General features: G+C 42.2%; 4 protein-coding genes across 7 annotated transcripts; 2 read left to right on the top strand and 2 right to left on the bottom strand.

The window, feature by feature from the left end:
- Positions 1-5837: 5837 nt before the first annotated feature.
- LOC144712248 (putative protein S-acyltransferase 14) lies at positions 5838-8722 on the bottom strand. 2 transcript variants are annotated; one of them, XM_078586472.1, is made up of 7 exons: positions 8339-8722; positions 7462-7705; positions 7297-7388; positions 6745-6868; positions 6402-6487; positions 6272-6337; positions 5838-6214 (listed from the first exon to the last, which is right to left on the bottom strand). In XM_078586472.1, the coding sequence occupies exons 1-7, from the start codon at positions 8549-8551 to the stop codon at positions 6191-6193; spliced, it is 849 nt and encodes a 282-aa protein (XP_078442598.1). In that variant the 5' UTR covers positions 8552-8722; the 3' UTR covers positions 5838-6190. The 2 variants fall into 2 exon arrangements, with proteins under 2 accessions (XP_078442598.1, XP_078442597.1); XM_078586471.1 differs by having other exon boundaries at positions 5838-6204; positions 8339-8720.
- Positions 8723-18249: 9527 nt separating this feature from the next.
- On the top strand, positions 18250-25586 carry CCS (copper chaperone for SOD1). Of its 2 annotated transcripts, none has more exons than XM_078585548.1 (6): positions 18250-18376; positions 18518-18544; positions 24568-24640; positions 24742-24876; positions 24968-25215; positions 25301-25586. In XM_078585548.1, the coding sequence occupies exons 1-6, from the start codon at positions 18338-18340 to the stop codon at positions 25520-25522; spliced, it is 744 nt and encodes a 247-aa protein (XP_078441674.1). In that variant the 5' UTR covers positions 18250-18337; the 3' UTR covers positions 25523-25586. The 2 variants fall into 2 exon arrangements, with proteins under 2 accessions (XP_078441674.1, XP_078441673.1); XM_078585547.1 differs by having other exon boundaries at positions 25298-25586.
- Positions 25514-28016, bottom strand: SBT1.3 (subtilase 1.3). Its single transcript, XM_078585546.1, has one exon. It carries the CDS (start codon positions 27904-27906, stop codon positions 25618-25620), a length of 2289 nt encoding a protein of 762 aa, XP_078441672.1. The 5' UTR covers positions 27907-28016; the 3' UTR covers positions 25514-25617.
- A 3699-nt stretch (positions 28017-31715) lies between these two features.
- Positions 31716-36474, top strand: LOC144712047 (AAA-type ATPase family protein). Of its 2 annotated transcripts, none has more exons than XM_078586221.1 (13): positions 31716-32140; positions 32806-32894; positions 32981-33000; positions 33266-33491; positions 33943-34038; positions 34134-34249; positions 34341-34421; positions 35046-35169; positions 35345-35394; positions 35490-35580; positions 35886-35921; positions 36019-36133; positions 36266-36474. In XM_078586221.1, the coding sequence occupies exons 1-12, from the start codon at positions 31824-31826 to the stop codon at positions 36129-36131; spliced, it is 1359 nt and encodes a 452-aa protein (XP_078442347.1). In that variant the 5' UTR covers positions 31716-31823; the 3' UTR covers positions 36132-36133; positions 36266-36474. The 2 variants fall into 2 exon arrangements, with proteins under 2 accessions (XP_078442347.1, XP_078442346.1); XM_078586220.1 differs by having other exon boundaries at positions 31718-32140; positions 36019-36116.
- The last annotated feature ends 34995 nt before the right edge of the window (positions 36475-71469 follow it).

Below are 71469 nucleotides of genomic sequence, written 5' to 3'. Positions count from 1 at the left end.
ACTCTCCTTCTTTGACTTACTCTCTCTCTCTTGTATTCTCTCTGTCTTGCACTATCTTAGTGTCACTTGCACTCCCTCACTCTCTCCCTCTCACATTCTCACACTCTAACTCTCTAATTATGTTCCTCTCCCTCTCTCTTTCATTATCCAATACTGCTTCTGCTCCAGAGGCAAAATTAGATTCAGCATCCAAGTTAAATTAAAATCAACCTGCACATTGACTAGTCAACTTGACTGATCAAAGACCAGACTGGACCGAGACCAGAGTGACCAAGACCAGACCAAACTTCAGGTCTAGATTTAGGTTTTTGTTGAAACCGGACCGTGTCCTTCCCTAATATCATACGTAACTTTTGAGGAACTTTTTCCACCCTTTACTTGCTTACTCTAAGATTGCCTTGAAGTCCTTCACTTGCCCAGCCTCTTGAAGTATCCATGCGACCACACTGCTCTTGGATATCCAATTCTTCTTCAACTCTTCTTGAAAATCTTGAAGATATGCTTTCCATGAAGACTCTCTCCTTACTTGAGTGGAGAAAGGATCAAAATTGAAGATTTTGGGGGCTCCCAAATATGGCTGGCCTGGGTGCTTAAACCAGGCCTACAATTTTTGGTGCCATATCCTTTAAGAACAAGTTGTGTACCATCCCCTATTTATGTTTTAGTTTAGTTTTTCTCAAAACCCCATAAAGTAAAAAATATACACCAATGCCCCTATGATCTTATGCCCCTATGCCTCTAGCCCATGGAACATTATAGTAAATAACTTAAGTGGCCCAATGACAATTATTAGCTAACCTTATTAATTCACTATATAAACATATAGATTAATTGAGTAAGGATCTATTTAACCAATCAATAGATTAAGTTTATGGCTCGTGAGATGCCAAACTTCACCTAGTGCTCTGGACGATACCGAGTAGTGTTTCACACTCTCTCATGGAACCTTTACCGTCATGGATTGCTGTATATGTATGATCCTTCATCCACGCGAGACTCTCAAATGACTTAGGGGTATGGTTGATCATCAAAATCTAACCCATCATTCGATTAGTACTGATCTGTAGCAGAATCAATGGATGGACATAATTTTACGGAATCTGGAATTTTTGAATTTATGGCTAGGCTAAGGAGATAATCTGAAAATATTTTGGTAAATATTAGACCTTATTTAAATTGGAAATACTTGTGCATTGTAGTATTTAAAAAAAAAGTTAATGATTTATGGTTATGAATCCTATGTTGACATTTATTTGATTTTATGGGTTATGAGGCTGTGAGTTACTTGATCCATATTCAGTTCAAATAAATCATAATAGACATTCAACTCAACCAACAAAGCCTTCTTTTCTTCGACCCTGAAAGCCTTTCACCTACTTGATTGCTAAACTCTACTAGGATCCTCTAAAAGTGTGTATATATAGTTATCTCAAATATCACAGATGTGCAGATAATTTCAACAAAGAAATTGTTTCAAGGGTAATTTATAATTCAAGAACATACTGAAATGGAAAATAACTTGAATATTCAATCAAGTAAAATAAGATGGTTCAATATTTTATCAATATCTTTATTTTTTTGTTCCCTTATTTTTACCTCTATATCCTATTGTATATGGATGCATATTTAATCATTCTCAATATTTAACATGTTGAAGACTTGTGAAAATCAAGACTCTTTATTTGTGATTCATTGGATTACTTCTTGATGTGTCCTCGTCCTCTTGCCTGTAACTTTCAAAACACTTCACAAAAAATTATGCATGAACCATCCATTTAATCAGGAGGAGACCAAATAATAAATACAATTTTTTTTCATGATGATCTTTTTTATTTCACCTTCCATAAATAGGTCTTGCTATGCCTACATTGAATTAGAAATTGAAAGGAGAAAATCTATGATTTTTAGAAACCCAACTTTTTAATGATTTTTTTATTTCAGATAGAAAGAAAATAAGAAAATAAAACTGCTTCATTTTTTGAATCAGCAGAATCACAACTTTGTCATTCACTTCATAAGCCATAAAAGGAAAATTTTATTATTTAAAATATTATAAATATTTAATTAACATAGAAAACTGATCCAAAATTATTTTATACATCTGAAATTATATTATTCAAAATATTGGCAATATTTAATTTAATTTTCACTGAATTAACTTATAACATAATCCATACTCATACATAAATATCTATGGTAAGTAGAGAAGTCCATGTTGGACAGCATTTTTCTCTTTTTAAGTGGTGTCTGATTCATATAAATATTTGACAAGAGGCATGGACCCTGTTATCAACACTTCATAAAAAGTTTGAGGCCTCACTCAATGATTTCTCTTGTCCAGTGGTGTCTGATTCATATAAATATTTGACAAGAGACATAGGACCTGGTTATCAACACTTGATAAAAATTTTAAGGCATCACTCAACAATTTCTTCAATTGACCAGATGGTCAAACATTACAGATCTTCTTATGCATGAAGGTACTCATCCAATGCATGTAGGAGTCTCATAGTTTGAATCTTATGAATTTCGTTGTCTTCATATGCATAATTATTGATATAAATAAACATGTCTAACCTAATGTAAACTCATCTACAGAAGGTTCACTTTCCATATTCCACTTTGAATATTCTTCAATATATTCATAGCACTTCATATACAATCCTAATGATACATTGAATATATTCTGATATAAGTTTCAGAGAAAACTTCAAGAAATAGTTTGATGATACTCTTTAGACATTTAATTATTTATGGATGTACTTCAAATCAAACTAAAATCTAAAACAAACCACCTGGATGGTGGACTGTATATTTCTTAGTTGGAATGACATATATATTGAGTTTGTGCGGGATAAGCACCCAATACACCATTAGGGACTACCCTAATCTCTTCTAACTCCATGAAATCACATATATATAACTCAATTGTATTTATCAAATAATAATAATCATGGAAACAAACACCTAAAAAATTTAGATGTTCAAATGAACTGATTTCATCAGCCCTAGGTCAAAGCCCTTACCATGCAACGATAAGAATAGAACTAGATTGTTATAGGTGTTGTATTATATTGTTATACGCTTTTTATATAGAAACTTGCCCTTGTAAAAATAAGGGTTTTGCTTAACCACGAGTAAACGAGGTGTTCTCAATTGGTGAAGCCTCTAAAGCCTGATGTGATCTCAATCGGCGATGCCTATAGGTGTTCTCAATCTGCGAAGCCTCTAAGGTGTTCTCAATCGGCGAAGCCTCCTTGGACTAAGCTGAGGAGTTATCAATCGGCGAAGCCTCCTTGGAAATAGCTGAGGAGTTCTCAATCGGCACAGCTTCCAAGTACTGAGCTTAGGATTTCTCAATCGGCGAAGCCTCAAAGCCAATCCTTGCTCTCTCATTTTTAATTTAAACTTTTCTAATATGATATATTTAAACTTATTACCAATAACTCTAACTCCTATACACCATTTTTAGAAAAATGGCTAATTTATTACTAATTTCTTAGTAAAAAGGCTTATTTTAGACTGTCGTTATCACTATGTCTAAAATCCTGGTTCTATGGACTGTTTTGTTCTTACAGAACTGTTCTTGCCTTCCTATGATACGAGGGGGTACCTGGGTCTGGAACACACTTATTTTCTGTTCTCATAAAATTGTTCACTATCCAATGAAAACAAATTACTCAGTAGACTTAAAGAAAATGGATAAGCTTTTCATTAACATTGTAAATTCTGATATTAAATAAAAAATTCACTCTATATGAATATTATTATCAAGTTGGTTCAAATTTTGATGTTATTTAATAAAGAGCCTTAAACATATTTTTCATGGCATTACCAATATGGTATCACATGAAGACATCTTTTGTAATTTTAACCCACTTGTTTTTACTTATTAATGGTTTCACACAATTTGAAAGTATTTCCAAGGGAACCCTTCGAAGATTCAACACTAAGGTTGCTGTATGAAATACCCAATGTGGATATACAAGAACAAAATTGAATTTCAGATTCTAAAGGATGGAGATTAAGGGGAATGGCAGGGAAATAATATATTAAGAACCCAAATCAGAGCAAAGAATGATACGTACAAAGTTTAAGGAGGATAGCTGTTTATGCATCTTCATCTTGGAGAACGATTAGCACTGACTTTCAACTACTTATCATTCCAATCAATTTTCTACACAATGAAAATGCCTAATTAGAAGTAACATTTAGTAGCAAGGATATTTCCTGATTGTAGTCAAATAGAATACATTACATTTGTAAACATTACCCAAATGTTTTCAGAATTAAAAAAGAGTTGGACTCCTGGCTGTATCCCACTTCCTATCATATACGAAAGGTTTGTCTTTCTCTCCTCTAAATTGATTTAAATAGACTGAATATTCTTTGTGTATAGCAATAACACTTTTCCTGATAAGATTTGACTCTATAATTGAACTGTAAAGTTTATAGCATTTGATTTCTAGTATTTCATATAGTATTCTCTCTCAGGCACTAAGCTTTCTCTATCATTATATATAAAAGTTGAGCCCTTCTGGGTAATTTTCTCAGGCACTAAGGTTTCTCTATCAATTTCACTTTTTTTCTATTCCAAGATCAGTATTCTGGGGTCTCTTCTCATATTTTCAACAAAACACAGGTGACCATCCTCGGATGATGAATTGAGAAGCATAGGCAAGAAGTAGAATCAAAGAATCATTAACCAGATGACTGACTTGAGAAGATTAACATGTAAAAGCTCAACATTCTCCCTATTCCAGCCAAGCGAGGGCCTTTGGAACTGAAAGATTTTCCTTCATATAAATTGACATCGACATGAACTTGAACAAATTTTCAAAACATCATGTAAAGCGATCCATATATTGAAGCTCAGCTTGAAGTGTTCTAAACACAACAATAACGCCATCCTGAAATCATGACAGTATTTCTGTATATTTAGCTTTTCTATTAAAAAAAGTTTCAGGTCCCACTGTGACAGCACTTTGATATGATACTAGAGGTAACATCTGTCATAGTTCCATATACAGGAGACAGATGCCAGAGAGGTATATTATTTTATGCTTATCCATAAATATCCTATCAAAACTGAACAGTCTTCAAGTGGTAATAACGACATAAACAGGAATATGCAACAACATTATATCTTTTTAAGTTTTGGTTGCCTACATGGCCCACCTGGTATCTTGATTAGTAAGCTAGATACCATATCTTGTACACAAGATGATACGTTATTTTCTAAAACGTATCGCCATCACGCCAATAAGAGAGTCCAATAGGGGAACCACGTGCAGGATCTCACATGTGGGAACTCAACAACAGAGGCCCTATAAATAATCAGCAGCAGGAGAAAGAAAAGAGTATTCCTTTTTTCAAGAATCAGTTTGTTGACGGCTGCTGCGGCTGAAGGCTTGGAGTGGGAGAGACCTGTGACCAGAGAAGGGAAAAGGATCATCGGATCCTTTTTTTCGGTGAATAGGAGAGGCCCTATGGTATCACTAGCTATTCACTGGAAAGGTTCAGACTGGGAAAATTCAAGAGTGGGAACAACCAAGGTATTAAAAGCTATGCGCAGAGAAATAAAAACAGTGATTAGATGCCAATAGGCTGACCAGTAAAAGAAAATCATGTGTTACCAAGACCCACCACAAAGCAGCGTGGAAAATCTTCTCAAATGGAAGATTAAATATTCCTAGATATTTTTTTCAAAAAAAAAATATATTCCTAGATACAGTCTGAATAAGATAATTGAGCAGAAGGCGGCCCAATATTTTCATTCCTCGGCCCTAGTCTGACAAAAAACAACTCGACATTCTAGTCTACATAATAGAACCTGATCAACTGAAAATTCCCCAAAGGGTAGATAAATAAAAATGGTTATCTATAGAATTATATACACCACGCACATTAAAAATGAACTCTGGAGAGAGCCTCAGAAACAAGAAGACAATTTCCTCATCACAGTGTCTTGATCACCAGTATAAGGATAAAGAATATCTGCTTCTACTCGGAGGACTTCTTGATGCTGATTGAGGGCATATAGCAAACTTAAGATTAGCATAATACCTAAAATACCCTTCATAGCTCTTGGGCGCTGGAATTAGGTCTCGAAGGAAAATCCAGGCCATTTAGGGCAGGTATTGTTCTGAGATCCTCCTCCGAGTAGGATGGGATGAACCAATACTTCTTATCAGCTCCAAACACCTGCATTAATCTGCACAGTTCAGAAGCAGAAGTAAACAAAACAAAATTTTCTCATCTGGAAACCAACCTGCTCAAAGTTTTTTTTCCTTCCAAGATCATAACGCCACTTTGAGGTCGTTTTCTTCTCATATGCCTGCATATAAATATATATGTCAAAAAATGATCTCCAGTCATAGAACTGAAAGAGGGGTACAAGCCTCGATGGTTGTAGTATTGCTCGAGACCAGCGAAAAGTGCATCATGAGGAACCCCAGAAGACTTAACGAAAAAGCGAGGTTCAACACTGCAAGCAAGGTAGTGGTGTCAGATTAAAACACGATATATAGTCATTGGTACGGTAGTTTTAAACTCATTTCACTATGACCATTGATTCTCGTTTTCACCTTTTTAAAAGTAAATATTTGGGCTCACTAATGTTTTGATGACCTGAGGGGAATATACTTAAAAGATCCTACCAGAGAATAATGCCTCATTATATGGTCTCATTTTTTTAACAAAAACTAAGATTCTTAATGCCATTACTAAACACAGTAGCTTTACCAAACGCAAGAAAAGTTGTGGCAAGAGCTCCAGGTGATCCCGGAACGACTCCTTCACTAAAGAACACAATGAAGTGAGGCAGTAGCGCAAGGGTGACCAGCGTGGTCTCCAGAAACGAATAAAACTGCAGTAAAGGAAAGGATATGTCAATTATATAAATTATAAAAAATAAATAAGGTGCTACAGAGGTAAACAAATTAAAAATTAAATGAGGCGCTGCTGAATAATTAATTACAGCGCACTATTTAATACCAAAAATGATTTTAAACTGTAGATTCATGACTTATGTAAAACTCGAAGTAAAAGACTCAGTTTGCAAAAATAATCGTTCATGAAGGATGCCATTAAGTTTCTTGGTTATGGGAAAATATTTTATTTCCTCTGAAGATCGTTGAACCTAGAGATTGAATTCAGAGAAGAAAAACTTGGAGTTTCACGGGAAATTATTTTCCCAGTTATTATTTTGTGAGATTAAAACATTTATGAGCTATTGATAAAGCTTCGATGGCAGGAAAAAAGATCACAATCCAAGAAAAGTTCACTAGACCTTACCAAGAACAAAAGAAAAAACTTGTAGTTCAATGCTCCGACACAATTCACCACCCAGACACAATGATGGTCCATTTTAAGCACACATCTCCCACCTGCAAAAGTTAATTAATTTTTCAAACAGGATGAAAGTCAGTGAAAATCTGAATTTTTGAAATGCCCACTCACAGACAGAACAATGATGGCATCGTGGGGGTTTAAAGTTGGTGCACTTTTTGCAGAATCTAACTCTTGGATCGGATGCATCAGAAAGCGATACAGGGAGAGAAGTGAGCATCGGACTGGCCGGGTCGGAGGTTGATATTGGAACAGACTCAGCTTGCTCCTCATCCATGGAAGGCGTCCAATGGGATGGTACACTGCCCGGTTCCGTAAAAACCACAGAAAAGTAGCTCCAAAGAAGCATAAAAAGCTGAAAATTAAGGAGGAATGTTACATTAAAGCAGATCATGTTACCCAGAAGGAGAGCACACACCAGAATTTATCTTTCTGAATCTCCCAGAAACATGGGAAAATATGAGTAATTTAGGTGAACATAATTTCTTTCAAAGATAAGCTAAACATAAATTTTCCAACGAGATTATTTTTGCTCACCATCATGGATCACTGTCGGAAATAAGAAAATAATTTTTCATGATTATCTCTGAATTACCATTTTTGCTCGTTCTTTGGCAAAAAATTAATTGAAGAAAATACCCACCCAATTTACAGTAAAATGACATTAAACACAAGGCAAATCGACTTATTATAGGATAATAAAGAAACGCACCAGGCATCTGAAATTATCCTTGTTAATCTTCCACAAACAAATGAATAATTAAGGTAAGAATTAACCCGATGAGACGTGATTGCTTTTGCTGAACATCATGCATCACTAACAGAAACTACAAAATATTTTTTCAACATTAGCCCCGGATAACCATTTTTCCTTGTTCTACGGCAAAAGAATTAACCGCAGAAAATCGCAAACCAATTTTTAGTAAACTGACTGAAATGAAAACATGAGGTAGAATCGACTGAAATAAGGATCATAAAGAAAACGCACCAAGCAATGGAAGAGGGCCAAGACGCCAAGGGCAACGGCAGCCTCTCCCAACGGTCCCCTGTACAGAGTTGGGCCGTAATTAGTCAGCACGATGGCGTAATAGGTGACGCCGACGATGCCTAGAACGAAAAAGATCATGATTGAACCCAGCCCGCGAAGAACAGAGCACAATTTGAACACATTCCACGCCATCACAATCCCCAATCTCCGCATTCCAGGCCTATTTCTTCAGAGGAAACTCTTCAAATTGATAATACGCGAAATTCTAAGATCGATCGGACAGTGTGAAGCACAGAACGAAAATTCCAAGTTCTACCGAGAGAAATTCCTGCAACAAACGATTGCAGGAACAAGCAAACGCAGAGCTGAAGCTTCCTCTTTAAGCCGAGTTTCCACCTTAGATAGAACTGCTGTTTGCCACGTAATCCATAGGCGGATCCGGTGACGTGGAAGGATTTCATTGGATAAGCTAGGTCAACGCTTGACTACTAGACCATCTTGGGACGGCTTTTTCGTCCTATGAAAAAACCGTCCCGTCCAAAAACCATGCACCAAGGGGTTTTCTTTAAAAAAACATGAAAGTCAATACATGAAACTCTATTTTTCTTCCTCTCTTGCCTTCTTGGATGATCTGGAAAGAGAGAAAATAATCTGGTCAAGGGTCATCGCCATGTCAAAGTTGGTCCAATTGAGAACTGCCAAGCGTCAAACAATAAAAAAGCGGCAAATTGTAGAGTTTTAAGTTGTAGTGGGGTCCATTTCTTCCCCAAGACAAACTGATCGTGATAGTCCATCTCGCTCAATCTACTTTGGCAGATCAAGATAGCCAATTGATCACATGTGCCCAATCCTCAACTGAAGGTAGTAAATAACAAAATTTTGCTTAAGACGAAAATAGTGTCTTCAATATTAGCCATATCTTTCAGCATAGTAGGTAGCCACTTGAGTCTGAATATGGTATCCGAGCTAGGTCACAGGTTCAAATCCCATACATAACTCATTGCATGCTTGGACCATAAAATAACCTGAGAGTAGGTGTTATGGGGGAGTGTTGTAGATAAAATCATGCTTTAGATAAAAATTGCTCCTTGATATTAGTTATAGCTTTTAGTACAACTGGTAAATGCATGAATTTTAATATGATATCAGAGCTAGGTGATAGGTTCAAATCCCAGCAGCAATTGTTTTAAGGGAACCCTGAAGAACAACATTCTGCTTCGGATGAAAATAGTGCCCTAACTACTAGCTGTAGCTTTTAGCAATGTAGGATAGTGCTTAAATCGTAACATGGTAACAAAGCCAGGTCGTATGCTCAAAACCTAGACACAAAACACTGCCCGCTTGGACCATAAAATAGACCCGCGACAATACACTGCACGCTGGAGGGATAGAGAAGGTTGTGTGGTGCGGAGCAAAAATTTGCACAGTTTGTGCGAATTTTTTATTGCACGGAAGGCACAGTGAGATGTGCGGTGAGGACTCGTGTGGTAACTCGCACCACACATCGCACAGATTCGCACAAAATCGGTATTTTTTTATTCTACCATTAGAAAATTTTATTGCATATTTACGCCTGCAACGCCCGACCGAGAACTGTTTTTTAGGGTATGTTTGCTACAAAAATTTAAGAAAAGTCCCTCAAACTTTAGAAATTGCTTGGAAATCCTATTTTCCTTATAATTGTATCCATTTTCTATTTAAAAAATCATTTCTTCCTCAAATAAATTCCCAAAAAAATTGATAAAATTTTAGAAATTCATAACTTCATCTCGGCATTAGTTATTATTAAACTTAGTGTTTAAATCTGCCAATTTCAATTAAATAAAGTTATTCCAGGCTTAAATAAATTTCATTAAATTCATGAATTAACAGGGAAATAGGGAAAAATCTGGATTCACTTGGAATAATAGTTAAGATGTCAACATATTATAGAAACCCTATGTTAAACTATGAAATAGAAAAAAAACGTGCTAATTACATAAATTAAACAGAAAATGATAATATTTATCAATTCAAGGTTTATTAAAAATTTTCTCATGTTTATGATCCATGACTAAAATATTTGTTATTACACAGTAAATATTTAATGGTTTAATTGCCCTTGCTGTTTTTTTATTATTATACAATAAATATTTCATGTTCCATGGAAATTCATCTATAACAATGAAATTGTCACAATAAAAATAGTTTATTGTCATTAGGTATCTACTTGATAATTATTTGGAATAAATTATTCATTATTATATACAGTAAATATTTTAGTGGTTTAATTTCCATCACAAATATTTTAGTAATATACAGTAAATATTTCATGTTCCATGGAAATTTATTTATAACAATGAAATCGTCACAATAAAAATAGTTTATCGTCATTAGGTATCTAATCATTAATTATTCTGAATAAATTATTCATTATTATATACAGTAAATATTTCATGTTTTAATTTCTATCACAAATATTTTTGAGTAATATACAGTAAATATTTCATGTTCTACGAGTAATATTTTTATAACTAAGAAGCTGCCAAAATGAAAATAGTTTATTGTCATTAGTTATCTACTCGATAGTTATTGTGAATAAAATATTTATTATTCTATACAGTAAATATTTCATGTTTTAATTTCCATCACAAATAACTCTAGTAATATACGGTAAATATTTCATGTTCTACGAGTAATTTTTTTATAACTAAGAAGTTGCCAAAATAAAAATAGTTCATCGTCATTAGATATCTACTCGATAGTTATTCTGAATACAATATTTATTATTATATACAGTAAATATTTGATTTTTTAATGTCCATCACAAATAATTCTAGTAATATACAGTAAATATTTCATGTTCCACGAGTAAATTATTTATAAATAAGAAGTGTCAAAATAAAAAAAGTTTATCATCACTTGGTATCTACTCGATAATGACTGGGAATAAATTATTTATTACTATGAAACTAACATTTACTAATTAGCTGACAATAGTAACAGTTTATGGGCATCAGATTTGTGGACAGTAATAATAGATTTTTTAGAAGTATTTAATCTTTAGAATAAACATTTATTTTAGTCAGTCCTCTTAATTTAACTAATTGGCATTAATAAATATGTTAGGATTTACTTGAAGTATAAATGCCACAACTAGTTTCAATACATAAACAAATATATAATGGTTCAATAAGCTGAAGGAAAAAAAATGAGCTTAATGAATATTTGGGTCTTCGTCACTATCTTCGTCTGTTTGCTTGATATCATTGCCGTCATCAGCATACACTCGCCACCAACACTTGAGTGTCATTAGTAATTCGATGCTCTCTGCTGTCAACCTGGAACGCTTGTAGTTGATGACAGCACAACCGGCAGAGAAGAATATTTTAGAGGGTGCACTCATCGCGGAGGCCGATAGGAATTCCTTCGTGCAACCATTTCCAACCTTGGATATGAGTGTTCTCATGTTCCTTTCCACCAATGTAATGGTTCTGTCCACTTGAGAGGAGGTGATGTAACACAAAGGTTGGGATCGAGCGGCTCATGTTACACCACAGGGGATGAATGAGAATGTGTGATGCAATGAGATTAAATGATGCAAATGCGTAATAAAACCAACAAGAAGTACGTCAAAATCCGGGCGATCTGGGGCATAACAGATGTCGACACAAGGGGTCAAGGTATGGATGGGCTCCTAATGACCCGGAGTGTTCGACTCAAAGGCCGACAGTGCGAGAACATTCACTGTTCATGAGCATCCATGACCATCGACGCGAACGACACCGGTCTGACGCTGAGAAAGAAATTTTCTAACACAAATTTGATGGCTAACCCTATAATCATGTTAAACTTTCTCGTGGCAGTAGAGCAGTCAAAAAGAATCAGCACTAAAAGACGTAATTAAGATGCAATGTAAAAGGGGGAGGGGAGGGATAGGAATAGATTGTGGGCTTGGCCCTAGTCACTTGCGCGAGCTACGACTGTCAGTTAAGACCTTATAGGCCAAGGAGCTCGGGCAAAGGTGACTTTCGACAATAATGATACGAGGACTGCGACTAACGTGAAGATCGTGACGGCAAGGCCACGGTGGTTTGATGCAGCGGGTTGAGCCAAATTATAGAGCAGAATACTGTCAAAATGGATGACCAGGACTTCCCTTCGACTAGTTGGACAAGAGGAGTCGGGTTAGGGCCAATCAGCTGGCGGAAACACCCAAGTCCTAGCAATCCTGATGTTGTAGTTCGATGGCCTAGGAGTTTTTCGAAGCAATGATGCTAGGGTGGGAACTGGTTGACCATGATCAGCCGGGAAGGAAGGTGCACAATTCAGGGATCTTATGTCGTAGAAGTGTGCATGTGCGGCCAGAGTGTTGACTGGTCGGCCATCATTCAGGACTTGTAAATTGGAGGGCGGACTCAGGCAGCTTCCACCTCCTCATAATAGTGTCAACTTCCCAACTATGTGCACGTTGGTCGCCGTCAAATGGGGGCTGGATGAACCACCACCATGAGAGTAACCACAATGCAACGGCTTTGGCATTGTGCCGTGGGTGGACGTGGAGGGCGACTGCTCAGGGATTGTTCTGCCCGTCGACAATCCATGGACGATGCTTCCATGCTGGAATGCGAACGGTGGCAGATAAGAAGATTTTCCCATCGGAGTCACTCACAAGCATCAAAATCTGTGGAAGTACAAATGATCACCACGTCGGTAACTCGAAGATGACAGCGGACGGCAGGGTTTCCAGCGGCAGTTCTGGGTAGCAGATCGTACAAATTGCAATCTTCCTCTTCTTCCAATAGACATATTCTCCAAAGGCAAATCACTTTTTCCAAGAAAAACAACAGCAACTTCTATCAACTGCAATGTTGACTGGTCAAAGAGAAGAATACCTCCCACGTTCGCCCCCCCCCCCTCTCTTCTTATAGTAGAGAGGGGCAGTTATGAGCGCCCTAGTGGGCTCCTTTTAAGGGGGAAGCTTATTGGGCTTCCCCTTAAAATGATCCTTTTAGGAGGGGAAGAAGTCAAACATGGACTTCCCCCCTAAAGGTATAGACTGAATCACTTAGACAAACCAAACATGCACAGGGGAGGCCCGCGCACACACATGAGTGGGCCTTCCTACTTAAAGAGACGATGAAATAGAACTAAAATGACACGAGGACAGGGCCCGTACACGAGGAATAGGCCATCATACAACCACAAATGGACACGACACGTAACAAGACGATGCCAATGCAGCTCCTCAAACCTAGTAGTGGAAATGTGATTCTTCACATCGGCTCGGGCTCTTCGAAGTGGCTGGTGGCGAGTTTGGACATGCTCGATTGGATGGTGTTCCATCAAGCGGTGATCTCATGTGCACATCTAGCTCGTGCCCTGTATTAATGGTTGTTTTCTTCTCATTGTCTGGTAACAAATTTTCTAGTGCTTCATTGAAGAAAGCTATAGACGTCCACTCCATTTGAAAACATCCAAAAGAATCTGAACGAATTATGCTTCCATCATCGGTGACCTCAAGGGTATGCAATAAGCTTTGCACATACACAATTATTTTGTCCTGGTGGTCGCAGTCAAGAAATCATAGCTTCATCAAGGGATCAACGAGGGCAGCAAGGTTAAAGGCCTAGTTGCGAGTGAGGACTGATGCATATCTGCTCATCTTGGTCTTCATCGTCTCACAAGCCTTATACATTGATGTCAGCTGTCCGGTGTATATGACACTGTTGACTCATAACATCCTTCTCTTATGCCACTTATGACGCCATTCAAGTGTCTTATCACTGCTTTGATGATAACAATGACCTCATTTGCTGTGGGTGCTTTTGATCGGCATGTGATTGTCGTGGCCAACTGAATGGGTTGTAATATATCCACAAACTCCTCAATCATTTCCCATTCCTCATCACATAACATCTATTTCTTTAAAATATTCAACGTAATGATATCTATAACATCCCTTTTCCTTACTACATCTACTAACATGGCGTACATAGAATTCCATCTTGTTGGGAAGTCCAACGGAACCTTTCAATGGTCAGGCAGGCCAAACTATTCGCATAATGCTGCATAGCATTCTTCACGTTGTGTTGAACCCCGTGTTCTTGTGACTATCTCTCGGAGTCGGAGTATGACATCACCTAGTGTAGACGTACTGAATGCAACAAGTGGGTTGCATTGTTATGTGTCGTTCATACCGACCATATCATCCTCGTCAATAATTAGTGACTCTGATGGCACCTTTGTCACACGTAGGGAGTTCATCCCGGCTTGGACCACAAGGTTTATCACTTGTGCAACGCAAAGCACATGTCTACTTGCACTGAATTGAGGGTTCACCAACTTCAGATGTTTGTTCAGAATACTCATCATCTTTGTGTTATTTGATGTGTTGTCTGTGGTTGCTGCACACACCCGTGTATAATTGCATCATCAATATAATGGAATGGAGAAAAAATCAGTGATACCCTATTTAATGAAGTAACCCCTATCTTCCTCTTCAAGTCAAACTCCTCCAGGATTTCAAGGATGCGTGCACCCATGTTTTCACCAATGTGGGACCCCTTTAATTGGCGTATGCCTAGAACACGCTCGCACAACTTTCACTGAAAGTCCACCCAACGCATAATCACACCTAAGAATGCAACACTGTTTTTTGAAGTCCATACGTCAAGTGTTAATGACACTTGAGCAACGCCAGCCAATCTTCTTTGAATGCTCTTCTTCATATCTTGGTAGAGAGAAAATGCTTTCGCCTTGATAGCCCTTACTGACGGATTACTTGACACAAATACACAGACTTTAAAGTGATATTAACCCAGGCTTATAAGTATTCTAGACAGAAAATATTGTTATAGGTAGATCATCCAATAAAAATATCTCTGAAACGATAACTATATTGAATGCCTACTCATGTGACTTTTTTTCTTGGTCATGTCAACATAATTTCCTAGAGATGGAAACTTAATGTCCTAGATATTATAGGGGTGGTCCATCCCTAATCGTCGATCATGTCACCAGGGAAGTTCAACTTACCCTAGTTCTCTCTACCCTACAGCTTTTCTAGATTCGTCTTCTACTGTCATAGAGGTTATAAAAAGGAAACCAGGAAATTTCCACCATCTAACACTCCATCGCCAGATCAAGTGATCAGAATCTAAACAAGATTCTCAAATGAGGAAAATTTCTCCTCCATAGGAAGTACCCTACTTGTAAGACAGTGTCCATCATCTACTATTTGTTGTGATGCACAATTCTTTCATTTCTTATAAATGAAATGCATGAGATGGAAAATGAAAATTTCAAGATGATATCATGGCTTGAGAGGACTGAAGCCTCTCATAGTTGATTATGAATAGATATTATATATGAATTCATCTGACTAATGATATGAGACATTCAATGATGTGAACAAGGTTCATTTAAATGAGAATAAATCTGAATTTATGGATGATATAACAAAATGAAGCAGTGGAAAAGTATTTTATGACCCATACAATGGTCAATTAATGATACATACTCAAGACAAAGATGACAATTGTAAGAAACCTCTGAAGCCTTATGATAATGATGACTCAAATGAAAAGGAATAACACCTAAATGGGTATGAATGGGATGAACCGGAAACTAACACATCGATGTCACTAACTCTGTGTTAATAAATTTTAGGAAAAGCAAAAACTAAACACGTCGAGGGTGATAAGCTATTGCTTTAGGAATTCAAGAAAGTGGAAATCATAATTCTTATCGTGGATGTCTGAAAGCGTATTCAGCTACCTGAATCATTCTTAAAGAGCCTGTGCACTAGATAGAGATATCACAAAAAATTAATAACAAGACTACGTCCATTCTAGTGACTAAAATTCCTAAGAAATGAAGAGATCCAGGACATCTGATGACCATGTGCAAAATTTGTGGAATGATGTGATTGAGGAGAAATATAATGAAGATGATAGCAGGTAGAAGATAATAGAATAATTGGAAGAAGACTGTAGTTTTCCTCTCGCGACTTGGGGAGATTTGAGAGATGAGATCCCTCTTGGAGGAAGAATCAATAGAATAAATACAGCATAGATTATAGGGACAGATAGAATGAGATAGAAGTACCTTCGGACTTTGGGAGCATCTTTTTCAAAGGAGAATGAGAGACCAAGAAGGCAAGAAGCCAAGAACTACGTTGATAGGGACTTGGGAGTGTCTTCTTCAAAGGAGAGTGAGAGTGAGAGAGAGAGCAAGACGATGTGCGGTGTGTCTTCTTCAAAGGAGAGCAAGAGACTGAGAGAGAGAGAGAGCAAAAGAAAACCACAGAGATCCAGAAAGAGAGAGGAAGCGGCCCACATAGAGGAAGAGAAATCAAAGGAGAGAGAGAGAGGGGAGGGAAATCAAATGTCAAAAATTCGCACATTTGCACCGCACAGAGGTCTGTGTGGTGCGAATGTGCGATTTTATTGTTCGAAGTGTGGTGCAAAAATCGGTCGCACAAAAGGACCGTCTCTAATGAGGGGGAGCCTTGAAGAATACATCCCACTTAAGAAAAAAATAGCTCCCTTGCTATCAGTGTCACACGGTCAAATCTCGAGCTAGGACTCTTTGCTCGGAATTGGCGTGTGCCGGCCTCAGTGCTTGGGCAGAACACTGAGCAGCCTTGATCTCTTGCACCGGAAGCTTGTGCGATTGCTTAAGATCGCTTGAAAGGGGGTTAGAGGAGATGTTGGTGCTAGGCACCATCAGTGAATAGGGTCATTGCATTGATATCTTAAAGAGTACATCAAGATTACATGGGGGAAGACGAGGGGTGTTACAAGGAACGAGACGAGGCGCCTTGCGCCGAGGTAATGTCACCACACCACCTCAGGGTCGCCGCTCCGCGCGCGCGCTCTGCCGCTACACAAGTGCGCCGGGCCGGGCGCCGTGCGCCCGCGGGCCTGGCGATCACACACGCCACCCCTACCTCGGCGATCACACACTCCAGCGGCACCCATGTCAACACTCTAGCGCACAGCGTGCGCGACACCGCCGCATCTGGCGCCCCCGAGCTAAGTGCTGCGCGCCCAGCACTACCTGCCGGAGCGCTGCCCGCCCACTGTGCCGTCTCGACGCTCTCTGTGGGCCACATGTCTTAGTCTCTTGGCGGGATGTCTCCCAGCCGTGTGCCCCACACACGCAATGCGCGCGGCGCCCGCGCGGCCGCTGCCCGGTACCCTCGCAACTCAGCGCGCTGCGCTCGTGACATGCCGCCCGGCCTGCGCGTCCCGCTCCCGCATGCAGCGCTTGGCGCTGGCGAGTAGCGTTGGCGTCCGCGCGTGGCGCTTGGCGTTGGCGCGCGGTGCTTGTGCGTGCGCGCACCGGTGCCGTTCAGCCCGCACGCCCAACACGCGCGGACTGTACCTGATCCGCCCCGCCTTGGGCGCGGACGAGTGCGTGCACAGTCTGCAGTGTATCACCACGTACAGTGGCAATGGCCTGATAGAACAGGTATTCGGATATCGCTATCCGTTATGACTCAGTCCTTAGAAATGTCGTGAGCCAAATACAATGGACACGCCCTCCCAATAAGCACGCAGGCCTCTGGGCAGGGAATGCCGCATAGTTAGGGGCCTAACAATCAGCCATAGCTTTTTGCCCAAAGGATAATCGCTACAGTCTTGAGTACGAAATCATAGCCGAGCTGCAGGTTCAAATCCCAAAATTAACACATTACACTGCATGTTTAGACCATAAAATAGTTGGGCAATAACTGATGTGGGGGTAGAGTTGAAGAACAACATTCTGCATATGATGAAAATTGAGCCCTTATTATTCTCTATAGCTTTGAGCCCAGAGGGTAACTGATTGAATTTTGATTGAACCCAGTGCCCACAATAAAAGAAAAACAGAAATTAAGGGTGATTCACAGATAGTAAAAATAGAGGGGGTTTATTAAGAAAAGAGAGAAATTGAACTGTTATACAAAGAGAGCAAGAGGCCTGCCACTAGCTGGGAGCCTCAGAAGTTGCCTGGGGTTGGTCTGCAGCGACGATGGAGGTCGCGGAGTTTGAGCAGAATCCATCTGTTCAGGTGAGCAATTCTTTACCTTTCGTTAAAATTTTGATTTGCAATGAGAACACAATTTTCCGCGTCGTTGTCGTCTGATAGATTCGCTAGCTCTTGAAAACGCTGATCTTTCGCTTTGTTTTTTCTCTGGTCTTCCAAGTACAGGCTGATGGTGCGCTTCCGGAGATCCTGGTATGTTTATCCATCTCTAGCTTCTGTATCCGGCCGCAGTCACTGTTCCTTTTTACGCTTTTGTAGGAAATTGTTTCCCCATTGGAACCCGTTATCTTCTTCTTTGATTCTTTGCGCGACTGATTTCGTAGGGACAGGCAGAGAAAAAAATTGAGACTGTTTGGACATTAATTTCAGTATAGATAATGATTTCTTGCGTTCGATTGATGATGCTTTATAGTCTTTACTCATGCGGGGATACTTCTCCAGTTAGTTTTTATTTTGAAAATTCGTCCATTTTTTAAACGTGAACGTGGAATTCCTTTATTTACAGTCCATTTATTGTGGGGAGATAAACGCCGTATAAAAAAAAACATTGACCGATCCTAGTATGAGACAAGGACGAAGCCCGCACAAATGAAAATGGTACCACCGTAGACCTTGAGTATTTCAAGAGGATCAATGGAGAATTTATTCCTCTGTGGGCGATAATTTATGAAGATTCTTATTTTATTCCTACCATCACCGTAGGCATTATATTCATGTGACATGTTTATGGAGAAAAGATTAGCATCTTGCAGATGAATTATGTTTTTCTTGATAAATTTATTAAGGAAGGTAACAGGAAAATCCTCTCCGAAGAGGATTTTTTACTTCAAAGGAGAATAAGATTCTTAGGAAAAGAACCATATGATTTTTTCGGCTATTGGCAAATAATAGTTAGACCTGGTAATAAAGGTATCATGCTTGATTACCCAAAATCCAAGCGGGTTAAATTCTTTTGGTTTCCATATTTTTTTGGAAAAATGTCTATGATGTGTTGATGCCTTAGGTAGAATATTGAAATGTTAATCTCGATTTCTAGTTGTTAACGTCAAGTTCAACTCTAGACTTTCGGTTGGAGGTAGAGCCTACCTATCTACCTGAATTCCGTTTGCTCTTCGTGGGTGATTTTTAGGGTCTTAGTTTGGAATCTTGTGGTTCCTTAGTGATCCAGTCTAAGTAAGAATCTTGTAAGGACCCACTTTGACGACCTGTACTTGTGAATTTGGATTGGGGAGTTGTATCTCAATCTATACATGGAAGTGCTTCTCGTTTTAAGTCTGACTATCTGGGAAGTTTGCATCAATCTGTGATGCAATCATGGTTGGGATCCTATTGAAGTGTAACTTGAAGGGAGTGGAAGAGGTGAAATAGAGATGGTTGTTATTGTCATTGTCACTGTCACTCGTCATCATCATCCTGGACCCAAAACCAGTCTGGTTTGATGTGGCCCAAATTTTGTTGAGTGATTTTCAAACAAAATAATCGTCTGTTGATTGTGTGGATTTAAAAGTGTTCGGCCCTGATTTAGTCCCTGCTCATTTTGGGTCCAGTCATTCACAGGGAGCTCATGGCAAAAAAAAGGAACAGGATTGAATAATTGTACAGAGTACTGTCGAACTGATACAACTCCAAGGGGAATGTATCATCATGATGTATTCTTGGTTGGAGATTTCCAAAATAGAACATCAGAACTGAAATAGTACGTCCAATTTATCCAGGGCTAACTTAGGAGTTCAAGTGAAGAGAGGACGAGGGAAATTCCCTAGGTTGAATAGTGAAGACCAACAATGCTAAAGGAGTAGTGAAGGATCCCCGGAAGAAGGATGCTGCACCACAGGTGATGTTGTCGGCTGCGGAACAAGAGGGAGAGAATCACGACCCATGGAGATTAGAGTAGAGGAGATTAGGTTAAGGGAGGTTTACTTGATACAAGGACGTGTAATTGTATCGAGTTCACAAAAACACACAAAGTCAGAGGGAAGATCGAAATGGAGAATTAGAAGAAACGAGAACTGGAGGGGATCGACACTGTTCTCCTCCCCTCTGGTTGCAGAGCTCTTCCGCATCTAGCCAGCCAAGCACAGCTCTTCCTCCCAGAACAGGAACAGAAATGAGGATTCATATCTTGATCCTGGAACTCCCGCTCTTCTCGCTATTTTTAATTCCCTTGGCACATGTCAACTTCCGCGAGCGAGCTTCCTCAAGAGGAATTCCCTTTTTTCCAGTCTTTGGTAAGTTCTGTTAAAGAAATTATCATAACTCACGTCTGGCTTCCTGCTCTTCAGATGCGATGTGCAATCGCATCAATGAGCGTTGTCCCGGTCCAAGCCAAAGGACGAAGGGCCAGCCCCAATACCCAGGCTTACTTAAGCCAGCTATTGGAAAGGAGAAAGCTGCTTTCAACTAGTAAATGCCCTCACACACCTTCCCGTTGCTGGCCCTCTCCTGACCCAATCTCTCTTGCAAACATCTAGCCCTGCGAGAGGAAAGGGAATCTACCACGAGTGTTGGACGTTGTCCATCCTGCCTGCTTGACAGTGTCGTCCAGTCCACTGGCCTTCTCTCACTCTCTCTCTCTTCCTCTCTTCCTCTCTTCCTCTCTTGTACCCTCTTGCGATCGGATTGTGAACATCGTCGTGATTTTGTCAAGAACTATTGAAATTACAATCAGGGGGTCATAACATCCTCCTGGGAATAGGAGGCTTAAGAGGGAAGCTTGATGGTTGGCCTTGGGGTTCCAATAACGTTCTGGGACTCATTGGTGTACTGAGCTTAGCCCTTAGTCTTATGGCTCTTTTAGATCATACTGCGGATCATATCACAAACTCTTCATACTAAATAGAATTCTTCACGGGTGGTTACATCAAAATAGATCATGGATACACCTTGATCTTATCAATGAAAGCTTTCCCGATTCCAAATTCAAGAAACATAATAGATTGCCAATGTTGGTCAATAAACTCGATCAATAGAAAGAATATAAAGAGATAAGAACGACGACTGAGATGTAGAGATGCTCCTTCCTCCTCGAAAGAGCTTCCCTCCTATGGTTCAGCAGGCTGACTCCTGCTGCTCCAGCCCCTCCGACGGACGTAATCCTCTGTCCTTAAGAATTCAAACAAAACAAGATTTCCTCCCACTCTCCTTGTTCTGTTATTAAAGGGTTTTGTCCCCCTTAACATGTGGGGTCAACGGCTCTGACTGGCTCTCTTCTTGTTTCTTCTTTTATATTTCCTAGAGTAGAACATATCAATACCTTCCCCTTGAAGATTTAGCTTTATCCTGAAGCGGGAAATCGGGAAATGTTTTGCAGAAGTGATGTGCTTGTTCCCATGTTGCTTCAGTGGTTGGGAGGTTAGTCCATTTGACTAGTACTTCTGCACCATAGGGTGTTTGGCAAAATTTAAGGATGTCTTCAGGGTACACCTGCCATTCATATTCATGAGTTAGAAAAGAGGGAAGTGGCTGAATGTGATGATGATGGCCCACTGCTTTTTTAAGTAAAGATGCATGAAAGACTGGATGTAGGGTGGACTGAGGAGGTAGATCCAAGCAGTATTTCATAGGATATAGGGTCTGAAAAAATTTTGCCCAAGTTTTTCACTGGTTTTTTTGGCTAATGACTTCATCCTGTATGGCCTCTGCTTCAAGTAGACCATGTTGCCTTCATATCATACTTTCATCCGTGATTGAGCCTAAGTCAAATGCTGTTTTAGGGTAGTAAGAATTTCATCCCTTTCACATAGGAGTTTATCAATTGGAATCAAAAGGTGATGGTGTTGATCCATAACGAATCAGGGATGGAGGATCTCGGCCATATACGGCCTTGAAAGGTGTCGATTTACATTGATGATTGTAGAGTGGAATAAAGCAAGAGCAAAAGAACAATAACCTTTTATTTAACAACGCAAAGAGATACATTACAATGATACATATAACCTATTTATACTAGCCCTCTAACGGCTAGTAGCCTAACGGCTAGTTACCGGCTAGTTTGACTAGCCGTTAGCCGTAATTAATGGGCCTGATGGTGCCCGATAGTGGCTTAAAGGGGCCGGATAATCCTCTGATTCTACTTGGGCGTATTTAATGAATTTTCACATACTTGTTGCAGCCCATATCTCCAATAAAAGGTGTTGTCTTGATAGAAGTATGATATGAAGTGTTGTAATTGAATTCTGACCAATGGGACCAATTTTTCCACTTTTTTGGATTTTCTGAGGTACAATGTCTTTAGTAGCACTCCAAACCCCCGTTTGTGGCTTCTGATTGTCCATCAGTTTCAGGATCATAAAAAGAGCTGAATTTTAAACAAGTGCCTTGAAGTCAATGTAGTTCTTTCCAGGAATGGCTTGTAAATAAACTACCTCTGTCTGAAATAATTGAGCGTGGGATTCCATGAAGCTTGACAATTTCTTTAGCAAATATGTCTGCAATAATTTCAGTTGAGAAAGGGTGCTTGACTGCAATATAATGGCTGTATTTGCTAGAACGGTCAACAAAGACCATGATTGAATCATATCCTTCTGATTTAGGTAACCCTTCAACAAAATCCGTGGTGATATCTTCCCAGATTTGGTTAGGTGTGGGTAAGGGTGAGCTCCCATTCATATGCTGCCTTAAATCGGGTTTGAGGTTGATATGATTTGCTGAAATAAACTACTGGATGGTTCTCTCGTAAGAGTACTTCTCCTGCAGATTCTGGTGCATCTGTCTCAATGCTAAAAGGCAAGGAAAAGTTTGGTTATCATAGGATTGGTGTCTCTGACAATGCTTGCTTCAGGTTGTTAAATGATTGATCAGCTTCATCCTTCCAGATAACACAGTTCTTTTTCAATCGTATGTCTTGCACGTCATTTATTTTTGGGATGATTGCACATCTTTGTCGTTGAAGGGTGGCACCAACTCCAATAGGTGAAATACTCTTTAAAAAGGAAGAAATCTGCTCTGCTTCTAGTGTTTTTCTTAATGAAAGACATGAAATTGTTATTCTCGTTTATTTTATCTTTTTTAATATGAGTAGGCTCGTCTTGTGGGGTGACCATGGTACCATTTTAGCTGTCTTAACCATGCACAACATCGTATCCAGTGTGAATAAGTAGAAAGTATACCAATTCATGGACAATAGAAAATAAAAAGATTATTGAGGATTGGGCCCTGCTTCTTGAATCTGAATCACCTGCTTCCTTCCTTGTTGCCAAAGCGTCTGTCTAACTCTTCTTACCCACCCTCAAAAGGGAAAATTGTCACACAAGTAAATGACATAAATGCCCCTGACAGGAGTTGGAGGTGGTATCAGATTGTTTGAAAGTTTCTTGCCTTCATACTGGAGTTTCTGGGCCAAGTTAATTTCACTGTACACTCCTCGGGGTTTGAAGATTGATTGTGATCATACCACAGTTCTCTGTCCAGATCAAGGATTGTTAATATCCAAGTAAACTGATGTGATCCCTGGCCCTCTTGAGGGGCAGTTTTGTTTTTTGACCATTAAGGGCATCTAGGCCTCTCTCCTCCCATGTTTTCTTTGAATAGCACAGTGATACGAACCTTGACCTAGGCTCGTATCGGGAGGAGGATTGGGGACGAGGTAGGGTAGAAGTTCCCGGGTAGAGAGGTGAAACAGGAATGGTAGAGGACGGGCCGAGCTGAGGAGGTAGGGATCGGCCGAGGATGAGCCGCCTGAAGACGCGGTGAAGTGAAGACGATCGCGAGGACGGGGATCGTGGAGGGAGGAGGTGGGTGGACGTAGGAGAGACGAGCGAGGAACAGAAACCACTGATCCTTAATAACCAAATCCAAGTGTGCCCTCCTACAAGGAGAGCTGTGCTATTTAAAGGGAACATAGGGGAAAGGAAACATAGCGAATGATGATAATGCCCTTCACGCCGCCAGGGGACCTTATCACACAGCCTCCCTTTAGGAGGGCGGGCTAGAAGTTATCTTATTTGGCTACTCGTGCCCCTCCTCTCCTCTCTTCTTATATCCAAGAGCTGTCTCCCTCTACAATCCCCGTCCTCGTGATCACCTCTACCTCACCGCGTCTTCAGGCGGCTTGTCCTCGGCTGATCCCTATCCCTCTGCCCGGTCTCTTCCCAACCATTCCCGTTCTCTTCTTCATCCCGCGAACTCTCTTTATTGTAAAATTTCATTCGGAGACAATACGTCCCCAGTGGTATCTTATCATAAACTTAATTTCTAAATATGGTTTCCGTCCTCAGAGCGAGTTCATGGTAGACATGAAATGCGAAGGTTGTGCAACTGCAGTGAAGAACAGTCTGTTGGGTCTCGAGGGTAAGTTACATTTTATTTGAAAAATGGCATCTGACTGCATCTCTGGGTACATTTGGAATATCACCGTTTTCTCCACCGGGAAATTTTCCTCCCAAACGCAGGGGTTAAAACCGTAAATGTCGACTTGAACAACCAAGTGGTACGAGTTCTCGGCTCTTCAACCGTGAGATCCTTGCTTGACGCCCTGGAGCAGACTGGCAAAAACGCCAAACTGATCGGCCAAGGCACTCCTGAAGGTCTCTCTGTTTCTACTAACACTATTATTTCACTCCAAAAATCAGATTTTGTCAAAGTTTTTTGATGAGCGATGATCGCGTTGTCCCGCAGATTTCCAGATTTCGGCTGCCGTGGCGGAGTTCAAGGGCCCTGAAGTCTTCGGAGTCGTCCGATTCGTTCAAGCGAGCTTACGAGTGGCCAGGATCGAGGCAAACTTCAGCGGCCTCGCACCCGGCAAGAACAGCTGGGCCATCCACGAGTTCGGCGATCTAACTCGCGGCGCCGATAGTACAGGAAACATCTTCGACCCGGGGACGTTGACCTCCCCCGATGACGATATCTGCATGGAAAACGGAATCGTACGTGCGCAATCCCCCTTCCCATGCGAAATATCTATAAAAATCTAGTATTTTATTTTAATTTATCTCTTCTTCCCTGCAGCAGTCACTGGGTGACCTGGGAACACTCCAAGCCGACGCCAACGGCGCAGCGAAATTCTCCGGCCTGAAGACCACGTTGCGAGTCGCCGACCTTATCGGCCGCGCGGTCGTCGTCCGCGGCGCGGCGGCGACGGCGGCGGCGGTCATCGCGCGCAGCGCCAGCGTCGGGCAGAACTACAAGAAACTCTGCTCATGCGACGGCGTGACAATCTGGGGGTCTATCTAACATTTCCTTTTCTTTTCGCCTAAGAATTTTACTACTCCCTATCTAAATAATTAAGCCAAGAGAAGGGAAGGAGACTCTGTTCGAGAGAAGGAAAACTACGCCGGGGAGAGGTAGGTGACGACGACGGCGCTGCGGACGGAGTGCGCGCCGTCCGCCAAGGTGAGCGCCCCGTACTCCGGCGCCGGCCGCTGAGCCTTCCTGACGAAGGTCACGTTGAATTGCAGCTTCTGGCCCCGGCGGCTGAACCGCAGCACGCCGGGTTCGACCACGACGGCGGCGCCGGCGAAGGGGGTGACCGTCACGCGGTATGTGGACGCGGCGGCGCCAACGTTGGTCACGGTCCGGCGGACTGTCTGCCGGGCGGCGGCCGACGACAGTACGACGGAGAAGGACGGGTAATTGAGGTCGCCGGCGGAGCCGGGACGGCGCCCGCAGGCCTGGCCGGCCGGCCCGGCGAAGACGCGCATCTGCGGCGGCGTGAGCCCCTGGGTGCAGAGGAAGCTGAGGTAGTCCTGGCGGGAGAGGTCGTAGACCAGCCCCGGCTCGAGGGCCCGGGCCGGGTCGATGTGGCCCGCGCCGTGCGCGTAGGGCCCGGAGGCCTCCCCCGTGGCCGCGTCTCTCATGGGCCGGCCCGTGTTGTCCTGCACGTAGGCCGTGGTCATGAGCGCGGACTTGACCGCGGCCGGGCTCCAGTCCGGGTGGCGGGCCTTGACCAGCGCCGCGACTCCGGCCACGTGCGGGCACGACATGGAGGTGCCCGACAGGATGTTGAACCCGACCCGGCGGCGGTCCGTAGGCAGGCTCGAGGGGCTGATGGCGGCGCTCCAGGCCGCGAGGATGTTCACCCCCGGCGCGACCAGGTCCGGCTTGAGCACCTCCATGGTCAGGAAGTTGGGCCCGCGCGACGAGAACGCCGCCACCACGGGCGACGGCCGGACCCCCAGGCGGGTGCCGGAGAAGCTCAGGGTGGCGGTGGCCCGCCGCCCGGCCGACTTGACGTAGCGCTTCACGACGGCGCCCTCCGCCGCGCCGACCGCCACCGCCGGCAGCAGGTGGCTGTCCGCCACCAGCTCCTCCCCGTTGGCGGCGGTGTTGGCGAGCACCATGCCGATCCCGCCAGCCTGCTTCACCACCTGCCCCTTCTGCACCCGGGCCGTGATGCCCCGTTCGCAGACCACGATCTTCCCGGCCACCTGCCGCGGGTCCAGCGCGCCGTCCAGGCACAGCGCGCGCGGGTCCGCGGCGGCGCTGGCGTTGCCGCCGAAATACGCCAGGGGGTACTGAACCCCGGCGGCCAGCGAGCGCCGGCCGCGGTAGAGCGACGCGCCGGTGAGGTTCCGGCCGTCGCCGAGCCGGACCGCGGCGGGGAAGTCCCGGTCCATGGAGCTGGCCCCGACGGTGGCGATCCACGGCGCCACGTTGGTGAGGCTGCTCGGGTCCGGCCCGGAGTTCCCCGCCGAGCAGGCCACGAACACCCCCTTGGACATGGCCCCGAAGGCCGCCACCGAGAGCCCGTCTCTGTGGTACGACGACACGCCGCCGCCGAGCGAGATGGAGAGCACGTCCACCCCGTCCGCCACGGCGCGGTCCACGGCGGAGAGAATGTCGGAGCTGAAGCACCCGCCGGACCAGCAGACCTTGTAGACCGCGACGCGCGCGGCGGGGGCCATCCCGCGGGCCGTGCCGGGGGCGTAGCCGATGAAGCTCGCGCCGGGCACCGCCGCGCCGGCGGCGGTCGCGGCGGTGTGGGTGCCGTGCCCGTCCTGGTCCCGCGCGGACCGCTCCCGCGCCTCCAGGGTCCCCGCCGAGGCCTCGTACCCGCGGGAGAACACCCGCGCGCCGATGATCTTGCGGTTGCAGCTCGAGCGCTTGAAGTCGGCGGCCGTCTCGCAGGCGCCCTTCCACCGTGCCGGGACCGGACCCATGCCGTCGTCGCGGAAGCTCGAGCTCTCGGGCCATATCCCCGTGTCGAGCACGCCCACGATCACGTCGTGGCTCGCCACGGCGCTGGACCAGAGGTCCGTGAAGGCGTGCGACTCGAGCCCCAGGAAGCCCGGGCTACGCGTGGTGTGGAGCTGGTAGACGGTCTCGGGGAAGACGGCCGCCACCCCGGGGACCTCCTCCAGCGCCGCCGCCTCCGCAGCGCTCAGCCGCGCCGCGAACCCGTGGAAGGCGTGGCCGTAGCTGTACACGATCCGCTCCGCCGCTTCCTCCGCCGCGTCCTCCGCCGTGGATCGGACGGCGGAGACGTACCAGTCGAGGTGCTGCGCGAAGGCGGCGGGCTTCTCGGATGGCGACACGTGGACGATGTACGTGGCGAGCTCGGCGGCGGCAGCGGCGAAGAGAAGGGGGAGGAGCAGCCATGGCAGGAAGGAGGCGGCCATGGCGAGGGAGGGAGGAGAGAGAGGGGCTGAAGGAAGGGGGGGGTAAAGAAGAGGGAGTGAGGCGGTGGAGAGCGGCTTTAACGGCGGTGTGGCGGTGGAGGTGGCGCAGTAAAGGCGGTGGTTGCTGTCAATGAATGCGGGGAGGGAGAACTGAGCGCAGGACAGCGGCGGGGCCGCTGTGGCCTGCGGTTTATTTACTAGGCTGCATTCATTGATCGTGGTAACTCGGTGAAACGGAGTGCGGATCGGTGATGAACGTTGCGTTTCTGGTTCTTTGGGGCGGTCAGAGCACGAGTCTTGTCGGCGGTTTTGTTCTCGTCTCTCGGGTGTTGGGTGGAGTTCGAGCTCTCTCGGTTTTTAGACGGTTCCCCACGTCAAAAGGCGTGGCCTTTATGGGGGGCGGAAGTTCTTTCGGATATCCCTTTCTTTCTCCTCTGCTATATTTCGAATAGAGATAGACAGATATTGAGAAGCTAAGATAGAGATAGAGATAGAGATAGAGATAGAGATAGAGATAGAGATAGAGATAGAGATAGAGATAGAGATAGAGATAGAGATAGAGATAGAGATAGAGATAGAGATAGAGATAGAGATAGAGATAGAGATAGAGATAGAGATAGAGATAGAGATAGAGATAGAGATAGAGATAGAGATAGAGATAGAGATAGAGATAGAGATAGAGATAGAGATAGAGATAGAGATAGAGATAGAGATAGAGATAGAGAGATAGAGATAGAGATAGAGATAGAGATAGAGATAGAGATAGAGATAGAGATAGAGATAGAGATAGAGATAGAGATAGAGATAGAGATAGAGATAGAGATAGAGATAGAGATAGAGATAGAGATAGAGATAGAGATAGAGATAGAGATAGAGATAGAGATAGAGATAGAGATAGAGATAGAGATAGAGATAGAGATAGAGATAGAGATAGAGATAGAGATAGAGATAGAGATAGAGATAATCTGGAGAGAGAAATACAAAGAGAGAATGAAGAGAGCCGGAGATAGACAATAGAGACGATATAGATATAGATCGACAACAGAGGAAACAGAGATAGAGATAGATATAGACAATAGAGACGGATAGATAGAGGTCGACAATAGAGAGAGATAGAGATAGAGATAGACATAGACATTAGAGACATATAGACAGACGATATAGATATAGATCGACAATGGAGAGAGAGAGATAGAGATAGACAATAGAGACAGACAGAGAGAGACGATAGAGATAGACAATAGAGACAGACAGAGAGAGACGATAGAGATAGACAATAGAGAGAGATAGAGATAGACAATAGAGAGAGATAGAGAAAGGGGTAGAGAGAGATAAGATAGAGAGATAGAGATAGAGAGACAATAGAGACAGAGAGAGACACGATAGAGATAGACAATAGAGATAGATAGAGAGAGGTAGAGAGAGATAATAATGAGAGATAGAGATAGAAACAGGGCGAGAGATAGAGAGAGATAGTGAAGAGATATAGAAATAGAGAGAGAAAGAGTGGGTTTTGAACCGGTGCACTTTGAAAAAAAGTCATGGGAAACAGGAACCGCCTTTTTCTCTCGCTGATGAATTCTGTCAGCTGTCGGACTTTTGGAATTATTTCAAAGGTAGACTCGGTCTTGACGTAAAATGACTCCGAAAAGTATCACCTTCGGGGATTATTTACGACTTCACGAAGGTATAGTTACTTGCTTAAATATTATGACAGTGTGGATGAGTATGGGAATGAAGGTGTGATTTTTTAATTTGTAAAGGTATATGATGAATTCATTGCATCTAACATGTGGGCAATGTTGTGGTTCTGAGGGTTAATATATCTGGAAAACATCCCGGTGTATAGTTGAGGATGTGTCCAAGTGTCTAGTAGAATAAATGATATGTTCTAGAACATTTACTATGGAACAATTTATAGTGGAATATTCTTATGGATGAGAGTGAAGCAGAACCAAATCACAAATTGGAGGAAGATAATATTGAGCAAACGATACGGATCTGTGTATCAAGAATAATTAGAATCTGGGCGGGGAACCATTGTGGCGAGACGAAGAGGACTTCATGATAGAGAAAATTCAACACTGGGTAAAAATGAGTTGGAAGGACAATATTGAATGCACATGTGAATGTTTTGGAATCTTCCGAATTATACGTACGAGTTTTAAAAGGAGAACCATGTATAAAAGCATTATATTCAAGACAGAATAAGAGATAAAGTATGAGGCTAAGAGAGCAATAATGATGATATCGAATCCCCTCGTGAAAAATGAGTGTCAGGGAACACCAAAAACCAATGAAGTCACTTAAGAAATTTTCAGTCTGGGTAATGGAGATGTTAGTTGAGATGCAAGGGATTGAACTCATGGAGGTGGATTAAATAGTGATGCCAAAATAGCCTTAAAAGGTGTATGATTGCAGGAATCAAATTGTATTCGTTAAATATAAAATTAAATCACTAAATTAGACATGCGGGTTACCAATATTTAATCCCTAAAAAATATTCATAATGCAACCCAAGGATTTTTAACAGTCTTTTCTATTTAAAGTTCAATAAAATAATTTTAAATATAAAAGGAAACAGTGAAACTAATAGTTTATAAGTTTTTTGATACTTTAAGCTAATAACGAGGGCAATAAATTACCATTTTTTTATTCCTCATGACCAGTTGCTGACCAACATGAAGTTTTGGGATAAGGAAATTGATAAAAATTCGAGAAATGTAGCGTTAATGCAATTAAATTTACAGGTGGATTAGCCAGCTTTGGTCCCTAGAAAAGTGTACCTTACGCAACACTTGGACCATGTTTCAACTTTTTCTCTCATTAAAATTATTACAAAGAGACACATGAACTGGAGTATTAACAAACGAAGAGTATTATCAAGAAATCAACAAATAATAATCGGCTACAATGGAACGAAATTATGCACCTTGTATAGCTCTAAAATCTTCATTCAACCTTCTCTCCACTGCTTCTATGAAAGAATGAACAGACAGTAGCGTAAGCATGAATGCAACAACGTGATAAGATTTTAAGATACGATGAGACAGGGTAACTTTTTATTTATTTACCGTGGTCAGTGGCCGACCAAGTTGAACTTTCGGAACAATAATGACGATTTTTGGACTTAAGTTATGTAACATCAGAGCAATTGACCCAACGGCTAGACAATCTCTAGACCCTTAAAAAAATACATTATGCAATACTCGAATAATGTTTCAACTTTTTTAATCCCTTAAACAATACCTTATACGCCAAAATAATTAAGAACGATAAACATAAAATAAAAAGCGCAATTGAAAAAATAATAGCACAGGGTTATGGTGAGAAATTATTTATTTAGACACATTACCAATAGATGGTGGGCGAAGAGTTGAATGCTCGTAATTATGCTGATGACTGCCAGAACCTCAGTTTCTTAATGTTAGACCCGCTTTATCCAACTTAGTACACTATTCTGGCCCCTTTATAGATATATTCCTTCGAACATTATTCTCTTTATGAACAATAGAATTTAAAATTGAAGAAGTTTCAAGACGATTATAAAAAATTAATGAACACATATTTTAATATTTATTTTGAACAATAATTTTGGTAGAACCTTCATTTTATTCAGAAAATGAGAAAATATCACATTGAAACATGGTTTTGGCCCTCTAGAAATATCTCTTGCGAATGTCCTGCACAGCATGAGGCATGAAAATTCACCGAAGAGTAAATGAACGAGAAATTATCCAAAACGTGTAAAACGTAATTTCTGGAATAAACAGGTGTGTTCTTACAAAAGTGATCGATTTCCTAAGAATTTTCTTATTAGTTGATGAACTCCGACTACTGAATTGATTTTGCCTCTCCGCTCTCTCCTGAATCGATCACAGACCGACGGCATCGAAATTCCTCTCATTCATGGCGGAATGAACTTCTTGAGATCGTTGTTTGATTCGCTAGGCGATCTCCCGTCCAGTCTCGACGCCGATCGCCGTGCAAAATCACAGATTTCTTCCGAGGATCCGAGGATGAACGTCCCCGACGCTGGGCCGTCATCGGTGGTGAGCGACAGAATTGCCCATAAACTAAAAGGGTATTTTGAATTGGCCAAGGTTGAAATTGACAAGGCTGTCCGTGCCGAGGAGTGGGGATTGGATGAAGATGCCATCGCGTACTACAGGAACGCCAATCGCATTCTTGTTGAAGCTGTAGCCGTTAGAGTTCCTTCTGCGATTTCCGCGAGGTAGAATCCTCGTTGTGTCTGGCATGAGGTTTCCTAACGTTTTTAATGTTTATTTTGGACAAGCTTCTTTCCATTTCATGAAAAATTTTATGCTAATGTTCTCATTTGATAATTTAATTTTGCAAAATAAATTGGGTTTTTCCTCAAACAGCAGGATGCAAGATGCGTTGGAATTTTGACTTCTAATGAAAATTTTAATCTGGGTTTTTTCTCAAAACCTGATACTTTCCCCGAAGGAGCTCCACCTGTCTTTTTTTTGGAGGAATATGACGTTTGGGATTAGAGTTTATCGTGAACCGCTTGAGGAAGAAGTTATTAATCTCGATAATACTCGTTTACTTTCCTTCGTTCATGTGAGGTCTGAGAAAGGGGGGCCTTAAGAATAATCGTAATTTTATGCACTGCTAGTTTCTTTAAATATATTGTTATTAGTTATGAAGCATTTGGGTTTGGGAATTATCGTGAACCGCTTGAAGTAGGCGTCATCGATTTCCAAAAGACTTGGCTACTTTCCTTCATTCATACGAGGGCTGGGAATGGGGGAGTTAAAAGAAGAATCGCAATTTCATCCTTATTAGCTTATTTAGTTTTGTTACCATAGTTTATGTCATCATTTCTGAAACCGATGTATCGAATTTCTATTTGACTTGTCCTTTTTTGGATAGTGAACAAGCAAAAGTGAAATCTTACCATGAGAAGATATCAAAATGGCTTGGACAGGTGTCCGAGCGATTACAAGTACTCAATCAACGAGGTGCGTCGGAATTAACGTGGTGATTTAGTTTCCTCTTACACCATTATTTTATGAAACTGATTTTCTTTTACTTTTCATTTTTTCAGCTGGAACATCATCGATGAGGGTATCCCTTGCTCCAAGCAATTTCTTATCTCATATTTTAGCATTTCTTATCTCTTGTTTCTTTTGTGATTTTTTCTGCCTACAGTATTTCCTATTTCAGCCTTTCCCTTTGTGATATAATCTGTGTCTTATTTATAGGGTTCAGAAAGCCTCAAAGCATAATGACTCTTTTCTCCCCCCCTGGAGGCGTATCATTTTCATACATTTTCTATGTCTAATTACAAATGGGATAATCTAATTGGTGTGCTTATTAATGTTATGTGCAGAATGATTCGATTCCCTCTCGGACGAGAAAATTTTCCTCAACTGTATCCAGTTCTCAAAAAGCTACGTCATCAAGTCCCCCTCCTGGACGAATCAGCCCGGCAATTAAGAATCAGAAGAATTCGAAATTTAGTCAAGAATCTTTGAAGAATTTGGATCCCAAACTGATTGAAATAATAAATACTTCTATTGTAGATCAAAGTCCAGCTGTAAAATGGGATGATGTTGGTGAGCAAGTCCTGTATTTTTCATCATATTAGAGCAAAATATTGCATTTATTTTTTTAGCTTAATGTCAGATATGATTATGACGAGTCTTCATTGTCCCTGTGATTCTCTTTGCCATGATGATTATAACTACATCATACTTGACATAGCCTCTCGTCCAAAGGTAGGATGATGATGATGATGATTTTGTCTCATCATCGTCTTTCATCTGCTGTCAGGGTGAAGATGATGATGGTGATGGCGAGGAATCATCTTTGCCATATCCTTTTGTCTGCAGTTAGGACGACGAAGATGATTATGTCTCATCTTCTTTTATCTGCTGTCAGGATGACAATGATGATGATAAATCATCTTCCCTCAAGCGGCAGTCAATTATGATGTCAGGCTGTCGATGATGGTGGAGATTTAAGTCATTGTCTTCAAACACTTATTTTGGCTTTGGTGTTTCACAGCTGGGCTTGAGAAGGCGAAACAATATCTCCTTGAAATGGTTATCCTACCCACTAAGAGAAGAGATCTTTTCACTGGTCTGAGGCGGCCAGCTAGAGGTGACTGTTTGGATAGCTGTCATGTTTTTGCTTCAATCCCCTGCGTATTAATCTGATATCCATTTCTGCTCCTGAATTATATTCATGAAGTTTAGGGCTTCTTTTATTTGGGCCTCCTGGCAATGGGAAGACAATGCTGGCAAAGGCCGTCGCTTCAGAGTCCCAGGCGACGTTCTTTAATATTTCTGCCTCGTCCTTGACATCAAAATGGGTTAGTCGCGATTCTAGGCCCATCAATTTTATTTTATTCTTAAATATTAACCTGGATAAAAAATATGACATTTTAATTGAATCTGACGCAGGTGGGAGAAGCTGAGAAACTAGTTAGGACTCTTTTCAGTGTTGCTGTTGCTAAACAACCTTCTGTGATTTTTATGGACGAGGTACCTTTTCCCCCTAATGTTTCCGTTTGTGTATTGTGTTCACCTGATGAATTTCTTCCATTTTGACTTAAAGATTCCGAGATCAATCAGTTTATTCGACCTTCAGTTTCCTGTGTATACTGTCTACTTAGCCTTACTTTTTCCAGCCATTTTTTGCTGGAATCACATTTTCCCATTGGTGAAAAGATATATAGCTTTCTATCCAGAGGCTCCAAATGGAATACTGTGTGGGTCTCGTTGTGAATTTTTTGTTTTAACTTGTTTTTTGTAATTGACTTGATACATGTCTTACATTGGATGTGTTTCTCGTGTTTCACGTTTTATAATTTTCATATTTGTACCTCCGGTTCTTTTAACCTATTTTTCAAAAGGCAGCAGCTGAAACTATTTCAATCAGTTCAGTATTTTCCTTTTTTAACTTTATGAAATAAAAGAAATTGAAAACACGCAAATTAATCAATGCAACCAAATTATTAAAAAAAATGGAACGTAATAAAAATATGATGCAAAGTAGTTAATCAATGCAACAAACAAAAACTACACTTTTGGATCGATTTTTTTCCTCACAGATGTATTATAATTCTATTTAATGTACCTTTTGCTCGAATCACATCATTCCAACAGATCGATAGCTTGATGTCCACAAGATTAGCTAGCGAAAATGATTCGAGCAGACGGTTGAAGTCAGAATTCCTAGTACAGTTTGATGGAGTTACGTCAAATCCTGATGATCTAGTCATCGTCATTGGTAATACACTTTGGTGCTATTATAACGGACTTTCAGTTATGACATCATAATGTTTTATTTTGAGTTTTAAAAATCTTGTATAATGAGAGATACTTTGCCGCAATTCCCTTTTATTTATGAAAGCAACTTTTAATTGGGTTTGTTTGAGTGGTGATGCGATGAATAATCTCTACAGGTGCAACTAATAAGCCCCAAGAACTGGATGACGCTCTTCTCCGGAGATTGGTAAGCACATGGAGCAAACTTAGACTAATTCAGTGCATTATAATTGTTAGATTTTGGAGTATATATTTTTCTCTTAATCAGTATAAGTATTTTAGGTGAAGAGAATATATGTACCACTTCCTGATGAAAAAGTAAGGATGATTCTCTTGAAGAACCAGCTGAAAGGCCGGGACTTTGCGTTGCCTGGTGAGACTCTTTATTGGCACATTGCTGAATTTTCCTTGAAGCATTTTCCCTTCTATATATGTTTCTGAGTTTCCCTCATATAAAAGATCCGGACACCTCATTTTTCAATTTTATGAAAACATCCTTCTGGATTATCTTTCATGTTTGTGCTTATGAATTTCCAAAGAAGCTCAGTACTCCTGTCTGGGTCATAGTTCTTTTGCTTTAAATTCTGGGGGCTCCCGTCTATTTTTACTCATATTGGTAAAACTGTAATAATTATTTTAATCATATTCATAACACTGTCCGAGAAACACTTGCTACAGGCAATGACTTGCAAAGGCTAGTTAAGGCTACAGAAGGTGAGTTATTTTCCAGAATTCCTTAAGGACTATCCCTGTTTTCTAATATTCTGACCATCAAACATCTCTCTCTCCTGTTTCACTCAACACATATTAGGATATTCTGGAAGTGATTTACAAGCCTTGTGTGAAGAAGCTGCAATGATGCCTCTGAGAGAGCTTGGTCGGCAGATTCTCACCATTAAGCCTCATCAGGTTACTTTTATGTAGAGGTTACATTTTAATTACCAAAGGATAGTGTTTATGATGAAATTATTACCCGTATTCTTAAATTTTCTTTTTGAGAGAATTTGTGGTGCATGCTTGATTCAGTGCTCATCCTTTTTTGCTTTTCCGGATGGCAGGTGCGAGCATTAAGATATCAAGATTTTGAAGCAGCAATGGGCGCCATCAGGCCAAGCTATCAGAAGAGCAGGTGGAAAGAACAGGAGAAATGGAACGAGGAATTTGGATCCAAATAGAGGAAATACACAAAAGGCATTCTTTCTAAATTCGAGTGTACTGTACAAAAATATCATCTTGCATTTCTTTGTGTAGGAATTCCTGATACAAACCTGGATCTAGGCTCATATCGGAAGGATGGTACAGGATGAGGCGAGGTAAACTTTCCCGGGGTAGAGGTGAAATGGGAAGGATTCAAGAGGAGGCCGAGCAGAGGGGGTACGGACCGGCCGAGGACGAGCCGCCTGAAGACGCGGTGAAGTAGAGACGATCATGAGGGCAGGGAATTGTTGAGGGGAAGAGGGAGACCAGACTTAGACGTGGAGAGGGGAGACAAGAACTCTTCTTTCCTTCTTCTTCTTCCCTGGCCTTCTAAAGGGAGGGCATCCCTATTTAAAGGAAATAGGGAATTCGCAGAATACTCCTGATCTGCGGCGGCTCGCGGCGATTCACCGGGCGCTGAGTGCAGCTGAGGCTGTCCTCTGGGAAACAGGCAGGCCAGGGGTTCGGTTGGGTTTGTCTCGCATAGGAAACCCACGGTCAGCCCATTCACCAAGTCACCTGGTCGATTTGGGTCCAAGGAAGCCCGGGGAGCCCTTTGTGGGGAGATACCCCATAGTGGGCCCGTCTTCTGGGTAGCCCACCCTAGACGGGCCAATTTGGTGGCGGGTCAGGTTGACCGGGGATCGAACGCCCGCGGTCGGCCCGTTTTCCCTTTGAGCAGGCCTGCTAGCTTTACGTCGACGGGGGTGGGACAAGCCGGCCTGGCCCTCCACCACGGCCCACCTCACCCTAGGGCAACCCAGAATACTCATAACCAAATACTCTGGCCCAAGGTGGGTGCGAAATGAAGTCTGGTCAATATCACGAGCATGCATGCGAATATGCTAATAGCCAAATTAGAGGTCCAATTCAGAGAAAAAAGACATACCGTGGAGTTCTTCAAGTAATTCATCCACCACCATAATAGGAAAGTGATTCGATAGTCGACACAGAAATGCCGTCTGTTGTCCTTTTTGCGTACCAACAGCGCCATGCTGGAGTAGGGGCTTCGAGATGGTCGAATGATTCCGGCGTCTAGCTGCTCACAAACAAGTTGTTCGTGCTCGTTCTTCTGGAGGTGTGAGTAGCAATATGATCGGGAGTGGACTGGACCCATACCAGGAAGGAGGGTGATCTGATGGTCTACTGAGGGGGGGGAGACCACTGAGGGGGTTTGAACACCTTTGGGAACTGAAGTTCCAATTTGCTGCAGATGTCCGCGGTGGCCGGAGGAAGAGAGGCCCATTCATAGGGTGAGATGTACACGATATTCAGAATTTCCAGAGCCCGTTCGGAAGACTGTTGCCTGAGAACGGCGCGACTGGTTTCGGGGTTGCCCTAATGTGTACCATACTCCATCAACTTGGAACTTGAGAAGTAAAAGGTCCAGCCCAATGCGCCAATGTCCAGCACAGGGTGCGCAGCCACGAATATCCCAAAATGATATCTGTGCTGAGTGCGCGGACTGGGAGGAAGCTGACCACGGTCGTGTAGTGCTCAAGCCATAATGAGACGTTGGGGACATGTTTGGTGCCTTCGGATATAGTATTGTTGCCATAGCGCATGCCACATGGGGAGGTGCGCTCGAAGGGTAGATGCAAATCTCGGCCAAGCGGTGATAGATGAAACTAGCAGAAGTCCCACCAACAATAAGCATGCAGACGACCTTCCCTTGGATGACACCCTACAGCTGCTGCGCATGGGGAGAGGCTGTGCCCAAAGAGGTCAATGACTCATCCTGGAGCACATGCATGTTAGCACAGTCTGGCGTGGCTGGGTCCCTGACCACGGTGGTGTCATCGTCATCGATCTCGGTGGAAGACTCTTCTAGGTGCTCGGCGACTATATGAACTAGCAGGTCCTTGTGGAAACGATGACCCGCTGTGTATTTGTCATTGCAATGAAAACACAGGCCCTGTGCTCAAGGTTGGAGGAACTCCTCTACGCTCAATTGGACCCATCGAGCTAGGGGAGGGCGCTCCCAACCTAGAGGCACAGTAGTGACAGCGATCTGGGGATGTCGGGTCGGCGTTACGCCCCGGCACGTGGGGTTCGGTAGGACTGTTTGTTGTCGGCTTCCTTGAGTTGGGGCAAGGTGGAGTCTGCGTCAAAGGCACAGTTGATGAGCTCAGAGGTCGACTGGGGTCTGAACCAGTTGACTTCCACACGGAGCTCGGGACAGAGGGCTGCATGGAAAGCGTGCAGAGCATTTTCAGTGCCCAAATTCAACAAATAGCCCACCAGCTCCATGAACTTTACCACTAGCTCATCACGTCTGAGTCAAGTGGAACAACCGACGACTAGCCTCATACGTGTTGATGCCCAAACGCCAGGTCAACTATGCCTTGAAGTCATTCCAATCCACAAACCCCGTATGGTCGTCTATGTAATAATACAAGGCGGAGGCCTTTTCGTCTAGGTACGATGAGGCCACTTGAAGCTTCTCAGCGTCATCTGTTGGGGTGTCCTGGAAGTACTGCTCAATTCGATGGAGCCAGCAATTTGGGTCCCCATCTGAAAAGCTGGGAGGCTCGGACGTGCGAAGACGGTGTCGACCTTGATCGTAATCGTGCCAGAAGTAGGGAGGATGGTCATGAGGCAGTCGCCTGGGTGGTTGGGCCCACAAATCATCTGAAGAATAGTCTTCATTGCCCTCGTCCCTCAAACGGTCCCCTGGGAACTGATCATGGTGAGGAAGGATGGGAGGGAAGGCGTTGAGGTCGGCCGGATGAGGTATCATAGGGAGGGAGAGCTGGAAGAACACCCTCTTTCCGGTGAACTCACCCCAAGTGACGAGGCGGCGGTGCACATACGTGTATTCCCTCCCTCAAGGCTGGCCCACTGCCCGATACGGGGTTATGCCACAGCGCCCCACGACGCCATGACGGACCCCCGATCAGCCCAGCGACTCTGGTATGCCCCTCCCTGTGGCGAGAGGGGGCAGGGACCCACGATCCCCTTGCCCTAGCCTGAGACGACCATTGGGTTGAAAGAGTCCTAGAAGGGTCCTCCTCATTGAGAGAGACAAGTCCCAGGGCGATCGCTGGGGCGACTGACGGGTTGCGTCGGCGCTGGGTAAGTCGAGGCGGAAGCGGCGGCGCGTTGAAAGCAGTCAAGGGTGATGTGGTCTGGATCTGGGAGGGGGTCGCGACAACATCGTGTTGGCTGGTTGATAAGCCGAAAATAGGGGTATATTTTATGCAATTTTAAACCCTTGTCTTTGTCAATTTTAGCTTATACAATAAAATTTATAAAAACTCTACTTAAGATGTGTAGTGATAAGTACGAGTGTCGTCCAAGGGAAGCTAGTAAGGAATCCAATTGATGTTCTTCTTGAATAATTTGAACCTAATTGGGGTTAATTTAATATTCAACAGAGATTAAATCACCCTAATTAGATGAGAAATTTGGAAAGGGGGGTAGAAGAGATGAGAGTAGTAGATGAAATAAGGGGCTCTAAGTTGAATTAATTGATCCAATTGAAAGGATCAAAGAATTCAACTAGAGAGATTAAGAAGAAAATTTAGAAGTATTTTTGTTGGTTCTTTAGGTTTGACAATTCAGTAATAACTACTCTATTGGATAATGAAATGGAAAATTTAATATCCTAGAATGTTAACCCTTTTTATAAGTTTTTTTTATAGTTTTCTTTTATATGCACCTGGAATAGCTAGGAAATCTCTCAATTTCTCCTCTAAATCCTAGTCAGGGCTTGTACCCGCTCAAGCCATGCAATCTAGAAGTTCAGACAGGGATCAAGAAGAAAGATTAAGAAATTCAACCAACAACATCCAAAATACATCAAAAGTTCAAATATAAAGAAGAAAAAAGTACCAAATAGGTTGATCCAAGCTGGAGCTCCTCTCTGTCTTGCAGGTGTGATAGAGCACCATCAAGAATGAGCTCCCCCTCTCAAATTTTAGCTTTTATACCTAGGTTACATGGTAAAAACCCCCATTTTACCCCATTTAGTAATTAGCTTTTATCTATCAATCTAGGCTTGATCTGAATGATCCAACCTTATAGATAGAAAGAGGGAGTCAAGACGAGCAATTCCATCAAAAAATCATCTTAATCGGACATGGGGATCAAAAGTTATTAATAAATGAATTTAAACCAATGTTAACCATTGGATTTAGATTCATTTATTTAATCATTTAATCTTATAACAAGCAATGATGTGTCGCTTCGTTATTCGCTGGCGCCCTTTCAATTTCTAAGTGCGGGTGTGTTCGCATTGCGCCACGTACCCCCTGGCGAATATAAAAAAAGAAAAAGGGTGAGAAAAATAAACGCCGTAAATATCGCCACGCATCTACCCTGCGTTTGTTCACCGCCATACCCACTTGCAGGCCGCCACGTCACCGCCCGTGTGTGCGCACTGCATGCGCCGCACGTGCAGTAAACTTACTGCCATGTGGCCTCTATCACTACCCGCCGTTGGATTCTCATCCGACGGTTGTGATGAGGCCACGTCGCCGCCAACGAATGTCCCCTAAAGGCCACGTGGCCTTTACGTTATAGAAAAGATGTATGTGTATACCCCTTGTGCCATCAATTTTGTTGCACCTTTGAGGGAGGGAAGGCCATGCATGACTTCTCCCTCCATGGAGGACTCTTTATGGGGGGGTAAGAGCCCACTAGGCCTTTCTCCTCGTCCCCCCACCACCTTGAAGGAGGCCCATTAGGGCATTCCTATCTCCCTCTCACTATGCAAGGGTGGGGGGAACCATCGCCCAGGGCAGATCTGTTTTTGACAAAAGAAAAAGAAAATAATGTTAATACTCATTTTTTTTCTTATAAATATATCTTTTTTTTTCTTAAAAAACGTATTTCTTCTTGAAATAAATCTCAGAAAAATCCTAAAAAATCCTAGAAAATTCTAGAAAATTTCCTGATTCATCCTCGTACTGATAAATCTCGAAATTAAATATTAAACTTGCCATTTTCATTCAAAAATAATTGTTTCAAGCTTAAATAAATCCCTTAAAATTCATAGAATTAACAGAAAATTAGGGAAAAATCAGAAATCACTTGAAAACAGTATTTTCATGTAAATCGATGATAACAACCCCATTTTAAGCTCTTTTACTGCATAAAATTGTGCTAATAGCATGAAACAAAGACCGAATTTAGGGTGTTATCACTGGTCGCCTGTCAGCAGGGTTGACGGGGAGGCTGGCCGCGCACGAGACGGTGAGTGCTGTAAGGTGCGGTGGAGCTCCCGGATTTGAGCTTCCATTTCTTGCATTCTCGTTGTCTAGGGAAGGACGAGACACTCGAAAGCAGTGATAACGGCCGTCATCAGTGAGTCATTGGAGGTCGTGGTGGGGGTAGACTCAGTAGTGGGTTCCATGGCTGTGGAGAGGCGTGGTCTAGCTGTGATACCAAATTGGTAAGTTTCAATGAAAACACGTAGGGTTCCAATAGAATTCAAGTCTAAAAGGTCGGAGGGAAACGAAGAATGGTGATAGGGGCAAGAATCAGGAACGGGGAAGGGAAGACGAGGAAGAGCAGAGGGACGATGGAGCGCCCTGAGCAGTCATTGGCTACAGCTTGAAGGGCCTTCAAGCACATAGAGAAATAAGCACGACTGGTAGGAGGGAAGGGGACGGTGCAGGATGGAAGAACGCTCACTCTTGGTTCATTCATGCTGCCCTAACCCGGGAGGACGGACGGTTTAAATACCCTCAGAAGGGGTCTGGGCCACTGCCGTCCCCTTGGGATCCCTATTGGGCCTTGATAGGACGTAGACCAGACGTGGGATCATGTCAATTCCTTGTGACCTTTATGAGGAAAATGTGATTTTTTATCCCGTAGGAATGTCCAACAAATTTTAGGAAGCACCATCTTTAAGGGTTGTTAAATTTCAATCGGGTGAGAGTTTGTGATTTCTCTCCTTAGTGTCAATGATGTGTGGTGGGGGCAGCATTAGTAACCAGTGTAACTCAAGAAATAAAAGAATAATGCAAATTTTTTAGAAATTTTTTTGGTTGATACTGACTTTTAAAATGATTTAGAGCATAAATTACTAACAAATTGATCAGGCCCCAGCACTCTGAGGCCGGTTTCTCTACGAGATGAATGATGTTGAGTATGGTTGGACTTCCAACTAGAAGATACATGTTGTACTTTCTCCTTTCTCCATCTCTCTTTGACTCATATATGATGTCCTTTTTAGTAGTTAGAGAAATGGGGGGAAGAGAATTGTAGGGGATAACATTGGTTAAATTGTCGTGCTTAAATTACACAAAAATGCATATAACATTATAATATCATACCCCTTCAAGCTGGATCATATATATTATAATTCCCAATATTTTAGACCACTTAAGGCATTTGTGAACAGATCTACAAGTGGATATATTTCTACTGGCCTTGATCTTTTTTCTGAAGAAATGGCGACCCACGTAGATATGGTTTGTCAGCTATTGGAATATTCAGTTATTTGCAATGTGGATAGACGTTTGACCATCTCCAAAGAAAGTTCCCAAAATTTTGGACGTTTAAAATTATCTCGATTTGGGAAAGATTGATACTGCATCTAGCATAATATGCATCTAAGAACTTCGTATAGGTAGAACACTATGACTTTGTTACTTATACATTTAGCTAATATGCCTTGATATATCACAATATATGCACTAGGTGGACGTGTAAATAGTTTTTGGGCGTTCAATGAATTCACCACTACACTAAATGCATATTCATGATGGACAATTGTGAGAATATTTAATTTACTTTATACTTGGAAATAGCACTGCGGTCTTGTTGCCTCCATGAAGGATCTTGGAGAAATTTGACCATTAGAAGTGATTTCACTTTAGAAACAAGATCTAAATACGATCATATGCTTCGGACACCAAAGAGCAATCGCCACTTTTTAGAGCGCTCAACCTGGTAACTCTTTTCCATTGATTTTGGGTCGTCTTCTATTTTTCATTTGTGAAAAAACCGGAGATTTTCTGGTCAGATCGAGTTTATTCAGCCCCACGGTACTTTATCTTGATGCCTTTTATGCCTGGATGTTTTGGTATTCTAATTTATCATTAGATTTCTTAAAGTTGAGTGTTCCCGTGGTCAGAGTTGCACTATCATTTCTTACTTTTTCTTCAACACATTCTTATGTTTGCTTCTGAAAAAAATTATCTCAAGGTCTAGACTTGGATCTAGACTGATAGATCTTTAAAAGGATACCTTGATAAGTTCCTTCTAAGTGTCGTTAGACTGATCATTAGGAGTACAAAGGAAATTTTATGGTCTTGAGTAAGGGCAAAGCTTCAAGGGTTCTGAGGAACAAAGGGTTTTGGTTGATAATTTTTTCTGCTTTCTTTGCTCCAGTTATGAGCTCCATATTTTTGTTTGGTATTGATACGATTCTACTCAGAACGTATTGTACAACACACGTGTAATTCAACGATTCAAATGCAAATAGTTCAAGCCGCTACGATCGATAACACGATAGGAGAGGGCAGGGGGAGGGGAGGATGAGAGTTCCCGTGTTTGAGAGGGAGAGAAACGGAAATGGTCGGGCAGTGGTCTGTCGGCTCCATGTTGAGGAGGGTGCGTCAACCTACGAACCACAAGGAGAGAGTGAGGAAACCCAGAGAGGGAGGGTAGGAAAGGGAAGTGAGACTTCTGATTGCCTTCCTTCCCCGGTCGCGGGGAGGTGCTTAAGTAGGTGTTGGAGTGGTGTGGGCCTGTCCGGGCGTGATGGGCCTGGCCCGTAATATCTTCCTCGCATAAACCTGCTGCTGGATCATATCAGTATTCCAGCATATGTGAGCTTCATGCTATCCAAAAATCATAAAAATGATCTCTCATTGGACAAGAACCATCAGAATGTTTATCTCTTTAACGAAAGGATCTTTTGTGGCTAAAATGTGGATGGCTTTCCTTTGGGAACCTGCATGAAATTTTCAGTAAGTTTTAACTTTCCACCCTGCATTTTTGCTCGCATGCCTTGACATTAATGAGTACTTCACACCTCGTTCTAGTATTTCTTCGATGAGTTCCCTTTCTGATATGCCCAGTAATCTATCAACCTCTCCATGAACGTTATATTTATCTCCATATCTCTCCAAAAATATACCCTCACTAGATATATCCACCATGTTCCTCTCATGATCATTAATCCCCCCATCACATGTTTGAACAAATTTCCAGCATAGAATGCCATGATGTGGGAATTTCCTGGTGAATGTCATGAAACTTTCCCTGGCTTCGCTGAATGTGTCATTTATTTGGGTGGTCTCTAATTTCCTTACTCAGGTCATTGGTTTTTCCAAACGAGTAAAATATTTCCCCAACATTTTGAACCAATCTGATAAATCTTTCAATGCGAAGGAAAAGATCCTCATCTTCAAAACCTCATGGGATTCCCCTGGGTTCTTATAAGTTCCATAAATTTCAGTAAATCCTCCGAGGAATTGATAATTTTCCTCATAAAAACACCCACGGAAATTTTTCAAAAGCTGAAGCCTATGGGGGTAAACTCTCAACTGCACATTTTCCACCCTTGGTACAGTAACCCTTGAGCAGATCTGGTTCTCAGGTTGGTTAAAATATTATCTCACTATTATTATTCTAGTTCCTCAGTTTTCTGTTTGGTCTTGGTCCTGATCCATTTATTCCTGAAATATTTGGTTCTTGCTCTTTGAACTCTTAAACAACGTACCTAAATTTGGACTTCCCAGAACGGTTTCTAAGTCAACTATACTAGGGTGCAGGTATATCCGTCCATGCATATAAAATAAAAAGTCAAGATAATTGTTCAAAATCTTTAGGTTAGGTATTTAAGAAGAAAATAAAAATAAGAAAACAAAATCTGAATAGAAAAAACTCTTCTTAATTTTCCTCTTCATAAAAATCATATTTATGAACAATGGCCTTCATAGAAATCACACCAATTGGTTAGTCCATTTTTAGGAGTTAATATATTTCTGTTACATTAAAATAGACTATCAATAAATTATAAGTTCTCTTTAATCAGTAAATTTAAATTATATGATAAAAAAGGGGTCCATCCACAAGAGGCAAATATGGATAATAGGAAGGAAATCAATTTTCCCTGATATGCGTGCAGAATAAGGTATGGATGCAAGGGTCATGTAGGTTGCAAGGCTTAAACATGGGCTATGGGTGTAGGTGATAGACTGGAAATTTCCTTAAAATAATTATGAACATTTCATTAGTATCTGCATCCAATGACTTTTTTCTGGTAATTTACAGATTTTTTAAAATTTGGGTTCATTAAAAATTTTGTTTTTACATGTCAGACAATATATATTTTTAATTATCAGACATATTTATTTAATTATAGGATTTCAGGTATTTTTTCACAAATTTCTGATTAGTTGGGAAATTACTTTTACTAGTAGGAATATACTATGTGAAATTTATTTCATGTTTTTTATAGATTGAAATTACTTCATTGGGATTCAATGGTACTGGCATCATTAAGGGGTTGTTATTCACAAAGCCTTGATTACCTAAATTTTGGATAGAAATATATTAGTTAAGGTCATACAGACATGTTGGAATGTCAAAGTTTTCAGTTTTTCAATTAGTAAGTGTAATTTCAACAGGTGGGCGCGCCGCCGAATGAAAAAATCTGGATTTCTTTTTGCAATTAATGTACCACAAGTTACAGAAAAAAATTGCATTCTCTTAAGATGTGGCATAATGTAGATAGTTTAAACATGATATTTTAAAGGTGCTAAAATTGGTGCCATAACGGCACTTAGCTTTGTTATTTTAAATACTTTTCCTTTGCATTAAGACATGTCTGAATAAAAGAATGAAGGTCTTTTGTGGAATAAATACTCCTGAAGGATGTGGAAACATGGTCCAATAAAAATAGAATACTATAAAAACCGGATGGATACTTGGTTCATGGAAATACACTTGGTGAAATGAGACAGGTCAGGAGAGAGGAAAGGCGTTGTGGCATCTAGTGCTTTGCGACGCCACATCATGATTGAAATGAACTGATGTAACTGTGCCTTATATTCCTTCCACAGAGATAGATGGCATATGAATCCTAGACGATGGCGTAAATGAGATGGAAGGAACCCGAAAAATCAGAATGTGTCATTCGGTATAAATCACATTTCAAAACTCATTCTAAGAGACATCTAAGTTGAGGGAAGATATTAAGATACAACGGCTGATTTTATGCAAAATCTTAAATTATGATAACTAGAGATCCATCGGCCCTCTTGGCCCCAGTTTTTTTTATTTTTACCCACTATCCATTCGTATGGCTGGATCAATTTAGAGATTTGGTGAAGAAAAAAATATACTTTTGAAGCTCATCCTACTTAATTTGACAATAAGGACAGCCTGCTATTGGAAATTAAATTCCATTGGATATTGTAAGATTTTGTAACTTTATGCTAAATTATTTGATTTACTTTTTGAAAATTTCCAAAACACCAAGGCATGGGTGTCATTTAAATGCCCTTGCAATGTTCTGAAAATTAATAGCATTCAATTTTTTTTCAATAACAACAAAAGATGCATAAAAGTAGTATATAATAGTTGCTATCTTTAGTCTCTCTCTAAAATTTCATAGAACCATTTATCTATTTTCCCTTCTAATTTTGAGTTCGATTTTCTTTGATCAAACTGTTTTCTTATCCTATTCAAAATAAATTCCAATCCTTTCACATCATGTTCCGTCCTAGGTTATATTTCTAGGCATAGCCAAATTTTGGCAAAGTCTGGAAATACCTTCCCTGTCGGGTTGTTGGGTTTGCCATACCTATATTTCTAGGCATAGCCAAATTTTGGCAAAGTCTGGAAATACCTTCCCTGTCGGGTTGTTGGGTTTGCCATACCTATATTTCTAGGCATAGCCAAATTTTGGCAAAGTCTGGAAATACCTTCCCTGTTGGATTGCTGGGTTTGCCATACCGAGTTCTGCTTTCGTGCCAACCATTTCTAAAATCCCATCCTTCCCAACCATTGGTGGAACATATTTTAGCATAAAATTACATGAACATTTTATTTGTTTAAATGGATAAGCAATAACCTAAGAGAGGGGGTGAATTAGGGTCTGTAGCTATATTATTTTGCCATTTTTAATTAACCTAGGATTTTTCTATCTAGGAAATGAGGTGGAAGAAATGGGAGACAGTGTATTTGGGGTTATTTGGGAGAAATGGGAGACATTTTTAGAAAACTTACTCTAAACCTTAATGTTATTTGGGGTATTAGTCCCAAGGTGATGATAGGCCCTAGCCATGTTTGTGTGAATGCCCTCCAAGAAAATCACTCGGAAATAGGGCTGAATAGGGATACCAAAATAGAAAAAATTTGATGAAGCTCTGACATCCTCGACCCCCAAAATCATCCACAAACAACGTCACTTGACCTACTTCAAATTGGCCCCCAAAGCCTTCTTCTTATGGCCCCCAAGGCCTTAACCTGACAGACCACAAGCATCTATCGAAAACAATATATTTCTGAACAGTACCTTCTCCTCAACAACACTTAATATAACAACTCCTTAAGTAGTATTCAAAACAAGATCTAATTTCACGTATTTCAACATGAATATTTTTAGATCAGAAATTTATTACTTCAGAGGTAAAAATTTGAAAATGTAATTATGACTTCCCTTCATCAATACCTCCCTATTTGCGGATGTTCTTTCCTCAAGTCTTCTTCTCCTCCACTTTTGTCTTTGGATGAAGTTTGTCAATTGATTTTGGACCTTTGGTACTTAAAACTAAAATATCATGTTCATTCCTGCACCAAATGAGATGACTTCTCCTGGTATGATTTTGTAGCATGATTAAAAACAACTGTTATATCAGAAAATAGTCAAAATGGAATCAAATAAATCTCCAGAGATCAATCTTTCCACATTCTAGGTCAACTGTCCAATTCCTTCATGTCCCAGCTCAAACCCATGTAACTCTTTAAAAATCAACCAAAAAATGTGATTTTGAGTTCTATGGATTTGTATGCATGTTAGAAAATTTTCATTAGTTGGAGAAAATCTCCAATCCAATATAAAAATTATGTTAAAGATGTCAAAGTTATCACTAGGTTGAGGATGTGTGAAATTCAGAGGCCACCTTTTTTTCCTTTGAATCTTGAATCACCCTGCACCAAAAGACACGATTCAAAGCTATATGGACTCAGACTCATGTTGAAAAATTACTAGAAAATGTTTTCATGGAGTAAAAAATCTATCTGGCTTTTGGATGTTATTTTCAAAGACCAAGGAGAAGCGGAGTTTTAAATTAGGACTCACAACTGTATGTATGGACTTAGAAATTTTAAAGGGCATAATGGTATTATCTACAGCCCAACAGTCATATGCATTGGTTATGGTTAGACAATATGAAACATCAATCCTTTTAATTTTGAATTTTTATATTTACTGTTGTGCTATAAGTTCAAAATACTTCTCAAGTGTTAAGAGTAAAAACTAGTTGCTATGCCAACAACTTCAGCACTAAAATAATCTGAAATTTTCAAATATGTTTACTACATCATTTTACCCAAGATATCACTATTGGATAGTATTATCTTCATGTAATTAATCTTCATTAAATTGTCAAGAAATTAAGCCTAAATACCCCAAGGTTGAAAGTAGGAATTTGATAAAGTTATTAAACCAATCAAAGGAGGTCAAATTTGGATAAATATTTGAAAGTATTGTATAATATGTTTATCTTCATGTCATCTAAAATTAAAGTCCAAAATCAGTGATTTGCCTAGTTCTCCATATGGTCAAGCTAAGTAGCATTTTAATATAACTATAGATAGCAATTTGATCTTTTTTTTTCTTTGGCAAAAATCACGGTGCCGGGTACGTCCAACCCTAGGGTTGTGCCCGTAGTCCGATCCAGCCGTGCCCTGGATGCCACCCAGGGGGTTTTTATTTATAAAGTGTAGTGTTTTTCAATGTTTGTGGGCGTGGATCGAGTATATATATCCCAATTACACTCGGATCCCACTCGTCCATGCCCATGGTTAGGGAAAAGAAAAGATACATGAGTGATACCTCGCGGAGGTTCGAGGAAGTGTGTTCGTCGTCGGTTCTCCGGAGCGATTCCACGAGGTCATTGTAGCGCTTGGTGGCGCTCTAGTCGGGGTGGTTCTTCGTCGTCGTCATGTGTGCTCGGAGTGGGCGGAGTGATGCTCTAGTCAAGGTGGGCGTGGTCCACGCCTTGTACGCCAGCGCTCCAGGCGATCCTCCAATCCCGCAGGCCTGGCGTCGCGAGGAGGTGGCGTGTGCGAAGGGAGGGCAAGCCAAGACGATCGAGCCGATGACATCCTCGGGCCATGGGCGGAAGCTCCTACCAAGAATAGAAAAGAGTGGAGTGGGTGCGAGCGTGTACCGCATGGTTGGCGAGGGCATCAACTGTCTGGTTTCCCTCTCTCAGCTGATGATGAAAGCACGCGATATGCGAGCGGCACCGCATGATGTCGTTCCACGCTCGACGTAGTCGCCACTGGGAGCATGTGCATGTACAAAACATATCAACTAATATCTGTGAGTCCGATTCCACGACGATATTATGAAGGTTCCGTTCCTCACAGAGGAGGAGACCATCACGTATCGCCATAGCCTCGGCTATTGTATTAGTTTGTACGCCATAAAAAGAAGAGAACGCAAGAAGGAGGCTCCATGTGTGATCGCGTAGGACGCCTCCGCCCCCTGCTGGCCCTGGGTTCCCTTTCGCCGCACCATCCACATTCAATTTGAGAAAGCCTATTGGCGGTGGGAGCCAATTAACTACTCGATACTGGATGCGGGTGGCGAGGGGGGTCACCGGGATGCCAATAGAGCAGAGGAGGTCGCATGCAAGTGGTGATCGGCTGTCTCGCGGTGTGAGGAGAGGCTGAATGCGTCGAAGCCACAGCTGAACTCGACGCCTGATGTCCACAGCTCGCATAGGTGTACCTGCAAAATGAGACGAATTTTGCCCTTTCCAAATCTCCCATAGAAGATAAGCTATTGTGATGGGGAGGATGGGGCTCCATGCAGAGCGAGTTCGCGTGAGGATAAACTTGCCGAAACACTCAGACGGTGTCAAAGGACGAAGACAGTCGGTGATGAGACGCCAGCAGTCCACTGCCGTCTCGCTATGGAAGAAAAGATGATCTATCGTCTCTGTGTGCGGGAGAGTGGGGCAGCAGTGACATCGCTAACTAAGAGAACAGCCTATCCGAGCCACTCGGTCGTCAGTCGGGAGGCCTCGGTGGAGGAGTCTCCAAAGGAAAAAGGAGACACGTGTATGGATCGCCGGATGCCAAATGCGCTGACCCCATTGCTGTGGGGGAGATTTCACACGGAAATGCTCCCACGAGGAACGACACGTGTATGCTCTATGGGGTGTGAGTGTCCAGATGGCACAATCAGGACTAAGGTCAAGAGGGGTAGTCTGGACCTCGGATAAAGTGGCCAAGGGAAGGCCGTGCTACTCCCATAGGTGTGGTGTGTTGCTTCTAAGCAACTGGGCCACTGTGAGGCGCACACGGTGTGGTACGAATTGAGGATTAGAAGCGAGCGCCGCATCAGCATGCCAGGTGTCGTACCAAGCGCTAATGTCGCCTCGGCCGATGTGCCAACGGGTCACGTGACTCATCTCAAGCCAGTGGCGCTGCCATGTCCGCCATCGCTTGGTGCCCCGAATATCAAGCTCGCGTTGGGCCCATTCTTTGTATTTAGCTAAGATGGAACTCCCCAATGGGGAGTGGGTGGTACACATACGCCATACCAGTTTATTTTGAAGCATGTCTTGGACATCCGAGAGGCGTCTGATCCCTAGACCCCCTTCGGGCGTCGGCCGACATACTTTCTCCCAAGAAACCCAATGGTGACGTCGCTCCCCCTCAAAATGACCAGACCATAGGAAGCGTGCACATAGGCGTTCGATAGAGCGGAGAACCGTAAGTGATAGTGAGTGGACCGCCAAAGTGTGTAGCGGGATACTAATGAGGACATGTCGGATTAGTTGGATGCGGCCTCCAGGGGAGAGGAAACGTAGTTTCCATCCCTCCAGTTTCTTCCTTAGCTTGCCTAGCACGGCATCAAAATAATGATGACGAGCAAGGCCAAGGAAGATAGGGCATCCAAGTTAGTCGAATGGAAGCTGTCCTCGTGAGTATCGTGTGGAGTGCTGAATGATCCCAAAGTGCCTCAAGGTGGTGGACGGGCTCACAATAAAGCTGCTCTTCGAAGCATTGACGAGTTGGCCGGAGGCTTGCTCGTACGCTATAAGGACATTCATAAATTCCTTGATGGATTTTTTAGATCCATTAAGGAACTGGATGGCATCATCAGCAAATAAGGAGTGAGAGATGATCGGGCAACCCCTCTTCGTAAAGTACGGTTGGATGAGGCCTTGGTTGATCGCCTGTGTGAGCGATCGGCTAAAGACCTCCTCCATCAATATAAAGAGGGTGGGTGAGATAGGGTCACCCTGCCTAAGTCCCCGCGTAGTCGTGAAAAAGCCAGTGGAATTTCCATCCATCAAGAGGGAGAAGTGATTCTCCTTGATGCAAGCATCGACTAGTGAGATGAACGCATCCGTGAATCTGAAGCGGCGCAACACTTCGAGGAGGAAGTTCCACTCAACTCGATCAAAGGCTTTCTCCATATCAAGCTTGATGATGACGTTAGAGCCCGGAATATGAGTGTCTATAGACTGGACTAGCTTGTGTACTAGTGTGATGCTGTCATGGATCTGTCGACCCTTGACAAAGCCACACTGTTCTGGCAAGATAAGTCTATCAAGGAAGCGTCCAAGTCGGTTTGTAATGATTTTTTATGCAACTTTATAGCATACATTACAAAGACTGATCGGACGAAAGTCACGAAAGGAAGTGGGGGTGTCCACTTTCGGAATAAGCGCCAAAAAAGTGGATTTCCAACTCTTTGCGAAGACTTTATGTTGGAACGCTTACTTGATAGCTAGGACCAAGTCGGTGCCTACCACATCCCAGCACGCCGTATAGAATTCGGCAGTGAAGCCATCGGGTCCTGGGGCTTTGTTACGGCCCAAGGAGAACACTACCTCTTTGATCTCCGCGCGCGTCGGGGTAGCTAGCAAAAGTGCATTTTCCTGGTTGGTCACTAAGGGGGGGATGGAGGTGAGAATATCCTCGCTCATAACAGTGGGCTACGAGGAGAGGAGGGAGTGATAGTACTCCACGCCTGCACCTGCTAGCTAGATAGGGTCCTGTCCATGCGTCTCGAGGAGGGTCGTATAGTTCGGGTGGGCTCTATGATGGATCGAGGCGTGAAAGAAATGTGTGTTCCTATCACCCTCTCGCAGCCATTGGATACGCGATTTTTTGAGATAAAAAATCTCCTATCGTCGCATAGCATCCTCCAGCTGCTCTCTAAGTCGTAGCTATCGCTCCCCCATGTCATCTGTCCAGCACCTCTGTAGGTGACGGTCGACATCAACCAATTTCCATTTAAGCTCCTCTACCGGGGAATGGACGTCTCCAAAGACATGGCGGTTCCACCATTTGAGGTGGAACTTGAGGTTGCGCAAACGGTAACTAAAGTTTTCCATAGGTGACGTAGAAATGGAACCGTGCCAATGACTACGTACATATCTATGGAAATCACTATGCTCCAACCACATGGTTTGGAAGCGGAATGGGGGGCGGCGGATCGGTGTGTGGTCCGAGTAAAGTCTCAGAAGGAGCTCTACCATGAGAGTGCACTGCATCAATGCGGAGCTATTCGTGAAACAGCGGTCAAGCCGTTCGTATATACACGCATCCACTTGGCGTTCATTGCACCAAGTCCACTTCTCCACGGTGGTAGGTGGTTCCACTAACGAAGTGATGTGAATAAAATCATTGAAGGCTTGCATAGAGCGTAGCCGAGGTGGGCGGCCCACTTTGCGCTCGCTAATGTCCCGTATGTAGTTGAAATCTCCGGCTATAAACCAAGGGAGTTCAACTAGCTGCGATTGAGAGTGAATATGGTGGGCGAGTTCTTCCCAGAGGGCCTCCTGCTCAGTTTGTCTATGCGGAGCATACACAATGGTAAGTAGATAAGGCTTTGGGAGCACAGCACGTCAAAGGTGACGTATTGTGTTCCTTCGGCCAAGAGTGCGATCGAATAATCTTGCTTCCAAAGAAGCCATAGTTTATTTGATGGATGGCAGTAAGCATGATCCATCCCAAGTTTCCTCGCGATGGTTGGGCACTGATCCGATGTAAGCATCGGCTCGAGTAGCCCCACAATGCCTAATCTATGCCTAGTAATAAGGGTAAGTAGATGGGTTTGGGTGAGAGGGTTACCTATCCCTCTACAGTTCCAAACAAGACTTGGAATCATAAGTCTATCAGCTCGCGTGACGCACCCGAGATCGGCTGTAGTACGTGCGGCGTGAAGGTGGGGGTGATGCATGTGAACGGCGTCTCGAGCCAGGAGGGGTATCCACATCCGAGTCCTCGGAGAGAGAGATATCATCCTCCGCACCGGTGGAATCCCGACCGCTAGTACTGCTAGCACTGTCCTCCGAGCTAGTGAAAGGGGCTTGATAGTTTGTCAAGCGTTCCACTTGTTCAGAAGGAATATGCAATGGGTGGAGGGCGGGTGTGGGGGCGGGGGAAGGACGTGAAGGGTGTGGAGGGGTGAGGGAGGGGGCGGGAGCGGGTGCGGATGGTGAGGGGGCGGTGGTGGGGATGGCGGGAGCGGGTGCGGGAGGGGAGGGGGGGGGAGCGGGTGCAGGAGGGGTGGTGGGGATGGGTGCGGGAGCAAGGTGGGACGAAGAAGAGGGGTTGTGTGTGGGAGTGTAGGAAGGATGTGGTGACGGGGAGGATAGCGAGGCAATAGGTGTGGCAGAAGAAGGCGTGGGGAGCGGGGCAGGTGATCGAGGAGGGGTGGTAGATCGGGTGGGGGAAGAGGTGATGCTAGCCTCGGGGACCATCAGTAGGGCGAAAGAGTTCGAGGTACGCATGTCCTCGCTGACCTCCTTACCCTTGCGGGAGGAGGGAACTCTAGTGCGTGGTGGGGATTTGGGGCGCTTCTCAGCACCCTTCCTCACCCACTGGGAAGTAGCGGGGGCAGGCTTAGCCACTGGGGGCTTGGTAAGCACGTTGGGTCGTGGGGGCGAAGGTGGTGCAATGGTGGGCTGCACCGATGTAACCACAGGTCGGGAACCGAGGGGCGGTTTCGCGCGTCGCCCTTGGGTGTCGGAGATAGTGGCTGCAATGTAATCATCGTAAGCCAAGGGCGGGAGATATTCCTCCTCCGTGGGGGTAGTCTGCGTCGCCTTTTGGCGACATGTATGGAGGGTATGTCCTAGGACAGTGTAGTGTGTGCAAAACCTCGGGAGGTTTTCGTACACCACAGTTTGACGGATCAGCTCATCTCCATTCTAGATGAGTATCATGCGGTGGAGAGGGGCGAGTAGGTCTATCTCTACACATACTCGTGCATAGCCAGGACGGCTAAAAAGTTGGACATCTTTGTCCGCTCGTATGAAAGTGCCGATCATACTAGCTAGAGATTCTAATGCCGTGGGTGTAAACAAATGTGGTCGCAGGCCAGGAAAGCCTATCCACACCGGGACGGAATGGGGAGAAACATCATGTGAGTTCCCTGACTGCTCGGCCACCCAGCGAAAGGTATGCATCGTGGAGTCCTTGATCGTCCATGTCGTACGGCTCGAGGCCCGTCGAAAGTCATCCTCCAGCTCGAAGCGAATGAGTGCACTCCGGTGATTCCGTGCTCCAATGACCACCGATCCAAGGAAGTTGCCGGGTGCTGCATATACTCTCGTGATGTCATCGATGAGCGGCCGCTTCGTCGCGAACCGCCCTATCAGCGTGTAGGCAAACGGCGCTGCCATACGTGTTACCTCCTCCTTGGAGAAGGTAACCAAGCGAACACCCTCTGTGTCAATATAACCCCTAGGGGGGATCGAGTTATCATAAAGAGGGGGAAGAGTAGGCTTTGGGAGTGAGGTAGTGGGTGGTGTACGTGTGACGCCCGCCACCCTCGCTGCCCAAGTCATAGTCGGGAGTGATTCTATGCCGTTAGTAGTGGCCTTAGGGGGGGCCTCGTTCACCGAGGTAGGGGGGACATGGTCTCTCGTATCCGGACGATATGAAGGTGTGGAGGATGCGGTACTATGGTTGACCAAATCACCATGTTGGTCGTAGCCGTCCATAGTATCAACACGATCGTCCTGCTTCGAGTTAGCCGGTTGGTCAATGATAGCGTCGTGGTCAATGGTGATCATTTTTTCACCGTTGACCGTTTGGTCAATGTTGACCATTTGGTCAATTTTGACCGTTTGGTCGACGTTGACCGTTTGGCCGACGTTGACCGTTTGATTGACATTGACCATTGGGTCGACACTGACCGTCTTGCCGGCGTTGACCGTGTGGTTGATGTTGATCGTTTGGGCTCCATTGACCGTTTGGTTGACGTTGGTCGTTCGGTCAACGTTGAACATTTGGGCGACCTTGTCCATTTTGTCAAAGCTGACCGTGTGGTCAACGTTGACCGTCTGGTCAACATTGACCGTTTGGTCAACATTGACCATGTGGTCAATGTTGATCGGGTGGTCGGCATGGACCGCATGGTCAGCGGTGGACTGGTTGACTCGGTCCACATTAACTGAGTCAACCAGTTCGGTTCGGTCAATGCTGACTGAGTTAACTCTGTCAGGCTTGACCGAGTCGACCAGGTCGACTCGGTCCAGCTTGGCCAGTGCGACCGGGTCGACCGGGTCACTCACGACCGAGTCGACTCTTTGATGAGTTGCTGAGTCGACCGGGTCGACTCAGTCGTTTGCGACCCGGTTGACTCAGCCTTTATTGGCTAGGCCGTCGCGTGCTGAGTCAGCCCGGCCGACAGAGTCGACTGGGATTGATTCAGGTGATGTGGCGACGTCACTGGGGGAGCGGTGTGTACCAGATGACGTGGCTGCATTGCAGCCGTCGCTCGGGTGGCCTTTCGATTGATCGGACGGCAGGGAGATGTGAGAACGGTCAAAAAAATCAGGCGAGGGTGGCGTGGAATGGGCTTTTAATGCGGCCTCTGACTCTGACACCATGGAACGGTCAAAGAAGGTGAGCGCTGGCGGTAATTTACCGCCAACGGTCCAATTTTTTGAACGTTTGTGGTGTCCATCATGGGTCCACCATCTGGACCGTCCTCGGTGCGACACCTGTCGTCACCGCCGGTCCGGATGAGCGGACAAGTTTCATCCGCCGTAATAATGGCGGATGCGGGCGCAAAAACGGAACTTTTTTGGGTTTTTTTAGAATTTTTTTTTTTTGTTTTTCGTTTTTTTGTGATCGTGAGATCCATGCAGGCTGTCACCACCGACGGCCTGGATGGATCCACATCTGATAATATCTAGGCCGCCAACATCTGACGTGTTAAGCACGTCAGATGGGCGGCTTGGCTGGTCCCTCTTGTTGCCTGACGTGTTTGACACGTCAGGCGTCCAGCGAGGATCCTCCGCTGACTCAGCGGCCCGCATGGGATTACGGGCCACGTGCCTTTGTTTTTGTTGTTTTTTCGGCGAACGCTCAATAAAACGAAGATTTTACATGAGAAAAATAAAATAGATGTAAAATAAAATGTACCTTGCTTTTTTTCGTCTCGAGACGAACAATTCAAGCGCAGATTTCACCCAATTTCGTGTAGTATATCGTTCCAATTTCAAAAAATAAAATTAGAAAATAAAAACTTACCTTCGAACTTAAAATCTCTCTAGAACGAGCTACACTGATCCGTTTCAGGCGATTTTTGTGTCGATTCCAATAGATTTCACCCTTCCGAATCCAATGAGACCAAAATCAGCTCGACCCAAGATGCGACACAAAAGTTATGAGCAAATTGCCAATTTCGGAGGAGAGAGAAGTTATATCGGTCGAGGGGTTGTTGACTCTAATGACCCAATTTGATCTTTACTTACGAGTAGCCAACTAGTTGACTGAGGACCTATTATGCTTGATCACATGCATTACTTTGAACATTCATTGAAACACATATTAAAGTGTTTTTATTAAAATACCCTTAAAGCTTAATCTTCACATTTAAATAACAATGAGTAAAAATATAAAAACTGAATTTGTTATAATTTCTTAAAATAAAAAAATCCTATAAAATTTTAAACATATTTTTTTTGATGTACTTCTTACTTTCCAGCTTTTCTTTACCTTTCCTAGTAAAAAAAGTATCCTGATCTCGTTAGATGAGTGCCTCCTTAAAGAGCATGCTCTTTTTCTCCATATATTTTAAAGAAATTGGTACATATAATTTGAAATAATATACATACAAAAGAGTACACTCAAACGCGACATTTAGATCCATCAAATAAACTGACTTTTATGCTAATTAGTAGACATGAGAGCAGTCTCCAACACTATCACAACCCTTATGGCGTACATAGGAAGAGCACAATCTAGAGTTGCACGCATGAGCACATGCATTGTCTTGGTCACATGCTGCAAGCCTAGACACACACTTGGGCTCATGTAGTGACGTGGTTTCTGGCATGTGTTATGTGCTAAAGGTAATGCACGGGCTGTGGGTTAAGTAGCTTGTGAATTACTCTCCCATGTTTTCTTTAAGTTTATTTCATTGTGAATTATGTAGATTAAATGAGATATTTTTGACTCAAAAAATAGAAAATTTTAAGCCCAGATCTTGACTCAGACCAAAAGAGATAGCCCATCACCAAGATAGATTAGGTTCATATGGCTAAGGTAGATGATGACATATTTTCTGTATCTAAGTAGAACTTGAATCTGGACATCGTCTCCAGATATGAGAAATAATGGTGTCGATCTATGGAGAAGATTTAACGGATCTATAACCAACAAAATGTTGATAAATGATGTTTTCCTAACTAAGGTTACCTAAGTTGTTTCATTTTTGTAATTAGTGACCTTTTTCCATCTACTTTGGATCTCAATTCCAAATTGTTATTATACTATGATAATATTTATGATAGCAATGAATTAATGGTTTTGATTATTAGATTAATATTATTTGTTATATTAGTTATTAAAAATGTGGTTATGATGCTTATTCATAATTTTTGAGTCCCAAATTGTCCATTAGCCTTAAGATACTATTTATACTACTTATTGGTTTGGGATAACATTCGATCATTCTACTTTCTACCTTAGATAGAGATTATATTTATAATAATTTAGATAAATCATATTTTTATTGGGCTTTCCCTCTTTGTCATAGATGAAAATAAAATTCTTTCGATTTAAAATTCAACATGATAAATTTGTCCATAATTTCAAATACTTTACTAGATTTAAAACTTATTACTCTTGATTTTATCATGTCATTGCCTGGATAATATTCATACCATGGCCATACATTTCAGTTTCCACACATTACAAATCTTTTTTACGTAACCATGCTTGACTTGCTTAAACTCAAGCATTTTTATTAAAGATGAATAAATTCTAATCATGTTTTAGACCTGCAATAATATGTTGGGTTCTAGAGGCCTATATTTGGATGAAGAATTCAAAATAATATGCAGTGGAAGACTTAAATGAATCATAATGGCATCGACAAAAAAACGAAATGCGAAACCTGCGCACCAATCACATCCATGAGTTCTTGGATCCCAGAGCAAGACGAGTCAACCTGCTCAAGAGTGCAACCTCTATATGTATCCACTTGATCCTCAGCACGCCGAATCTCCTCCATCAGCCTTCAAAACTCCATGGAACCCTCTGCTCTCATTGTTATGCTGTCTCGATCGCATTAGGAGGGGAGAGGAGGTATGGGGAGAAGACAGAAGAAGGCAAAGGCTCCTAAATAATTCTGTCCTAGGTGAGTTTCATTCAGGGCCTTTTCCCATTTACACTTTTTGGTTTTTGTGCCTCAGTTCAACCATGGAAAACATGTTTTCCATGATGCAAAAGTGTGTAATTGATTCTCAATCGATCTTTTAAATGTTATATCTTTTAAATGTTATATCATCTTTTAAATGGATCTCCACCTCTTCTTCTTCTTCAATCCTCAAAAATCTTGAAGATCTTCTCACCTAGAAGACTCTCTCCTTGATTGAGCAGAGAAGAGAGCAGAGTGGAGAAAAGGGGGGCTCTCAATTCTTTCTGGCCTGGGTGATTGAAATGAATGCCCCTTCCCTACTTATATTTTACTCAGGTTTTTCTCAAAAACCCCATAAAATAACATATATATTCACCAATATTCTTATTATCATTCACGTGTGACCCTCTAGGCCCATGTATCATTCTAGTTAATAACTTTAGTGACCCAATAACTATTACTAGCAATTATTAATTCACTATATCAACATATAGGTTAATTAACTAATGATCGATTTTGCCTAATCGATAGGTTAAGTTTCCACCTAGTGGGGTGCCAAGCTACACCTCGTGCTCAATAAGATACCAAGTAGTGTTTGAACTATCCCATGGAACATTTACCATCATCTGTTACCGTATATGTATTATCCATCATCCCTGTGAAACTCTAGAATGACTTAGGGAATGGCTGATCGTCAAACCCTAATCCGTAATTTGATTAGTATTAATGCGTAATGGGAATCATTAGAGAATGCCTTCTCCTATATCTTCACTTACTTGGCTAGAGATTTAATGTGTCGCCTTCCTTGGGTCAATCTCCTCTTATACTAAAGGTGCATGATCCCCTCTTGACCACTCAATCACCTTCGTGATCTTCTTACTACAGCCGAGTTATGACTTGTTTGAATTCCATAATTAAAGGCTCATAAGTCGTAGTCAAAATATAGTCATCCATTCACAAGATGTCCTTGGTGACTCAAGTGGGTGGATCACTTATATAACCGTGACATGAATCAACATGATTGCCGTTTAGGTATAATACCATTCCAGGATTCATACAGATCAATGTCCATCTTGGCTATCCATCGAATAGGAATATGTAGAGTTGTGTTTAAAGACTAGTGATCGCTGTATTATGATCTCATCATAATTCACTATGTCATTACACATATTCATGGACTTCATCATAAACAACACATTAAAAATAATAATAAATATAAAATTTTATTCAATGAACTTAAATAAACATGGTGGTGTGATTTGGCTTGACAACCACATAATATCCATCAATACTAAATGGATATTTTTCATAAACCCCCTCAAACTTAAGTATATCTTCCGATGTCCAAAAGACTATTTGTGTGTAACTATCTAGGCCCATGTATCAGTCTAGTTAATGACTTCAGCATCCCTATAACCTTTATTGGCCTTCCAAATTAAATAATTATATCATCATATAGATTAATTAATGACAAATCAATTTAACCCAATCGACAGGTTGACTCTCCAACACGTGAGGTGCCAAGCTATACATCATGCTCTAGAAGATACACAAGAGTGTTGTATCAAATCGCTCATGGAACTTGTTCCTCATCGATTATTTTGGATATATAATCTGTCATCCACTTGTTGCTCTTAGGAAGACTTAGGGCATGGTCAATTGTCAAAACCTAATCAGACATCCGAACTAGTAATGAGGCTTTCAAAAATCATCAGAGAACTCTTCTTTAATGTTTCATTACCTTGGCTGAGGACTTCACCGCATCATCTTACGTGAGATGTCACCTCTTATACCAAGGGTGGAAAATCTCATCTTAGCCGCTCAATCATCTTTGTGAACTTCCTGATGCGCTCGAAGTATGGATGTTTAGAACCCCATGCTTAGAGACTCTTATATCATTGTCAAAGTACAATTGTCTGCCAACATGACGTCTTTGGTGTCTCAGGTCCAATGACCACTTATATTTTCGTGATGTGAATCAACTTGATTGACAGTATGGTATAATACCATTCAAGGATTTGTACGAACTAATTTAGTGAAATCCTTAGTAACTACACACTAATGGCAACGTGGTCGGTCAGACTCATCATATGGGTGAGGCTAGATTGTGCTATTCTATCTGAATATTTGAATATCCTTCTCTAGTATTCTTAAAATAAGAATATTTAGAACACATCCTTAAAGACTCGTGATCTCCGTATTACGATCTCATCACAAATCACTAAGTTTGATCATGTATTCATGAACTTCATTATAATGAATATGTTCTATTAATGAATATGGAATGATATATGGAATATGTGATTGGCTTGCCAACAACATTTATTCCATCATAATATATATTTCTCATTACAGTTTATAGAAATAAAGGGTGAGGAAGGGTTTGGTCTACAAGTAAGAAATTATCCAAAAAATATGATTAATTGTTAGTTAAATATTCAAGATAGTTTGTAAATACAATAATATTTTTAAAAAACATTTAGGATTTTAACATTTTTTAGGTTTTTTATTTGTGTTGAGAAAGAATTTAAATTTAGTTTCTATATTTTGTTGATTTTATTAATTTGAACCCAATTGTATGCATGAATACATCCTTACATATGCTTGTGAGTGATGGATATTATGTGGCCATCAAGCCCATTGCGGTTTCATCTTTTGCTTAAGTTCATTGAAATAAATATTTACTCATTATTATTCTCAAGTGATGTTTATGTTTATAAGATATGGAATGACCTAGTGAATTATGATAAGGTCCACATCGACCAATAGTCTTTAAACATGTATTCCAAATATTTCTATTAGACGGGCAGTCCAGAGGGACATCAAATTCTCCAAAGAGAACATCATTATCTAACCCTCCTTAGATGATAAGTGATAACACCCTAAATTTGGTATTTATTTCATGCTATTTGCAAAGTTTCATGCATTTAAAAAGCTTAAAATTGGGTTGTTATCATCCATTTACATGAAAAAAACTGTTTTCAAGTGATTTCTAATTTTTCCCTAATTTTTTGTTAATTCTATGAATTTTAAGGGATATATTTGAGCTTGAAATAATTACTTTTGAATGAAAATGGCAAGTTTAATATTTGATTTCGAGATTTATCAGTACAAGGATGAATCAGTGAATTTTCTAGGATTTTTTACGATTTTTTTAGGATTTTTCTGAGATTTATTTGAAGAGGAAATGCATTTTTTCTAAGAAAAAAAGTATATTTATAAAGAAAAAAATGAGTATTAAGATTATTTTTGAACTTTGGAGGGCCTTTTTGTAAAACTTTGTTGCAATGATACCCCAAAAACAGCTCTCGGTCGTGGTTGCAAGCGTAAAGATATGATTTAAAATATTCTAGCTTTTTATTGCAAATGATTTATTATGGGTTTTAATGTTTTAGGAAAAAAACCGGAGGAGAGAGAGTGCGCAAAAGGGTATATATGCAATTACCTGTGGGCGGTGTCATACAGCAATGCCAGTTTTCAAGAGGGGCCTTTTTACAAATTTGCAAGGAAGTCTCCGGCCGACCGACGTGGCCTTAGCGTAAATGAGAGCCAGCGCTGGGAGGTAAAGTCACCGCCCGCACAGCGCATACAATGCGCATGTATGGGCGTTGACGTGGCGAATTATAAGTGGACAGAGCGATGAAGAAACGCACATGTACGTGCGTATCAAAACGTATTCAAAACACGACGTTTGACATTTCTTTTTGTTCTTATTTTCGCCAGGGGGTACGTGGCACAATGAGGATGCATCCGCCTGGAGGAGTTGAAGAGACATCGTCCAATCAGCGAAAGACACCTCAGCACGCGGAAAAAAACAAAAATATAAATACTTCAATTTAAATTCAATGGATAATATTGGTTTAAATTCATTTATTCATAACTTTTGATCCAGGAGTCCGATTGAGACAATTTTTTTATGGATTTTCTTTTTGATCCCATATTTCTATCTATATGGTTGGATCATTGAGATCAAGCCTACATTCATAGATAAAAATTAATTGCTAATTAGGGGTAGAATGGTAATTTTTACTATTTTACCTGAGTAAAAAAGCCAAATTTCAAGAGGAGAGGGTCATTCTTGATGGTACTCTATCACATCTGCAAGACAGAGAGGAGCCCCAGCCTGGATCACCCTGTTTGGTACATTTCCCTTATTTGTATTTGAATTTTGGTGCATTTTGAATGAAATTAGTTCAACTTCTTGATTCTGGTCAGAAATTCTAAATCGCTTGGCGTGAGCGGCATGTACAAGCCCTGATTAGGATTGAGAGGAGAAATTGAGAGATTTAATTGGGTATTCAAGTGCATGCCCAAAGAAAACTCTAAAAAACTTTGAATTCTAGGGTTTTAAAACTGTTTTTTTATTTAGTGTCTAATATTGTAGTCAGTTCTGAATTATCAAATCTACAAAAACAAACAAACCAAACCAAAAAATTCTTCTTAAATCCCTTTAAAGTGAATTCCTTGATCCTCTCATTTGGATCAATTAATTCAACTTAGAGTTCCCTAAATTCTTCTACTCTTCTCATCTCTTCTACCTCCCTCTCTAAATTCCCTTTCTAATTAGGCTAAATTGATCTTCATTGAAGATCAAGTTAGTCCTAATTATTAAAAAAATCATCGAATTGAACTCCTTACTAGCCTCCCTTGGACGATACCTCCACTCATCATTGTGCATCTTAAGTGAGGTTTTATACATTTTATTGTATAAGCTAAAATTGACAACGACAAGGGTTAAAATTGCATAAATTTTACCCCTTTTTTGGCTTATCAATAAGTTTAGCTGATCTTGTTAACTTTAGTGTGGAAATACTAAAAACATAAAGTGAGTGCTCTTTGGAGAAAGCATTCACTATATTGGCCGTGAATGGTATTCTATATAAATGTCAATGATGTTGACTCATGTTATGGCCATATAGGTGATCTATTGACTTAAGGTGCCAAGGATATCTTATGAATGGGTGATAATTTTTTGAGTGTCATATATGAGTTTCAAATATTGAGACTTACATGAGGATTAGGTCAGATATAGTAAGAAGTACAGAGAGGGGGATCATTTGTGCTCAGTAAAGAAAAAGATCAACTACGTTAAGGTGATGCAGCTAAAACCCTACCCAAGGTAGTGAGGATATTGGAGAATGTATTTTTCAACGATCCATGTTACACATCAGTACTAACTGAATGATGGATTAGGGTTTGACATTAACCATACCCAAAGTCATTTGGGAGTCTTACGCAGATAAAATGATTAAACATTTACAGTAACGAATGATCATTAAGGTTCCGTGAGACTTAAAACTATACTTTATATTTTGTAGAGCATGAGGTGTAACTTGGCACACAACGAGGTGGACGCTTGACGTACCAATTGAGCCGAATTCTCCTTTTGTTAATTAATCTATATGTTGAAGTTGTTAATTGATATGGTTGGCTAAAAATTGTTACCAGGACATTACATTTATGAACTAGAATGATACATGGGCATGGAAGTTCACACACATAAGGTTAAACGTGCATTTGGAGATATACTTTATTAGGAGACTTTTAAGAAAAGCCTTGAATATATTATAGACAGGGGAAAGATCACCTATTTTAGTCACCCATGCCAGCTATAGGTGGTCCCATTTTTCTTCCTTCTCCTTTTCTCCCTCAACCAAAAGAGAGTCTTGATGGTGTGGTGATCAATGAGTTCTTTAAGAAGAAGTACAGATCCATGAGCCCTTTAATCACGTGGATACTTCTAGAGGTCAGACGTGAATGACACCAGAACATTCTCCCAAGGAGCAAGTCAAGGGTGAAAAAAGCACAAGGTACCAAGATTTTGATTTGATTTAATCATGGATTTTAATTTCATATTTTGTTTCCATGAAAAGGATTTTTAAGCTTTTCATCCATGGCCAAGACCCCAACAGTTAGTGGCATGTGTGGAATTGGGCCAAACTGGGATGTGGGGGGGGGGGGGGGGGCACGCGCAACGTGTAGGCAGTAGAAGCACCAGCTCTACAAATCCAAATCAAACCTTCTAAAGCACTGGGCCGGGGGAAACCAAAGGCGTGCAAAGTTTTTAGAAAAATTATGAATAGGATTCGTTCAATATTTTGAATCAAGGAAAATAAAAATATTTTCCGTGAATCAAATGCAACACTCTTAATTATAAAAAATCATCTAATTTTATGAATGTACCACAGATGACTTAGTCTTTGGAGATGGTCAAGAACAAGATCATATGATTAAGAAGAAACTTACACTTTCATTTCAATGTCCAGGAAAATTTTGAATGTAGAAGCAGTTTGTATTCTTCCTGGCCAATTAGGTTGGGTAGAGCTCAAAAGTATTATCTCTTCCTCAAGACTTGTAACTTTATTTCTCAGTGAATCTGAAGGGAAACTAATATTTAAAGTACTAAAAATAAATAAAATTGTAATATTGCATAAAGGTGAATTGAATCATTATATGCCATGATCTCATTCATATATAATCATTCTAGAGAAAGAAAAATTGAAAAGGCATGATATTAATGTGTTAATTATCATGTTATCCATTCCATAAGTAGACATTTACATGACTTCAATGAGACGATTAATAATGAGCTATCATATTTCTTAATTTAATTTAGTCAGCTGATGTGCTTAAATGGATCAAATGAGGTTTTCACTTTCAATGGAGAAACCATAGTGGCATAGACCTCAAACTATCCCACATATTTTTCCCTTAATCACTTCCTAAAATAATACATACAGAATTTAGATGGGAAGCCAACCAATGAGAAAGGGACGCAAAAATGGTAAGGAAAGAGAACAAAAAATAGTGAAAGGGGTATTTTAATAATTATCACATATGTATTAAGTACTCTCCACTCGTGTCTCGTCCTCATTGTACCTGTTATCTAGCAGAGGCTGGGAAGCAGGAAAATGTTTTCCTAGTTCTGGGTTGTTCAACCTTTTTAATGTGAGTTTTTAAAACTTTTCTTTTTAATTTCTTCTCTTGTTTGCATTGAAATGACCTGATCCATATGGAATACTATAATTTCGACTTGAGAGGATAGACTGAGGTTTTGAAGACTAAATGGAAGGTGTTATAAACTTTGATAAATGTTTTCGTCCACCATCTAATTTCCATTCCAGTCCATCATTTATTTCTCTATAAATCCCTTTCTGCCTCTTTCTCTCCTGATTAATATCTCTTTAACTCTCTAAATTTCCATGTTTTGTATACCTAAATTTCCATGCCATGTGAAGACCACCTTAAAGAGCTGAAAACGTGGCACCAAATATTGCAAAGCCTTAAAAAAGTATGTTTCCATGTTTTGGTAAAATCATTACTATAAAAATATATTAAAATTAATAAATATGTTTCCACAATTTTTTATTTTTCATCAATAACTTAAATTGAAATATTTGGTACGTACAGGTAAATAAATTGCAATTTCTATTTATAGAAACCTTCTTTTCTCAAGTTGTTGATCTCAAGTTTGTGCCCACAACATATTTTTAATCCTAGTTGCCATATCATAAGTGAGAAAATATTACTTTTTTACATAACACAATTTATCAGAATGAAATATTTATGCCCTTAAGTTAGTTGATCACTGGGGCACTTGATATATAATTGGAGTTGTGAATCTAACCCCTAGGAAAAATGATTTCAAGGATTTATACCACTACAAGAAATTCCAATGTAGGTATAGTGATGGTAAATCCGTGATCACCCATATTTTGGAGTTAGAGACAAAAAATATACAATCTCCATATGCCATTTATGATGTGATGTCAGACGTCGTCGATGGCGTCGTTCAAAGGGTACTTAACTAAGTGTATGTAACTATGTGGATGCATCGTCGGACGGATAATTCCTAACAGAGATGTAACTACGTGAGTGCAATGTCCTAGGTGGAGTGTACATGCAGGCTCCGACTTGTGGGGGTTCGTTGGATTCCAAGCTACGGGTGGCGACTAGTGATGGTGACGGTGACCTTCTGACCCTCGTCGGAACGACAACGGCGACTACGGCGCCAAACGGAATAATTCCGTAGAGCTCACACGTAACAGACGGGCTCGAACCGTGCCTTGGGAAACGTTCAATTTGTAGTTTTCTCGATGTAATTCTCTCACCTATTCTAACCCAAGTGCGGTGGAGTGTAGTCAAAATATAGTTTAGAAAGTATTATAACGGACGAACAAGGCGTAGCTGGGACTTACGTGGATGTGCGGGCTGGTCTGCGCGTTCGACACTCCTTTCAATAGGCGTGGCGGTGCAAGCGGCAGGTAACGCCTCCTGGTCACAGGCCACGTATGATGCAGGAGGTCAGGACCATGGGATGTGGTCTAGAATTGCAATGAGGTCTCGAACACTCTAGTGACCCACAAGCAATGTGTGATGTAGGACGACTACGGGGTAGACGAGGAAGGGCGGAACGACTGAGTATATGGGTAAGGGTAGGATGGATGTGTGAGGGGTGACAAAGGAAAGGACGACGGACAAGTTGACGATGGGAATTGGGTTTATAAGGAGGGATAAAAGGGTTTATAAGGAGGGATAAAACAATCCACAGAAATCCACACGTTCGGATCCAGACTTTAAAACCGATAAAAAATCTGGTGGTGCAGCTCCGACCCTTATCGAGGGCGGGAGTACTGTCTTCCCCCACCGCGATGATGCCTAAGCACCAAAATCAATACGTCAGATTCGCGTTGCGGGGAAACACTCGAGAGGGAGGTAGAAGAAGCAGAAACTCAAAACCAATTCAGATTCCGACGACGGTGGAAACTTCCCGAGAAAACACTGGACGGAGAACACTTCGACACCAAAGGGTTTAGGCGTACCTCTGCACCGTAGTCATGAAGAGGGAGCGGGAAATTCTGATCGTGGTGCGACTGGATGAATCCGGGCGTTGAGCGGCCTAGTGGACGAGGATGAGGCTGGACGTTCCGGGCGTTGAACGGCCCTGGTTGAGTGCAGTGGGCACAGAGTCAAGCGTGGGCGAACACCAGCGCGCGCGAAGCGCGCGAAGGGTGCGCGCGGCGCACAAAGCGCACGGAGCAGCGTGCGCGGGCGCTGAGCACGCGAAGCGCGCAAAGAGGCAGGGCGCACGCGGCTTGAAGCGCCGACGGCGTCCGGACAGGGGCAGCCTGAATGTGGCCTCGGGCGGCTCGGTTTGGGCAGCTTGGGCGCTCTTAGGAGGCTCTAGCGAGGGCTGCCTGGTGGCCTTGGCGGGGCTGCCTTGGGCGGCCTTGGTGGGGTTGTCTAGGGCGGCTCTATAGGGCTGCCTGGTGCCTTGGCGGGGCTGCCTTGGGCGGCCTTGGCGGGGCTGCCAAGGGCGGCCCTGGAGGGCAGCCTAGGCGGCCCTGGCGGGGTTGCCTTGGGCGGCTCTGGGGGGGTGCCTGGGCGGCTCTGGCGGGGCGGCCTGGGCGACTTGGTCGGGGCTGTCTGGGCGGCCTAGTCGGGGCGGCCTTGGCGGGCTTGGCGGGGCTGCCTTGGCGAGGCTGCCTAGGGCGGCCTGGTCGGGGCTGCCTTAGCAGCCCTGGTGGGGCTGCTTAGGTGGCCAAGGCTGGGCGAACGGAGAGAGAAAGAGAGAGAGAGAGAGAGAGAGAGAGAGAGAGAGAGAGAGAGAGAGAATGGAGGGGAGGTGGGAGGTCGACGTCGCGAGGCGGCAGCAGCACCGATGACGGCTAGGGTTAAGAAGGATAGGGGAGGCTGAGCAGTCCTCCAAGAAGAGTTAACAAAACTCAATTCTTGAATTAATGACTGCCTAATGTTTCTTGAAAACAATGGCCTATATATAGGCCTTGGAGAAAGAGAAAATGACGAGAAAATAAAGACGAGAAAATAAAGACGTGCGCCGTGTCACGCCAAAGGGCAGTTGTGGATCTGCCTCTGGCATCGTGTCATGACGCGCGTAAGGACGTGCGTGGGTGGAGACGTGCTTGTCGACGGTTGCGGCGTGTTGACTTCAGTTGACTCCGATTGACCGTGGTCCATAGCGGGCGTGTTGACTCCGGTTGACCGTGGTGATGCGTTCAATGCTGAAGTGTTGACGTCCTCGCCATCAATGTGTGATGAATGAAACAACCCAGTCCGGATCTGTTCCTCAGCGGCACCTTCTAGCGTAGACCCCGACGGTAGGGCACGTAGGCGCTGGCTTGGGTGACGACCAATACTTATTGCTTGGGTGTAGTCTAGACGGTCGGGCACGTAGGCACTAGATCGTCGTGATGTATCGTTATTGTGATTCGTGGGCATTGACCAGCCCCGCAATTAGGCTTTAGGTGATGATTTTGGCCGTCTAGAACCCGTGTGCGACACACAGGGCACCAGGAGTTGCGATGTCGCGGGGTTAGCCGGCGATCTACCGTAGGTGTCGATTCTCATGGTCGGCTGGGATGGCGCGTCTTGGCAGCACAACAGTGTGACAATTAGACTGAAGGCTCCACCGCATGCACAGCGGTGACTCAACTGACCACTATCGATCACGGGAGTGCACGTACATGCAGCAATGGTGCGTCCGGATACTAGGCAAGTCTCCGATGACGCTGCTCGATGGCGTGTGGCAATAACAGAGTGTGTATTTCCGCCGAGCTAAGAGCACGTCAGCTCAGTGGTCAGGGGCGGCAGGAAGACGGTAGCCAGGCAATAGCGACCTCTTCTTCCCTAACTCTCACTCTTCCTCTCCTCTTCCTTCCTCTTCCACTCCTCTTTCTTGGGTTGAGATCTGGTGATGATAAATGTAACACAAATTCCAGATCTTAATCAGAACACTGTGCCCATCATGGCCTTATATAGGGCCATGATGGGCCCCTTACAATGGGTCCAACAAGGGGGAGTCCAATAAGAGACTCCCACCCTATTACAACACAAATAAAGAAATCTTAGATAAAACGACGTGAAAAATAAAACGGTACGAACGGATACAAAAACAAGGTGAAACGGACGCGTCACAACGAGCAGGTGCACTCATTATGACGAACACAAAAGAGAAATTAAACAACTGGAAACAGATAATTAAAATGCGAACACGTGCGCAGGCGTGCTCTACCCGGGGTACTTAAACCCGGGCATCTTCATGGATGCTTTGGCGTGCCAATCGAGCTGAACATGGACTGGCAAAGATGCTGATGACAAAGATGACGGCTCTGATGACGTTTTTTTGATGTCGTTTGGGCGCGCACAATCATGATGTTACAAATGAAATATTGAAACCTTACTTGAATTGGAGGATTGTTCTCTCTTCTATAACCATCCATGCCTATTTATATATTACTTGAGTAATCCAAATTTGGAATAATTATTTTCAGGGTCTAAGAAATCATTCTATTATTTATCAAGGTTTTTTTATTTATTGAGTTGATGGCAATATAGAGCTAATTGGGCGTCATAAATTCTCCAAAAAATAGCTTATTTTTAATCATTCAGTCATTTAAGGTGATTTTTTATATGTCTCTCTTTCTTTCTCAATGTCATTACTAGTAAAGAATAACTATACTTATGCCTTTGTGTTGTTAAAACTGTTTTAAAACAATTATTACCCATCAACCCATGACCTCATCTCACCATACAAAATATACTCCTATGTTTACCATATCCCTTCATTAATTATTTAAGCATTAATAACCATAATTTAGGCCTTAATATTTCATACATAAACATTTACCTCATTATGATCTGAAAATTTATATATTTTTAATATCTTATAATATACGATCTCTTCTTCTCTATCAGTTTACATTTATCATATATTATTTTACAAATTATTATTTTCTCTGGGGACTAACCTTACTTCACCTATCTAGATTGAACATAAATACCTATATATATATATATATATATATATAGATGACCATCTAAAATTTACTATGAAATATTCTCAACGAATAATTCAAAAGATGCAGTTCAAAAAATTATGTAAATATATCTTTAAAATATATATATATTGATGATCACATATTATTAAAATTTTCATCACAATCGAATAGGATATTATAAATGAAAATTCAGATCTATGCCACTGGTTTCTGCCATAACATTGCCAACCACTAGCCAATGTATGCACTTCTTCCTTTATTTAATATGACCACCATGAATACTAAATGTTAATGCTTCTTAGCCATTAAATTTAAATTTTTTTATTTAATAAAATATTTTATAATAATCTATTCATTCCCTCTTAGGCAATATACTGGTTTCAAAATATAGTGCCCTGTGGACACTACTTCTAACTACCACATACTAAGCGAATAAAATAATATCTTATTTCAC

Source organism: Wolffia australiana, chromosome 14 (assembly GCF_029677425.1).
Source record: "Wolffia australiana isolate 7733 chromosome 14, ASM2967742v1".
NCBI classification, from domain to species: domain Eukaryota; kingdom Viridiplantae; phylum Streptophyta; class Magnoliopsida; order Alismatales; family Araceae; genus Wolffia; species Wolffia australiana.
The sequence above is the reverse complement of the archived record's forward strand: the minus strand, read 5'-3'. Positions and strand labels throughout refer to the sequence as shown.

What these genes read in the sequence shown, in the direction of transcription:
- LOC144712248 (XM_078586471.1), bottom strand. Translation starts at nt 8,551, where the DNA reads ATGCGGAGATTGGGGATTGTGATGGCGTGGAATGTGTTCAAATTGTGC. An exon ending in CACAACTTTTCTTGCGTTTG is followed by an intron (nt 6,488 to 6,744) that starts GTAAAGCTACTG and finishes CCTTGCTTGCAG; the next exon opens with TGTTGAACCTCGCTTTTTCG. An exon ending in GCAATACTACAACCATCGAG is followed by an intron (nt 6,338 to 6,401) that starts GCTTGTACCCCT and finishes ATTTATATGCAG; the next exon opens with GCATATGAGAAGAAAACGAC.
- CCS (XM_078585547.1), top strand. Translation starts at nt 18,338, where the DNA reads ATGGAGGTCGCGGAGTTTGAGCAGAATCCATCTGTTCAG. An exon ending in GTGCGCTTCCGGAGATCCTG is followed by an intron (nt 18,545 to 24,567) that starts GTATGTTTATCC and finishes TTCCGTCCTCAG; the next exon opens with AGCGAGTTCATGGTAGACAT. An exon ending in CAGTCTGTTGGGTCTCGAGG is followed by an intron (nt 24,641 to 24,741) that starts GTAAGTTACATT and finishes TCCCAAACGCAG; the next exon opens with GGGTTAAAACCGTAAATGTC.
- SBT1.3 (XM_078585546.1), bottom strand. Translation starts at nt 27,906, where the DNA reads ATGGCCGCCTCCTTCCTGCCATGGCTGCTCCTCCCCCTTCTCTTCGCC.
- LOC144712047 (XM_078586220.1), top strand. Translation starts at nt 31,824, where the DNA reads ATGAACTTCTTGAGATCGTTGTTTGATTCGCTAGGCGATCTCCCGTCC. An exon ending in TCTGAGGCGGCCAGCTAGAG is followed by an intron (nt 34,039 to 34,133) that starts GTGACTGTTTGG and finishes CATGAAGTTTAG; the next exon opens with GGCTTCTTTTATTTGGGCCT. An exon ending in CCGGGACTTTGCGTTGCCTG is followed by an intron (nt 35,581 to 35,885) that starts GTGAGACTCTTT and finishes CACTTGCTACAG; the next exon opens with GCAATGACTTGCAAAGGCTA.